The 72,089-nt window shown below is 46.5% G+C and overlaps 1 non-coding gene and 1 pseudogene across 1 annotated transcript; one reads left to right on the top strand and one right to left on the bottom strand.

Annotated features, from left to right (window-relative positions):
• The first annotated feature begins 305 nt into the window (after positions 1–305).
• LOC119949765 lies at positions 306–443 on the top strand. Its single transcript, XR_005457302.1, has one exon. It is a non-coding gene; the product is annotated as a small nucleolar RNA SNORA7 (small nucleolar RNA).
• A 30,009-nt stretch (positions 444–30,452) lies between these two features.
• LOC119949188 lies at positions 30,453–50,607 on the bottom strand (annotated as a pseudogene).
• Between the last annotated feature and the right edge of the window lie 21,482 nt (positions 50,608–72,089).

The raw sequence follows: 72,089 nt of genomic DNA, 5'->3' as shown, positions 1-72,089 counted from the left end.
GGTTCTGATGTCAGCTAGGAAACGCTGGCTGAACCTTGTAGTTGACAAAATCCCCAGTGCCCTCAGAACTGCTCTGTGCCAGAATAGGAGGGCGCGAGCTGGAGAGGCGGCAGGTCAGATGAGACAGAATTTCCTCCATGCCGGCCATTGTTGATGAGAGAGTCAGGGAAAACAACCAGAAGAGACTACCAGGGAGGCAAAGCTAAACTCAGAACATAAACAAGGAGACACAAATATAGGTACACATACTTGCATGCACACAGGAACACACCAGAAAGTCATCTGGACCCATCTGACAAGGAAGGTCCCTCTCGGGATCACATCTGGAGAGTGTCCAGTCCTCTACCAGTCTTGGCTAAGGGAAGAAGAGTCAAGCAGAGGCCTATCTATTCCATTCCTAGCTCGGACAGTGGCTAGCGAGTGGAAGGCAATTTGCTATAAATCAAAACTCAACCACGCTGGGCAGCAGCAGCTTGGGAGAGAGTCGAGGACGGAGACTCAAGTTTATTGAGCAGAAGAAAGCAATGGTAAACCACTTCTGTATTTCGACCATGGAAACTCTATGGATATACTACCAGAACAATTGCAGACAGAGAATGGGGCGTCCTGGGACAGATGCGTCCATGGAGTCGCTACTGGTTGGAGATGATGCGACAGCGTAAGGCCAGACAGAGGAGGGGTTGAAAAGGTCAGGCTACTGATGCTCGATAGATGTCAACAGTCAACCATGAGGGCACAAAAACCGGAGGGAAAACACTCAGGTTAAGGAAAGGTAACTGAAGGGAAGAGTTATGCCCCTGCTATCACTTTGCACGTATTTATACCTCTGAAACTCTGGCTCCTAGGACTACCATTGCCAAGAAATCTTACAATCAAGCAGTCGATCAGTGGCATTTACTGAGCGCCTGTGAGTTCTAAGCCTCAGTGCTTGAGAGTACCTCAGTAGCAAAACCCTTGCTCCCTGCCCTCCAGGAAATTAGAGTTTAATGGAACAATAGAACCAAAATGGATCTAGCCCTCATAAAATTCCATGTTCTTCACCAAGTCTTCCCTGATCTACCTCTAACACCACAAATCAATTCCGCCTATTTGCCACCTAAATGAATTTTGGGATTTCCTGTGCTACTTCCTTTGGATTGCCATCTTGTATCTTTCACTGAAGATTCATTCTTTCAGTCATATTTATTGAGCGCTGACTGTGTGCAGAGCACTGTACTAAGTGCTTGGAAAGCACAATTCGGCAATAAATATGAAGATGAAGATGGGACTCTAAGACCAGCAACAAGTCAGAAGATACATTTCCACGGCTAAGGATAAAGAGATACCACTTCTTGAGTTCTTTTGGCAAACCCAATTGGTTTCAGGGGAATTCTTCAGGGGAATTATGATAAGATAAATGCCATACTGTAATTAGATCATCACTTTCCCATAATCCAAATAACTCTTTTAAAGGGCCTTTAGATTAAAAATGTCAAATCTTCTTATCTTCTCATTGTTTTGACTAGAGGACCAAGTCAACACAGTACTCTATTCATGGCAAACAGCAGATCTCATGAGATTTTAGCCATCAAAGGTCTCACACATTGCCACGGTTTCTCCATCTCGATTTGGGGAAAGATTTGTGGAAATAGCATAGATGACCAAGAATGTTGGAGGAGATGTCCTTTGGTTCATAGATGGCACTGCCAACGTTGAGAATGAACCTAGGGGTGTGAGTGTCATTGACAGAGTGTGCCTATGAAAATAAGGTTAGAAGCTCATCTTCTGGACTCTTGCCATGCAGGGCGAGCCTTCCTCGTGGCTAGGAGGGGAAAGATAGATCCTACCACTAGCAGCACACCCGTCTGAGTTGTTTTTGCAGTAGTGGTGAAAGCTCGCTTTGAGTCATTCACACTCTCCCGCTCATCCCCCTGAACTGGTTTAGAGAACTGATGAGGAGAACAGGTGCAGACAGTGGACAAACACATGTCTGAGAACCCCAAACTGCAGTATCAATGACTGGGATTTATGTCACGCAAGTAACTCCCCCTAAAATCAACTCACAACCCAGCTGTCGAGAAATACTGTGGCCTAGCAATGTGTCACCATGAGATCCCAGCTCTCTCTTAAAGGAACCCTGCTGTAGGACTTGGAAGAATGGATCCTATCTGCAGTAGGAGTCAATAGAGGACGCTTGTTCTGAGATTCTGAACTGAGCATTAACTCAGCCCAAATCTCATTCCCTATGGCACTGCAAACCATTCAACATCAATCTAAGAAATAAAGCCATGTCGCTACTGTTTCCACTGAACAGGCAATTCTTAGAACAGAATGACTGGGGGAAAAGAGGTTAAGATTGCATAGTGAGGCGCTAGTTTGTGACTGCAGCAAAGTACATTAAGTCGTGAACAAGACAGAAGAAGAAAAGGGGAGAGAAATAGAGAGGAGGAGGAGAAGATAAAAACAAAACTTCACCGCCCTAGGAATTTTCAGGTAATGTTTAGACAGATCAGAGCAGAGAAGGGAAATAGCATGGCCTTAATGGATAGAGCACAGCCTGGAGGTCAGAAGGACGTGGGTTCCAATACCAGCTTCACCTCTTATTTGTGGTGTGACCTTGGGTAATAATAATAATGATAACAATGGTATTTATTAAGTGCTTACTATGTGCAAAGCACTGTTCTAAACGCTGGTAAGTCATTCACTTCTCTGGGCCTCAGTTCCCTCATCTGTAAAATGGGGATTGAGATGGTGAGCCTCTTGTGGGACAGGGACTGTGTCCAACCTGATTACCTTGTATCTATCCCAGCACTTAGTACACTGCATGACACATAGCAAGGGCTTAACAAACACCATTGAAAAGACTCAAAACATTTAATACCATACATTGTACCCAGGATCACTCAATAAAGCAGCATGGCTCAGTGGAAAGAGCCCAGGCTTTGGAGTCAGAGGTCACGGGTTTAAATCCAGGCTCCACCAATTGTCAGCTGTGTGACTTTGGGCTAGTCACTTCACTTCTCTGTGCCTCAGTTCCCTCATCTGTAAAATAGGGATTAAAACTGTGAGCCCCACATGGGACAACCTAATCACCTTGTATCTCCCCAGTGCTTAGAACAGTGCTTTGCACATAGTAAGTGCTTAACAAATACCATTATTATTATTATTATTATTATTATTATTATTATTAAATGCTACCACCAGCCCTTTTCTCCTAATCCTGCTACTACTCTGTTCCTCAGTTAACTCATCTGTAAAATGGTGATTGAGATGGTGAGCCTCTCGTGGGACAGGGACTGTGTCCAACCTGATTTTCTTGTCTCTACCCCAGCATTTAGAACAGTGCTTGGCACATAGTAAATACTTAACTAATACCACCAATTATCATTACTATTAGTATTATTGCAACTACTACTATTATGACAGTGACCATGACAAAAACAAGAACAACCTCTAAGGTAACAATAACCAGAAGAAGGGTAAATTTGATGAGCTGGGTACCCCAAAAAGTTTATAGAAGTCTTAAAACACACCCAATAACACAGTCCTTCCCCTAGAATAATATCATCACGCTCCAGAATATTACTGGAAATAACTCAATTAGGAGAGTGAGTAACGAGAGCAGAATGACATAATCCACCAGGGTTAATAGAACCATAATTACCGAATAGGGTAGCATCTTCAGAACAACAAAAATGAATCATGCTCAATTCATGATGTCAACTCACAGACTCACAGTCTGGGCTTCTGACTTAATACCTCCTTCTGACTTCAGGCTAATTTCTCTTTTTTAGTTCCTTTCTTTCTGTCTCCTTCCTCCCCTTGAGGTTTTGTTTTCCCTCTGAGGTTCGGTTTTACCTCCCGCCAAGAAAGTCTAAGAAGCCTAAGGAGAGACCGTGCAAATTCCACGGGATTTCTGAGGTGCTGCAAACTCCTGAAGTAAACATGGATCGGGTAAGCAGATTCTGAGTCTGTTCTGGGAGGATATGTCAGTCAGTAATGTTTACTGAGTGTCTATTGTGTGCAGAGCACTGTGCTAAGCACTTGGTAGAGTACAATAGTCAGCAGATACTCTTTCTGCCCTCAAGGAGCTTACAGTTTACTGAGTGCAGAGCACTGGACTAAGCAAGTGGGAGAATAAAATTGGTAGCCACGATTCCTGTCCTCAAAGAGCTTTCAGTCAGCAGGGGAAGCAGACACTAAAATAAACAGAAACTCTTTTCCATTGGCTTTAAAGCATTCAATCAGCTGGCTCTCTCCTACCTCACCTCACTAATCTCCTGCCACAACCCAGCCTGCACGCTCCGTTCCTCAAGTTCCTGCTTACTCACTTGTTCTGATCTCATCTATTTCACCGCCAAGCCTTTTCCCACATTCTCCCCCTAGCCTGGAATCCCCACTTTCTCCATATATGCCAGACCACCGCTCTCTCCACCTTCAAAACATACAAAAAGTTACATCTCGTCTAAAAGGCCTTCTCTGATTAAGCCCTTTTTTCCTATCTCTCTCTCCCCTCTGCATCACCTATGCACTTCATTCTGTGCCTTTGGGCATTTGATATTCACTCACCCCGAGTTGGGTAATACTTAATCATTGCTAGCCAACAGCTTCATAGAGATGCTTTTGACTTTTGAAGATTCCCAAGAAATTCCAAGGGAATCTGGGAGATAGAACCACAAATCCCAATTCCCCAAACCTTTACGAGCCAAAAGCCATTTTGGCCGACTGATATTTTCAATATCTAACAGAGGCTGCTTCATTCTGCGGGAGAGAAAACAAGTGCAAACATCACAGCCGAGAAACCATCCAAGAAACAAAGATCTGGGCTCATGGCAACCTCAGTTGGTCAGGAACAATGTATTGAGGCAGCATTCTAATTGGGATTCTTCATGAAAGGAAACTTTCCTGGAGTCAGTGGAGTTCACAGGGAGAGAGAGAAATAGTTGACGTACATTCTCTAGGTTCTTGAGAAAGCTGTTGGATTGTTGGAGGGAATTTGGAACTAGTGAATTTGAGGATCAAAGGAATAGATAGTCACAAAAAGAGAGAAAGAGAGAGGAGAGAGTGCTTGCTGTCTTTCATATTTGAAAATGCCCCTCCTGATAACACAATCCAGTCTTTGTATAGCCAAAAAGAATCCTAGCCAACTAGCCCCCGGTTCCATTGTGAACATGTCTAGATTACCCTTTGTCCTGCTGCTGCATTTACCATTTGCAGCACCTGTCATTTCCAGATCCATCTGTCAGTCCCAGTCTGCCAATCAGTTGGCCAATAATATTCACTGAGTGTTTACTGTGTGCAGAGGACTATACTAAGCGCTTGGAGAGTAAAATAGAACACATTCCCTGCCCACAATGAGCTTATGGACTTCATCAATCATTTAAGAGCCCCCGTTCAAGGAGACAAGCCCTCTCCTGCCTGCCGGGATGTGACGCTTGGCTCTGGTGGCTTCCCCTGGTGTATTCATCTAGAGCAGCTTGTTTGTGACCAAAGAGACACCTCTGAGTGTCTCAGATGTATGTGCCGCCTTCCTGGTTCTCCCTGGCCCCCTTTCAAGTTGCCATAAAGCAGTTACTTGAGCATCCTGCTGCTGTCTTCTAATCCACCCCAGCATTCACAAGAGCATTGCTTCAGTGTGGGGGGACAGACAAGCGCTTAGTACAGTGCTCTGCACACAGTAAGCACTCAGTAAATATGATTGAATGAATGAACTCTGGGAATTCTCTGTGGATGTCCCTGCCCTGCAATTTCAACCCATCAAGCAATGACATTTATTGATGATGATGATGATGGTATTTGTTAAACACTTACTATGTGCCAAACACTGTTCTAAGTGCTGGGGTAGATACAAGATAATCAGATTGTCCCACGTGGGGCTCACAGTCTTCATCCCCATTTTACAGATGAGGTAACTGAGGCACAGAGAAATGAAGTGGCTTGACCAAAGTCACATAGCTGACAAGCGGCAAAGCCAGGATTAGAACCCATGACCTCTGACTCCCAAGCTCGTTCTCTTTCCACTGAGCCATGCTGCTTTATTGAGCGTTTGGTACGTGCAGAGCATTGTACTAAGCTCTTGGGAGAGTAAAATAGAACTGGAAGACAAGATCCTGCCCTCAAGTTTACTATGTAGCATGGCTCAGTGGAAAGAGCCCGGGCTTTGGAGTCAGTGGTCATGGGTTCAAATCCTGGCTCCGCCAATTGTCATCTGTTTGACTTTGGGCAAGTCACTTAACTTCTCTGTGCCTCAGTTCCCTCATCTGTAAAATGGGGATTGACTGTGAGCCCCCTGTGGGGCAACCTGATCACCTTGTAACCTCCCCAGCACTTAGAACAGTGCTTTGCACATAGTAAGTGCTTAACAAATTCCATCATCATCATCATCATTATTATGTTCAGAGAGCAATACTAAGCACTTGAGAAGGCAAGGTAGAGTTGGTAAATATACCCCCTACCTATGAGGAGTTTGCAATTGATGATGAGAATAGTTTGCAGGGGACACTGTTGAAATAGTTCAAGCCCATCGTTGGGTAGGGATTGTCTCTGTTTGTTGCCACATTGTACTTTCCAAGTGCTTAGTATGTGCTCTGCACACATTAAGTGCTAAATGAATACGATTGAATGAATGAAGAAATCAGCTGTGCCTTTGGGGGAGAATCCACATTACGATCAACAGCAAAAGATCTTACAGTTTAATAGAAAATACAAATGGACACAAATTTCCAAATGTTCAACAGAGGTTAGAGATAAAAGGTGGAAAGGATAAACCAATAATAGTTTCATTAAGCACTTACTAAGTACAAAGCAGTGTACTAAATGCAGTACCGTCAGATCAGACACAGTCCCTTCTCGTACAGAGTAGGAAAAACAGGTAGGTATTTAATCCCCTTGATTTACACTTGAGGAAACTGAGTCACTTAGAAGTTAGGTGACTTTTCCAAGTCACCCAGCATGTAAGCCGCAGAGCTGGGATTAGAAGTTAAATCTCCTTAACAAATGCCATTATTACTATTATTATTATTTCCTCACTCCCAGTCATTTGCTCTTTCCCCTAGGCCATACTGCTTTGCAATAAAGAAGTAAGAAATTAAATAGTTAACAAATAGTTCTCTCTCCATGTATCAGCCTCATAGACATTGGGACAGAAGCACAGATTTGCAGACCTACTACAGATTATAAAACTTGGTCTCTCCGGCTGCCAAACGTCCTGGACCGTGGGCTGCCCAGGTAACAGAATTCCATGGCTTCTTCTATTTCTGGGCTTCCACTGAACACTTCCATTTGGATGTGTAGTTCATTCATTCATTCAATCGTATTTATTGAGCGCTTACTGTGTGCAGAGCACCGTACTAAGCGCTTGGGAAGTACAAGTCGGCAACATATAGAGACGGTCCCTACCCAATAACGGGCTCACAGTCTAGAAAGGGGAGACAGACAACAAAACAAAACATGTCCACAGGTGACAAAACATGTAGACAGGTGACAAAACATGTAGACAGGTGTAGTTGTTTACCTTAGGGCAGGCTGGTATAATGCTTCACTTTCCTTCAGGCGTAGGGTGTGGGCAATCTGACTATTTTGCTTTGTGCACATGTTTGTGTTTTCTCAGCCTGTTGCTCTTAAGATTTAGCACATTGCCTCAGAGTTTACAGACTAGGGCTCAGAGTACCTGGGAAGGGAATAAACCCTTCCATTTCCACCCTGCGGATGGAGAAACTGAGGTTCAGATGATGAATCCATAGCAGGTCTTCAGTTCTCCAGGCCTGGCCCATTCTCAAGAAAATGTTCAACAGGGGTACTCAGGTTATAAACATCAATACCTCAAGTTAAAATTGCTTCTTGGAAAGGAAGAAAGCCCCCACATCAAACCCAGACTCTTCCAATATGGATAATAATAATAATAATAATAATAATAATGATGGCATTTACTAAGCGCTTACTATGTGCAAAGCACTGTTCTAAGCGCTGGGGAGGTTACAAGGTGATCAGGTTGTCCCACGGGGGGCTCACAGTCTTCCTCCCTGTTTTACAGATGAGGGAACTGAGGCCCAGAGAAGTGAAGTGACTTGCCCAAAGTCACCCAGCTGACAATTGGCAGAGCCGGGATTTGAACCCATGACTTCTGACTCCAAAGCCCTGGGCTCTTTCCAGTGAGCCACATATGAAGCAGAGAACGTGTGTGTGCGCCCAGGTATAAAAACACACACACACACACACACACACACACACACACACACACACACACACACACACACACACACAGAGAGTTATATGTCATCCATTGCGTCTCAGAGAATGTAAATTCCAAGAGGGCAGGAGACCCTGTCTCTTCATCTGTTCTGAAGCAGCGTGACTCAGTGGAAAGAGCATGGGCTTTGGAGTCAGAGGTCATGGGTTCAAATCCCAACTCTGCCAATTGTCAGCTGTGTGACTTTGGGCAAGTCACTTAACTTCTCTGCGCCTCAGTTCTCTCATCTGTAAAATGGGGATGAAGACTGTGAGCCCCCCGTGGGACAACCTGATCACTTTGTAACCTCCCCAGCACTTAGAACAGTGCTTTGCACATAGTAAGCGCTTAATAAATGCCATTATTAGTTTATTTTTTATTTTCTGAACACCGTTTTTTCCCTGCAGGTGATAAGTACTGTATCAGTCAAGCCAAGGAGTAAGTAAGGAAATGTCAAAACTTGGGCTCCTCCTCACCAACTTTAACCCACAACCTCAAAAGACAGAGAGTCCTAAAATCCCAACACCCTCCTCCTCCTCCTCCTCTCAGCCTGCTCAGAAGCCACGAAGGCTTGTCTTACGTTCAATCTAGGCGAACAGTATGGACGCCATGTCTAAGGGGTAATAATAATAATAATGATCTGCGGTAGTTGTTAAGCACTTACTATGTGCCAGGCACCGCACAAAGTGCCAGAGTGGATACAAGCAAATCAGGTTGGACACAGTCCCCATCCCACGTAGGCTCACGGTCTCATTTGCCCATTGTACAGATGAGAAAACTGAGGCACAGAGAAGTGAAGTGATTGGCCCAACGGTTGACAAGTGGCAGAGCCGGGATTGGAACCCACAACCTTGTGACTCCCACCAGGCCTGGGGTGTATCAAATAGGCCAGGCTGCTTCCCATGGGTGGGGGCTGGGCTGTTCCATCTAGATCAATCAATCAATCAATCAATCAATCGTATTTATTGAGCGCTTACTGTGTGCAGAGCACTGTACTAAGTGCTTGGGAAGTACAAGTTGGCAACATATAGAGACAGTCCCTACCCAACAGTGGGTTCACAGTCTAAAAGGGGGAGACAGACAACAAAACCAAGCATACTAACAAAATAAAATAAATAGAATAGATATGTACAAGTAAAATAAATAAATAAATAGAGTAATAAATATGTACAAACATATATTCCCAGTGACTACCCAACTGACGAAGCAGCGTGGCTCAATGGAAAGAACACGGGCTTTGGAGTCAGAGGTCATGGGGCTACTTGTCAGCTCTGTGACTTTGGGCAAGTCACTTCACTTCTCTGGGCCTCAGTTACCACATCTGGAAAAGGGGGATGAAGACTGTGAGCCCCATGTGGGGCAACCTGATCACCTTGTAATGGCACCGTGGCTCGGTGGAAAGAGCACGGGCTTTGGAGTCAGAGGTCATGGGTTTGAATCCTGGCCCCACCAAATGTCTGTTGTGTGACCTTGGGCAAGTCACTTAACTTCTCTGAGCCTCAGTTACCTCATCTGTAAAATGGGGATTAAGACTGTGAGCCCCACATGGGACATTTTAATCACCATGTATCCCCCCCCAGTGCTTAGAACAGTGCTTTGCACATAGTAAGCGCTTAATCATGGCATCATTATTATTATTATTGTATTATTGTGCTTTGCACATACTAAGCACTTAATAAATGCTATCATTATTATTATTATTATTGTAACTGACAGTGACAAGGCAGTTTAACCTGAATGAGTGCAATTAAGTCCTCGGGTTCTCCTTCAGTAGAGAATCGTGGCAGGTGGCAAGCAGGAAACATTACTTCTTTCTCCCAATACCTGATCCTCTATGGGACTTTTTGCCAAGTCTGAATAATGACTTAAATTACCCTTCCAGATGGAGACATGTTCTCTCATTTCCTAGTTCTCTCCGCCATCAGCCCTCCCTCTATCTCCTCTCCCATTTTCTCTTTCTCTTTCTCCTTTCCCTCTCTCTATTCCTCACAAACCTGTCATCTTGCATCAGGGCCCAGGACTCGATAAATGACAGCCCTGGCTATTCCATATTCTGCAGATTAATTTTCCATTTCCTAAGAAACATGCTTGCCTAACAACAACAAGAAATCCTTTTCAAATCAAAACTGATAACTGTCACCGAACCACTGAAAAATGGAAGTTGTCCGATTCAATCCATTCTCATCAATGGTCTCAGAAATGTATGCGCGCTGAGGCTCCCTTCATGATAGGCTGCAGATGCCGTGCGTTCAGGTGTAATTTGAATCCACATTATATTTAATAAACCCGAATGTTCGCTTGTCCTATTAAAACTGCATTCTACCTTAGTGGGTCTGAATCATTTGTATAAAATTGATTGCTACAGTTCTCAGTAGAAGCTCTAATTGCATTCCTGGTATAACTTAAAATGATAACCTTATCTTAATTAGAAGCCTGCTCCCGAAATGCTGGGGAGAGTCTCGCAGGATTAACCTGCATTTTTAAACAGAAGCCTTGGGGCTCCTCTTTCTTTAATTTCGTGTCGAACACATGAAACAGCATTAATTTATCAAACACAACAAAGGAAAATAATCAAATTGTGGCAGAAGGCGCAGCCTAGCTGACATCGCCTCTGCTCCTGCCATTTCCATTTCAGTCGCGGAGAGGGGGTGGAATGACAACTTGCCTCCCACCTCCATCCTTGCTGGTTCCCTCCAACCCTCTAGAAGCCCTGCGACAGTTCTCAGCACCATCGCGGCGATTCTATCCGCCCTCCGCCATCGAGATGGGCCGGACCGGTTTCTGATGGTCATCCAGTGAGGCAAACTCCTAAGGGGACATCCTCGAAGCCCACCAAGAGTTTGGCTACCTCCTTAGAACACCATTAATTACATCTCTAAAAACCACTCCCTCCTCTGAGCCAGGGTAATGTATGTTATTGGGGTTATTCTGCTGCGCACGGAATCATTAAAGAGGGATAGATGGAAATTTATGGCCTCATTTTTGGATGGCGGGGCATTATTTTAACCATAAAATCACAATCTGTAAGGTGCACTGTCCGACGGAGGAGCCATTAAAGGCTGATCATTAGCATCAGTCAACGTGACACTGCTGTTGACATCTTTATTACTTTAAATACACTAATCAAATACTCCTGCATTGAGATGGAAAGATTGATAGGCAGCTAGGCCTCCAGCCCGTCCCTGCAGAGACCAATTTTCAATGATCTATTCAAAAGATAACAAAAAGACGCCCCCCGTTAATTAAATGGCATTGTAAAGCTCAGAAGTGAAATGAGGCTGGGGGCTTGGGGAGGGGAGAGCGTGGGGAGGGGAGAATCTGGAGGGGAATCCCACCCAGTCCACCCTGAGGGACACCTCCCCCTCCTTACACACACACAGAGACACAGGCTACCACACATCTAAACCCGCACACAAGCACAAACGTGCGAATGCAAACACAAACACATCCACTCACCAACAAACACGTGCACACACAGACATGAACACCCCCATACATACCAACACGCATAAACATGCTCGAACCCGATGAACCGGGATCGAGTCCGAATCTTACTCTTATTTGAATCATCAACCCAGCGGACAACTGTCAATATCATCTCGTTGCACTGGGGTTGTCGTTTGCACTCACACAAACTCCAGGAATCGGCAGCACTGCCACCTCACGTGCCCTGGTTATTTGGTAAGTGCTTATTATCTGCCAGGCACTGTACTAAGCGCTGGAGTGGATACAAGCAAATCGGGTTGGACGCGGCCCCTGTCCCTCATAGGCTCACAATCTCATTTGACCATTTTACAGATGAAATAACTGAGGCACGGAGAAGAGAAGTGATTTACCCAGTGTCACACAACGGACAAGTGATGGAGCCAGGATTAGATCCCTTAACTTTCTTACTCCCGGGCCCATGTTCTACCCACTAGTCCAGTCTTCTAGACTGTGAGCCCGCTGTTGGGTAGGGACCATCTCTATATGTTGCCAACTTGGACTTCCCAAGCACTTAGTACACTGCTCTGCACACAGTAAGCGCTCAATAAATACAATTGAATGAATGAATGAATGAATGCATTAATGAATGAATGCTGCTTCTCCACACCCCCAAATGAACCTGATCCCATGAAAGGGCTGTGAAAAGCAACATAGCCTAGTTGATAGAGAAAGGGCCCAGCAGTCAGAAGGACCTAGGTTCTAACCCTAGTTCCTCTATTGTGTGACCTAGGGCAATTTATTTAACTTTGTGCCTCAGTTACACAGAGGATTAACTCTGTGACCCACATGGGTCTCCCAGACTAAGTAGGAGGGCCAAACAGGCATCCTTATTTTACTGATGAATGAGTGATATACCTGTAATTTATTTGTTTATACTAATGTTTGTCTCCCCTTCTAGACTATAAATTCACTGTGGGCAGGGAGTGTGTTGGTTTATGGTTAGATTGTAATCTGCCAAGTGCTTAGTACGATGCTCTGCACACTGTAAGCACTCAATAAATGTTATTGATGCCTGCCCACTTGTTTTGTTTCATTTTGTTGTCTGACTTCCCCCTTCTATTCAATCAATCAATCGTATTTATTGAGCACTTACTGTGTGCAGAGCACTTTACGAAGCGCTTGGGAAGTACAAGCTGGCAACATATAGAGACAGTCCCTACCCAACAGTGGGCTCACAGTCTAGAAGGGGGAGACAGAGAACAAAAGCAAACATATTAACAAAATAAAATAGAATAGATAGGTACAAGTAAAATAAATAAATAGAGTAATAAATATGTACAAACATATATACATATATACAGGTGCGGTGGGGAAGGGAAGGAGGTAAGATGTGGAGGATCTAGACTGTGAGCCTGTTGTTGGGTAGGGATTGTCTGTATTTGTTGCCCAATTGTACTTTCCAAGTGCTCAGTTTAGTGCTCTGCACACAGTAAGCGCTCAATAAGTACGATTGAATGAATGAATGAAATATGATTCACTGACAGATGAGGCAACTGAGGCATGGGGAAGCTAAGTGACTTGCCCAAGGTCACCCAGCAGGCAAGTGACGGTTAGAATGAGATCAGAGGCCCTCAGTATAGCGCTTGAGCTCTTTCCACTCGGTCATGATGCCGTCTATTTAAATGGAAAATTGTCCCTGTGGTTGAGATTCATATTCTGGCTTCCTTCTTCCCCTCACGTTGTTTTGCTTTTCCATAAAATGGGCAGCGGGCATGTTTCCAGCTTTCTCTTTCCAGTTCTGAGGGAGGGGAATGAGGGGCTCGGGTCATCTGAGAGCCATTCAGAAACCCCAAAGGCAAATAGATTCACCCAGCTTCCCCTTCAGAAACTCAACCTCAATTCACTTTAGGGGCCGTGTGAAGGGAGGAAGCGGAAGCTAATTACTGCACGGTAGTGTTACCAAGAATGAGTCACGAGGAAAAGGCAGTAATCTGGCTATTGAAAATCCAATTACCTTAAGCCAATAATTATCAGATCACTTCTCCTCTAACCGAATACTTCAATTCCAAGTGAGTTACGGGTTTTGGCTTGGGATACCTAGCCCTAATAAAGGAATTGAAGTTTCCAGATTCCCAAATCCATTTAGCAGTAGTAACAATGATCTTTCTTGGGTGCCTACTACTACTACTAATAATAATGATGATAGCATTTATTAAGTGCTTACTATGTGCAAAACTCTTTTATAAGTGCTGGGGAGGTTAACAAGGTTGTCTCACGGGGGGCTCACAGTCTTCATCCCCATTTTACAGATGAGGGAACTGAGGCCCAGAGAAGTGAAGTGACTTGCCCAAAGTGGTGGAGCCGGGATTTGAACCCATGACCTCTGACTCCAAAGCCCCGGGCTCTTTCCACTGAGCCATGCTGCACGTGGAGCAGTATAGTAAGTGCTGGGGAAAGTACAACAGAAGCTCACTCCATTCCCTGCCCACCTGGAACGTACAGTCTGATCAAGGACACTGTAATAACCACCTCCAAAGACAAGGAAGAGACTGTACGCTCCTCTCTGGACTGTACACTCCTGTGGGCAAGGAACACATTTACCATTTCTGCTAGATTGTACCCTTCCAAGTGCTTAGTACAATGCTCTTCACAAAGTGAGCACTCAATAAATACCACTGATTGACTGATTGGAAGAGCACTTCCTGCAGGTGAAGTCGACAACAGGAGGAGGAGTATTTATTGAGGGTCCATTGTCAGTCAGTCAATTGTATTTATTGAGTGCTTACTGCATGCAGAGCACTGTACTAAGCGCTTGGGAGTAAACAGTACCCCCATATCAGAAGGGAGAGATAATAATAATAATTTTGGTATTTGTTAAGCGGTAACTATGTGCGAAGCACTGTTCTAAGCATGGGGAAGCATATAAGGTGATCAGGTTGCCCCATGTGGGGCCCACAAATGGTGGATCCTTCTGAGTCCCAGGCCTCTGCTCTATCCACTAGGCCACACTGCTTCTCTACCTATTCTCCCTCCTACTTAGACTGTGAGCCCCATATAGGACAGGGACTGTGCCAGCCTGATTATCTCATATAATAATGATGGTATTTGTTAAGCGATTACTATAAGCAAAGCACCGTTCTAAGCGCTGGGGAGGTTACAAGGTGATCAGGTTGTACCACGGAGGGCTCGCAGTTTTAATCCCCCTTTTACAGATGAGATAACTGAGGCACAGAGAAGTGAAGTGACTTGCCCAAAGTCACACAGCTGACAATTGGCAGAGCCGGGATTTGAACCCATGACCTCTGACTCCTAAGCCTGTGCTCTTTCCACTGATCCACGCTGCTTCTCATGTGGAGGAATCCACTCCTCCAGGTGGAGACCACTGGGGTCAATACACTGTCCTAGGCGTTGAGGTGAGGTACCTCACAAGCACAACGCAATCCACAAGTAGCTTATCACTCTAACCAGTGAGACCACCATAAAAACCAATCAATCTATTAATCAATGGTATAAATTGAGTGCATACTGTGTGCAGAGCAGTGTACTAAGCCCTTGGGAGAGTACAATACAACAGAGTTGGTAATCACATCCCCTGCCCACAACGAGTTGACAGTCTAGAAATAAGAGTCTAGAGTCCGGACATATTTACAGATCTAGTAATCAGAATCAAGACTAAATGGGACAACTGAATATGTTTACAAACACACAAGTGCAGCTGGAGAAGGACAGAAATAAATGCGGCAGGATACTATCAAACATCCTAGAGAGAAAAGTTCATGATGACCAAATGAGAGATACTTAATAAACTGACACTGTTCCAACCAGAACTCTGAACGTGGATGAACCCAGGGCCTTGGTGAAAGTGTAAGATGGCCTTTTAAAAGAAAAAATGGCATTTGTTAAGCCCTTGCTCTGTGCCGGGCACTGTATGAACCTCTGGAGTAGATACAAGACAATCAGGTTGGACGCAGTCTCTGTCCCACATGGGACTCAGAGTCTTCATCCCCGTTTTACAGATGAGGGAATTGGGGCCACCGAGAAGTGATTGTATTTATTTATACCCAGGTCACACAACAGACAAGCGGCAGAGCTGGGATTAGAACCCAGATCCTTCTGATTCCCTGGCTGTCCACCAGGCCATGCTGCTTCTCAAGTCTTGATGGCTCAAGTGTTAGATTTTGTTTTCCAGGGAGAAATCACCTTCCCCCCTTGACTCAAGGGAGGGGACACGGTCGTCGCAATGGAGAGAGTTGTGAAATCTTCTACGAGCCCCGGATCTTGCCATTTGTGGAATTATCGCTAGTCAGCCCCACAGCGTCAGCCAGATATGAGTCAGGAATGGGTCCACCAGTAGCAGAGACCTTCATGTTTCATTTCTGGCCGAGCAGCTGGCAGTAAACAAGGCTCTCCTGGCTGGGAAATGATGCGAAGAGGGCAGTCACTTCCTGGTCAGAGCTGGCTGACTTGGCCAAATCCAGAGAAACAATGCTCAGATGCAAGTGTGCATCCTGCAGAGAGGACTAGGGCATAGCCGACTCAACGCTCGTATTATTCACGCACATGAGCCATGCCTTTGGGTCTAGACGCAGGAACCTGTACCATTGGGGAGACCATTTCCCCTCTGACAGGAACACTTACCCAAAACTCCCAACCATGATGGGAGAGACAGGAGTGGGAAAGATTGAAAGGACAGGAAAGCCTGAAGGAACAGGAGAGGCTGAAGAGACTCAGGATAAAGTCAGTCAGTTCATCACATTTACTAAGCACTTACTCTGTGTATGGTACTATATTAAGTGCTTGGGAGAGTACAGTAGAATGGAGTCAGCAGCACATTCCCTGCCCACAGTGAGCTGACAGTCTAGCAGGAGAGGCAGACATTAGTAGAAATAAATAAATTATGGATACAGACCTAAGTGTCTTGGCGCTGAGGTGAATACAGGGTGAAAATCCAAGTGTGAGGGCGATGTGGAATGGAGTGGGAAAAAGGAAAGGAGGGCTTAGTCAGGGAAGGCCTCTTGGAGGAGATGAGCCTTCAATAAGGCTTTGAAGGGGGAGAGAAGAGAGGGAGGCAGAAGGCATGGGAAAAGCTGAAGGGGTGGGAGAGGCTGAAAAGAAGGGAGAGGCTGAAGTGGTGGGAAAGGGTGAAGGGGTGGGTAAGGCTGAAGACAGGAGAGGGTGAAGGGAAAGAGAAAGGGAAAGGGAAAGGGAAGGAAAGGAAAGGGAAGGGAAGGAAAGGAAAAAGGAAAGGAAAAAGGAAAGGAAAGGCAAGGAAAGGCAAGGAAAGGCAAGGAAAGGAAAGGAAAGGAAAGGAAAGGAAAGGAAAGGAAAGGAAAGACTGCGCTGCTAACCTCCTCACTGTGCCTTGTTCTCACCTGTCCTGCCATCGAACCCTGGCCCATGTCCTACCTCTGGCAAGGAATGTCCTCCCTCCACATATCAGCCAAATTAGCTCTCTTCCTCCCTTCAAAGCCCTACTGAGAGCTCACCTCCTCCAGGAGGCTTTCCCAAACTGAGCCCCCCTTTTCCTCTGCTCCTCCTCTCCTCCCCATCACCCCCCACTCCCTCCCTCTGCCCTACCCCCTTCCCTTCCCCACAGGACTGGTGTATATTTGTACAGATTTATTACTCTGTTTTATTAATGATGTGTATCTCTATTTATCTATTTTGATGGTATTGACACCTGTCTACTTGTTTTCTTTTGTTGTCTGTCTCCCCCCTTCTAGACTGTGAGCCCGTTGTTGGGTAGAGATTGTCTCTACCTGTTGCCGAACTGTACTTTCCAAGCACTTAGTACAGTGCTCTGAACACAGTAAGCACTCAATAAATACGATTGATTGAATGAATGAGTGAAAGGAAAGGAAAGGAAAAGTTAAAGGAAAGGCTAAAGGAGTGAGAGAAACTGAAGGGCAAGAAGAGGTTGAAGAGGTGGGAGAAGCTTTAGAGTGTCAAATTCCACCTAGGTTTCAGGTACCGGTGGTTGTATAGGTTCCCACTGTGAATTTCTCCTTTAACAGGCTGGAAATTACCAATAAATTCTCCATACAACAAATGGGAGCCTTAACACACCATCTCTCAACATCACAATGGGAAACACAGTTGGTGAACAATCCTTGCTGTTGTTTTCCCGCAAATCCAGAGTTACAGGGTGGGGTTTCCTTAAGAGAGGGAAGTATCCAAGAATATGAGGAGGGAAGGGCAGGAAAGGAGACAAATGAAAGACACACAGAGATTCAGATAGACCTAGGAAGGCAGACCCAGAGAAATGGAAACAGTCAAGAGGAGCTCAAAAGGCTAAGTGTTTGCTACTGTTCTCTTTTGAGACATCAGTTCTCTTCTACCCTGCTCTCCAGTTAAATATACAGCTGTGGTACCCTAAAGGTTGTAAGCTTTACTAATGTAAGGTACCTTAATCCTGAGAGAATTCATTCATCAGGCCAGAGTCAGCCCTCATTTCCTCCTCTCCCACTCCCTTCTGCGTCGCCCTCACACTTGGATTTTTACCCTGTTTTCACCTCAACTGCAAGGCACTTTTGTCCATCTCCATAATTTGTTTATTTCTATTAATGTCTGCCCCCTCTTCTAGACTGCCAGCTCGTTGTGGGCAGGGAACGTGTCTGCCAACTCTGTTCTATTGTACTATCCCAAGTGCTTAGTACAGTGCTCTGCACACATTAAGCTCTCATTGAATATGATAGATTCATTCAATCGTATTTATTGAGCACATACTATGTGCAGAGCGCTGTACTAAGTGCTTGGGGAGTGCAAGTTGGCAACATACAGAGACAGTCCCTACCCAATAACGGGATCACAGTCAAGAAGCATAGAAGATAGATTTACCAGGGCAGTCTTCGCTCCCTGGTGTTTCCAATGCACATTGTTCAAACCCATTGAGACAGACTGTGCGTGCGTATGTGTGTGTTGGGCTGATATGTGTTGGTTTGGGTGTGAATTAGTGTGTTTTTGTGTTGATAGGCATCTGGGTTATGTTAACACTGCTACTGCACTATCTCAACATGGGTGCAGTCGTTGAAAAGAACACTTTTTGTGGGTGGTTCGAACTGTTTAGAAGCATAAGAGGACCAAGTGGATAGAATGAGGAAGGAATGAAAAGATTCCAGCATTCAGTAGCATCAGGCTCTGAAAAAATCAGAAACCACCGACTCTTTGGCTGGGATATGATTGAGCAGGTTACGGCAGCACTTCATTGAAAATTCACATACAAGGGCCGCAAGAAAGTCAGTGCTCTCCTGAATAAGAAATTGCTTGGAGACATTTTACTTCAGGAAATCCACAGCCCATTTATCACCTGGGTTCGGGAGAGAGAGCATTGTGTACACTTCTCCCCTGGAAATTATAGACTTTTCACATCACCATGAAAAACAACTTTTCCTGAATCGGGGAAGAAGAATTGAGAAAATTACAATCTGTGGACACAAAGTAGAATGTTGACTCGCTTCCGGAGTGTCACTGGCTTTGCCTCCTGGCAAAAAATCCTGGAATTTTCAGCTTCCTGGTCTGAACCTGGAGGAGGGACAGAGAGACTGGGGGAGAGAGAGAGAGAAAAAAAAAATAGAAGATGAGAGGGAGAGCGAGAAAAGAGGGAGGAGTGAGGAGAGGAAGAGAGAGAGGAGAGGAGAAAGGAAAGGGAGAGTGACATCAGACTTAATAATAATAATAATAATTATGTTAAGCGCTTACTATATGCCAAGCGCTGTTCTAAGTGCTGGGGTAGATACAGGGTAACCCTTGTGGGGTTCACACTTTTAATCCCCATTTTACAGATGAGGTAACTGAGGCACAGAAAAGTTAAGTGACTTCCTCAAGGTCACACAGCAGACAAGTGGTGGAGGCGGGATTAGAACCAATGTCCTCCTACGCCCAAGCCCATGCTCTTTTCACTAAGCCGTACTGCTTCTCTATTTAGATTTATGGTAGGGACCATCTCTATATGTTGACAACTTGTACCTCCCAAGCGCTTAGTACAGTGCTCTGCACACAGTAAGCGCTCAATAAATACGATTGAATGAATGAATGAATGAATTTAGATTTTCTACCTCCCTCCTCTTGGACAAGACTCGATTCTCTGTGTCCCTGCTGCTTTAGAAAATGACCAGAAGCCTGTCCCTGTCCTTTCCAACAGGAAAATAAATGCTCCAATGTTGCTTGAGATTAATTTCGGACATGGTTTATTCATAGGTAGAAAACCAATATGTTCAGAGTTGTGAGTGTGTGTGTATATTTGTAAAGTTCTGACCTGTTGAGTTTTGTTACATTTATGAAACGTTCGGATGCAAACCACATAGCAAATCACTGTCTCCAATAGATCACCAGAGGGGTTTTTTTTCCTGAAAGAACGAATAAAATGCATGCTCAGGGAACATTTCCCAGAGACACTGAGAAGCAGCATGGCTCAGTGGAAAGAGCCTGGGCTTTGGAGTCAGAGGTCATGGGTTCAAATCCCGCCTCTGTCAGCTGTCAGCTGTGTGATTTTGGGCAAGTCACTTAACTTCTCTGGGCCTCAGTTACCTCATCTGTAAAATGGGGATTAAAACTACGAGCCCCCCGTGGTACAACCTGATCACCTTGTAACCTCCCCAGAGCTTAGAACGGTGCTTTGCATATAGTAAGCGCTTAACAAATACCATCATTATTATATGAGATAATCAGGCTGGCACAGTCCCTGTCCTATATGGGGCTCACAGTCTAAGTAGGAGGGAGAATAGGTATTATTATTATTATTATTATTATTATTATTATTATTATTATTATCTGAACCAATCAATCAGTGATCTTGACTAAGCAGCTGCTGAGGGCAGCACTGTAAAAGATGCTTGAAGAACATAGAGGAGAAATTTAAAAAATTAATAATAATTATAGTATTGCTTAAGCACTTACTATGTGTCAAGCACTGTACTAAGCTCTGGGGTAGAAACGAAAGACTCAGACCCCACACATTCTAAATAGGAGGGAGAACAGGTATTAAATCCCCATTTGCAGATGAGGAAACTGAGGGACAGGGTAGTTAAGTGACTTGCCCGAGGAGAAGTAACGTGGCTCAGTGGAAAGAGCACGGACTTTGGAGTCAGAGGTCATGCGTTCGAATCCCGGCTCTGCCAATTGTCAGCTGTGTGACTTTGGGCAAGTCACTTAACTTCTCTGTGCCTCAGTTATCTCATCTGTAAAATGGGGATGAAGACTGTAAGCCCCACGTGGGACAATCTGATCACCTTGTATCCTCCCCAGCACTTGCACAAAGTGCTTAACAAATAATAATAATAATGTTGGTATTTGTTAAGCACTTACTATGTGCAAAGCACTGTTCTAAGCACTGGGGTAGATACAAGGTAATCAGGTTGTCCCACGAGGGGCACACAGTCTTCATCCTCATTTTACAGATGAGGGAGCTGAGGCCCAGAAAAATGAAGTGACTTGCCCAAAGTCACACAGCTGACAAGTGGCGGGGCTGGGATTTGAACCCACAACCTCTGACTCCAAAGCCCGTGCTCTTTCCACTGAGCCACGCTGCTTCCAATGCCATCATTATTATTATTATTATACAGCAGACCCAGGATTAGAACCAGGATTCTCTGCTTGCCAGGCCCCTGCTCTCTCCTCTAGGCCATGCCGTTTCTCTAAAAGAAGCAATCCCTGAGGAAACTGAGGCCCAGAGAAGTTAAGTTACTTACCCAAGGTCCCACAGCGGGCCAGTGATGGAGAAGGGATTTGAACCCAAGTCCCCTGCATCCCTGTCCCGAGGTCTGCCCACTAGGCCACACTGCTTCTCTGTATCATGTTATGGATGGCTTCCTTGGCCCCGTCTCCCCGCTTACCGCAGATCTGGCCCCGAGAATGGAGCTCCCTCCTCCTCTCCCCGCAGCCGAATGGCACAGGTTCTGAGCCCTTCCTTGAGTTTCCTTGCCCTCCAGCTAAGAGCCGGCTTCTGCATCTGGCAAACATGTTCAAGCAAGGGTCTGTCCAGAATTCCTGATGAATTTGGCCGGGTTCTTTCCTCCAGCCAGGAGTGACGGCCAGCTCAAAGCCGCTAATGGAATTCCACCTCCCAAATGCAACGTTTTTTAAGCTAACAATTCTTATAGGTAAAATATTATTCCTTTACCTGCGGAACACACACACGCTGTGCCATAGGTTTAAATAATCAGAATCTATCTCTTTTTAATTTAATTTAAGGTAAGGGGCCATTTCTTCTAGACTGTGAGCCCGTTGTTGGGTAGGGACCGTCTCTATATGTTGCCAATTTGTACTTCCCAAGCGCTTAGTACAGTGTTCTGCACGCAGTAAGTGCTCAATAAATATGATTGAATGAATGGATGGAGGGAGCAATGACCATTAGGTACCCTGACCCAAAAATATATTCAAGCAATGTCAAACCATCAGCTGATTATTATCTTTACTTCTATTCATCATCATCAATATGGTAATTGTTAAGCACTTATTATGTGCTAAGAACCGTACTATTTGCTGGGCTGGATACCGGATAATCGGGCTCTAATCCCGGCTCCGCCATTTATTTGCTGTGTGACCTTGAGCTAGTCACTTCTCTGCTCTGTGCCTCAGTTACAGGGACAGTGGCTGCTCCCTCTAGACTGTGAGTTCATTGAGGGCGGGGATTGTGTCTGTTTACTGTTATATTGTACTCTCCCAAACACTTAGTACAGTGCTTTGCACGCAGTAAGTGCTCAATAAATCCAATTGAATGAATGAATGAATACACCCTAGCATTTAGTATAGTGCTTGGCACATAGTAAGTGCTTAACAAATTCCATTATTATTATTATTAGGTCAGATTCTGTCCCTGTTCCACAGAGGGCTCTGAAGCTACAGGAGCGAGCCTTACATTACACTTCATCTAAAATCCAACATGCCAGCGTGATTTTAAAGCCCATTTATTAGTACTGACCCGGAGAACTTATTTAAATGAGTTTTCTTCATTGACACAAAAAGGAAAGTGAAAGGAAAGAGGGAGAAGCTGTCAGATCTTTATCAAGATATTGGAGAAAGTGCTTTCTCCAAAACGTAAGTTTATAAAAACTTACAATGAGGACTGTTAAAGTCATAAAAACAAAATCTTACCTACTCAGAACTCTCCCAAGCACTTAGGACAGGGCTCTGCCCATGGTAAGTGCTCAATAAATATGACCGATTGATTAATAATAATACTACTACTAATAATAATGGCATTTATTAAGCACTTACTATGTGCAAAGCACTGTTCTAAGCGCTGGGGAGGTTACAAGGTGATCAGGTTGTCCCAAGGGGGGCTCACAGTCTTAATCCTCATTTTACAGATGAGGGGATTGAAGCACAGAGAAGTTAAGTGACTTGCCCAAAGTCCCACAGCTGACAATTGTCAGAGCCGGGATTTGAACCCATGACCTCTGACCCCAAAGGCCGGGCTTTTTCCACTGAGCCACGCGACTGGTTGACTGATGGACTCCAATCTCCTCAACAGTCAGATTGACCTAGTGGCAAAATAAAAGAATCTCGATTCAGGAGACCCGGATTCTAATCCCAGCTCTGAAACCGGTCTGCTGGGTGATCTTGAGCAAACCACTTCATGTCTTTGGGCCTCACTTTCCCCACCTTAAATTATTTCATCAAGAAATGGGTTGAAATAACCTGGCTATATTGTACTCTCCCAAGCGCTTAATACAGTGCTATGCACACAGTAAGTGCTCAATAAGTGTGATTGATTGGTTTCCCTCGTGCTATTGTTGCAACTGGTCACCCTGAGTTAGATCACATCTGGAGGAATCCCTCTGCTTCTGGGAATTTGGGGGATAGAGTAGTTACATGACTTGGGGGTGGAAGTTGGGTTTTTTTAAAGGTGCATTATTTCCAGTTACTAATTTTGGTATTTGTCAATCGCTCACTATGAGCCAAATGCAGTACTAAGCACTGGGGTAGCAGAGTGGCTCAGTGGAAAGAGCCCGGGCTTTGGAGTCAGAGGTTATGGGTTCAAATCCCAGCTCCACCAACTGTCAGCTGTGTGACTTTGGGCAAGTCACTTAACTTCTCGGAGCCTCAGTTACCTCACCTGTAAAATGGGGATTAAAACTGTGAGCCCCCCCGCCCCCCCCGCCCCTCCAAGGACAACCTGATCACCTTGTAACCTCCCCAGCGCTTAGAACAGCGCTTTGCATATAGTAAGCGCTTAACAAATACCATCATTATTATATGAGATAATCAGGCTGGCACAGTCCCTGTCCTATATGGGGCTCACAGTCTAAGTAGGAGGGAGAATAGGTAGAGAAGCAGTGTGGCCTAGTAGATAGAGCAGAGGCCTGTCAAAAGGACATTTGTTCTAGTCCAGGATCCACCATGTGTCAGCTGTGTGACTTTGGGCAAGTCACTTCACTTCCTCTTGCTGTAATTCCCTCCTCCTAGACCATGAACCCCATGTGTAGTGCTTACTAGATGCAGAGCACTGTACGAAGCCCTTGGGAGAGTACAGTATAACAATAAACAAACATATTCTCTACCCACGGTGAGTTGACAGTCTAGAGGACCACTGAGAAGTATATCTCTTTCAGAGGTCTCAAGAATTCCACAGGATTGTAGTAGTAATTGTGGTATTTGTGCTACTGGTGTGTTCCGCTAAGCGTTTAGTACAACCTGATTAGCTTTTATCTACCCCAGTGCTTAGAACAGCCCTTGGCACATAGTAAATGCTTAAGAAATGCCATAAAAAAAGGTGTTGAATCCCCATTTCATAGAAGAGGAAACCTGAGGCTCAGAGAAGTTAAATGACTTGTCCAAGATTACATAGCAGTTTATGTAATCTCCACTTATCTGGGCCTCAGTTACCTCATCTGGAAAATGGAGATTAAGACTGTGAGCCCCATGTGGGACAGGGACTGTGCCCTACCTAATTAAATCGTATAGAGAAGTCTAGAAGGTATTCAGGTTGGACACAGTCCCTGTCCCACTTGGGACTCACACCCTTACCCCATTATACAGATGAGATCACCGAGGCCCAGAGAAGATAAGTGATTTTCCCAAGATCACCCAGCAGACACGTGGTAGAGCAGGGATTAGAACTCAGGTCCTTCTGACTCTCAGGACTGTTCTTTGCCCACTAAGCTACGCTGCTTCTCCAGTGAGTAATGCCGTACATCCTCTCTGGTGAGATTGACCTTGGATTCCCAAATCTCCTTACTTCTGAACTGGAAGTGTGGCTAGGGTAGAATTTTCTGATGGGATTTAAGTGCTTACTATATGCAAAGTACTGTCCTAAGTGCTGGGGTGAATCCGAGTTAATCAGGTTGGTTACAGTCCATGTCCCACGTGAGGCTTATAGCAGAGCACAGGACTGAGCCCCCTTTTTCCTCTCCTCCTCCTCCCGCTCCCCATACCCCAACCTTACCTCCTTCCCCTCCCCACAGCACCTGTATATATGTTTATACATATTTATTACTCTATTTATTTTACTTGTACACATTTATTGCATTCATTTTATTTTGTTAATATGTTTTGTTTTGTTCTCCATCTCCCCCATCTAGACTGTGAGCCCACTGTTGGGTAGGGACCGTTTCTATGTGTTGCCAACTTGTACTTCCCAAGTGCTTAGTCCAGTGCTCTGCACACAGTAAGCGCTCAATAAATACGATTGAATGAATGAACGAATGAATTATTTTTATCTCCAAGCCAAAAGCCCCAACGATAAGCATCTGTCCTGTGACTTGGGCTTCCAACAGCGGGCTTTGGCTGAGCTTGCCTCCTTGCCGCAGAAGAAGCCGGGCTCTATCCGGCGCAGGGCTACAGAGTCGGTTGGAACAGGAGCCCTGTCTCTCTAAGGAGGTGGGTGGCTTTCACATCAAAGCCCTTCGCTATATAAACAGGAAGCCCGGACCAGAAGTCTGCTAATGTAGTTTCCACCAGGCGGAAAACATAAAGGGAAAGGAGAATTTGGGGGCTCGGAGGCATTCCATAGCGTGCTTCTCCCACAAAAACTTAACCATTTCGGAGCACCCGGAGCACAGCTCTGCGCGTCCAAGGTCTCCTGTGACACGGAGGTCACGACCTTGCCCATCTCTGTGTGGGCAAGTCTCTTTTAGACTGTGAGCCCACTGTTGGGTAGGGACTTTCTCTATATGTTGCCAACTTGTACTTACCAAGCGCTTAGTACAATGCTCTGCACACAGTAAGCGCTCAATAAATATGATTGATTGATTGATTGACTGATGGATTGGAAGGCAGCCTCATCCCTCTGGGATGTTGGCCCACATCTCTGCCGGGCACTGCACACGTGCACGCAAACTTTTTTACCGACGCCGAATCCCGCAGCATCGAGGCACACCCAGGTTTTCCCCAAATCCACGCAAGTGTTTATGCCAGGAGTGGCATCACACTTTCTGGAAAAACTTAGTGTACTTTAAATGTACATTGAGTGAACCGGAGCTCTAGTGCCTCGACAAAGAACACCCGGAGTTCCTGAAATCCCCCACAAAATTTCTTCCTCTTGCCCGTGATCTCCATTCTAACACCCAGGGAGCTTGGAGAGATACAGAGGCAGGAACTGGGAAGTCTCGGTCGTGATGTGACGTTTAAAGCAGTTAATCACCTTGCCCCCTTCCACCTCACCTGACTACTCTTCTACTACAACCTCAGCGTAGCTCAGTGGCAGGAGCCCGGGCTTCGGAATCAGAGGTCGTGGGTTCTAATCCCGCCTCCGCCGCTCGTCTGCTGTATGACCTTGGGCAAGTCACTTCACTTCTCTGGGCCTCAATTCCCTCGCCTGGAAAATGGGGATGAAGACTGTGAGCCCCACGGGGGGCAACCTGATGACCTTGTATCTCCCCCAACGCTTAGAACAGTGCTTGGCACATAGCACTTAACAAATAACAACATTATTATTATTATTAGCCGGCACTCTTCATTCCTCTAATGCCAATCTTCTCACTGTACCTCAATCTCATCTGTTTCACCACTGACCTCTCACCCACGTCCGATTCCCACGTCCAAGTTCTTTTCATTAGGCGTGCAGCTTCCTCCCTTCAGCAATTAGGTGGTCAGTAGCAGACACTGGCTTGTCCCACAGCTGACAGACCACCGCTAAGGCCTTCAGACAAAAACCTCTGAATGCCTCTGGGCTGGAATTCCTTTGGGAATGTCCCAGTGTCTCCTGCCCAAGCCCCAATGGGACGAGCAGAGCCAGACGACTGCATCACGCTCCTCTCCCAACAACTGGCCTCACCTGAAAGATGGGGAGGCTAGTTCTCTGGTCCTCAGTTCCCTCATCCGTAAAATGGGGATTAAGACTGTGAGCACCACCATGGGACAACCTGATTGCCTTGTAACCTCCCCACTGCTTAGAACAGTGCTTTGCACATAGTAAGTGCTTAATAAATGCCATTATTATTATTATTATGGGGAGTGTAACTCTCCTTGCCCATTCTACACCAAATAGATCAACAACTGCTCTACTGTCATCCCAAAAGTGTCCTTCAATCAATCAATCAATCAATCAATCAATCAATTGCATTTATTGAGCGCTTACTGTGTGCAGAGCACTGTACTAAGTGCTTGGGAAGTACAAGTTGGCAACATATAGAGACAGTCCCTACCCAACAGCGGGCTCACAGTCTAAATCCAGAATGGATATCTTCCAGAGTGAGGTAGATACAGCGCTATGAGATTGGACACAGTCCCTGCCCCACATGAGACTCACAATCTCTTATCCCCATTTAACAGATGAGGAAACTGAGGCCCAAATAGTTGAAGTGACTTGCCCAAGATCAAACATCAGGCTAGGGACAGGGCTGGGACTAGAGGTTGGGTGTCCTCCCAGCCCCTAACTCTTTCCACCGGGTGATGCTGCCAGTGTTTCTTCAGAATGGAAAAATCAATGGTTGTCTGAATAACAGAGCCCATTTCCTAAATTCCTGTCTTCACGGCTACATTTCGGGATGGGATTAAAAGATACCGTGTACTTGGGGCCTGAAAGGAGGCTACGTGAGAGATGATCTTCCATGTCGTTTCATTGCTCTCTTCTCAGGTTGCTGGATTCAATCCAGGGTCAAGAGTGTATCTCACACATAGAGAAGACCATATGGTCCATCGCAGCCCCTATATCCTTTGTTTTTTGTTCCTATACATATCCAACTACATTGTTCTGCAAAACAGGGCCTGGCTGCTCCAACTTCTCTGTTTCCGTGATAACCTCCAGCCCCCGGGAACAAAAATAGGAATCCACTTCACAGCCATTTCCAACCAGACATCGTTTCCAGAGAGAAAAAGATAGTGTGCTTTTTCCAGCATCCCAATTGCCTTGACACAGATTCTTCCCGTTCTCCTGATTAACAAGGAGAAATTCAGCTTGAGGGAAGCGGATGAGTGAGAGTCCATATTGGTCTGGGGATTTTGTTCTTCAATTTAAAAAGCCACATGGCCCATTGAAATGAGCACAGACCTGGGAGCCAAAAAGGATCTAGACTCTGATCTCAGCTCTGCCACTTATCCGCTGTTTGGCCTTGGGCAAGTCAATTTCTCTGGATCTCAGGTACTATATCTGTAAAATGGGGTTAAGACTATGATCTGTACTTGGGACACAGATGGTGTCCAACCTGATTAGGTTGTGTCTAACCTTGTGCTTAGTACAGTGCTCAGCAAAAAGTAAGCACTTAACAAATGCTGTTAAAAAAAAACGAGACAAATTTCACTTAAGACCACGGAATATCTTTTCTTTCCTTCCAGGGCTGTTGTTTCCAGGGTGGCATTGCTTAACAGTGACTTTCCATTCCTTCTGTCATCCTTTGCCCAGTTTCAGTTGGAGGATCTCTAGTTGGAAGCTACTTCTACTGGATTTGATGGTTCTTTCCACAGTGAACATCAAGTGAAAGAGGAAGTATCTAAGACACACACATGGAGAGGTAAGGCACAGACTCATGGAGAGGAAGAATCCTGAAAAGAATAACAATAATGATTGCAGTATTTGTTAAGCACTTACTATATAATGATCGCATTTATTAAGCGCTTACTATGTGCAAAGCACTGTTCTAAGCGCTGGGGAGGTTACAGGGTGATCAGGTTGTCCCACGGGGGGCTCACCGTCTTAATCCCCATTTTACAGATGAGGTCACTGAGGCACAGAGACGTTAAGTGACTTGCCCAAAGTCACACAGCTGGCAATTGGTGGAGCCAGGATTAGAACACATGCTCTCTTCCAAAAAGACCCAATCCTTTGCCAATAGAAACTCTCAATCTTAGAGGGAGGAAGAACGAGGATATTATCCCCCCCCTTTAGCTAATGAGAAAACAGAAGCCCGGAGAGATTCAGTGAGTTACTTCAGGTCACTCAACAAGCCAGTGGTGTTGCCAAGACTAAAACCTAGGCCTTCTGACTCAAAGGCCCATACTCCTTCCTCTAGGCCACACCGTTTAGAGAATCAAACCCTTGGCTGGATGGAAATGAAAGTCAAGAACCCTCTCCCCAGAGTCCAGACCCAAGCCGGCTCAGACCCATTTCATTCTCACCGTCTTATTTCTGCAGCTGTGTTTATTTACTTGGAGCCTAGGCATCTATTAAAGAAGTCATCCGTTGTGTTCGGTCTCTTCACGCCGGGTTTTCCAGCGTGGACACGGAATGAGAGGTTTATTTATAGTGACTCTCAGGCCGTGGTGCGCCAATTAAGAAATAGAAGAACCGGAGAAAGAAAAGAGCTTTTGTGCGGCGCGCTCGTTGCCAGAGACAGACGAACGTGTTTATTAGCTCTGACACGGCAAACAAACAAGCGGTTCCAGTGTCTCGGCTTCGCAGAGGAACCACGACCCGGCGTGGAGGAGAGGTGGGTCACGTTTATTATTTCAAGATGAGATTTATGCTCACCGACGGGCAGAGATCGAGAGAGGAGAGAGTCAATGGGATCCGGGCCCCGATCAATCTCTGATGGAGCGCGAATTTCACTTTGTGTTAAGACCGAGTGAGGAGCGGGAGGGACCGACGGCTGATTCACACATGTATTTTCTAATATCGTTTCCGTCTGCTCTTATTACGAGAGAATTTTATTGACTGAGCCCAAGCCAGTTTCTACTGTTGGGCTTATGCTGGAATTGAAATGAGCTAGAGCGACTAGCCTTGACTCCTTCTCGGTAAATAACCTTTATTCTTCCCTGCCCCTCATCGTTCATCTTCCACATGCCACTTGCTTTCTCTTGGAATGTGCCGGGGAGAGATGCTGGACACACTTGGCCTGCTTGCTTTTCCAGCTTTTTTTTAATGGTATCCGTTAAGCGCTTATTCTGGGCCAGGCACTGTACTGACCACTGCGGTAGATACAATTTTGTCAGGTTGGACACAGTCCATGTCTCCCGTGGGGCTCACAGTCTTAGTTCCCATTTTAGAGATGAGGTAAATGAGGCCCGGGAAAAGTGAAGTAACTTATCAAGGTCATGCAACGGACATGTGGCGGAACTGGGATTAGAACCCAGGTCATCTGAGTCCCAGCCCCACGGCCCTTCCGCTAGGCTACGCTGCTTCTCTACTCTGTGCAGAGGAATGTATTAAGCACTATGAAGCAGTGTGGCTTAGTGGAAATAGCATGAGCTTGAGAGTCAGGGGTCGTGGGTTCTAATCCCACCTCTGCCACTTGTCAGCTGTGTGACTTCAGGCAAGTCACTTCACTTCTCTGGGCTTCCCTCATCTGTAAAATGGGGGTGAAGACTGTGAGCCCCAGTGGGGCAACCTGATCACCTTGTAACTCCCCCAGCGCTTAGAACAGTGCTTTGCACATAGTAAGCACTTAATAAATGCCATTATTATTATTATTAATGTATGGCACTCACCAACCATGGGCCCCAGCGCTGTATAATATTTGATCTGCCCTCCTGTGTCAGGAAGATAAAAAGGAGAGAAATGCTCATGAAACAGTCCCACTCAACGGAATGACCCATCACCCCAAGCCGCTAGAAGAGGAATATACGTTCACTGTGTTTAACATATGCCCGTTAACGAATATCCAAGCATGGAATCTGAGTGTTTGCTCTTAACCTCCAATTTATTTTTCATGTAGCGCTTTCACTTGGAATAACCACAGAATTGGCTATGGAATAGACAACAAGCCACTTAAACCTGATCGATTGAGCTAGAGAGGGCCTTGTTCAGGCTTGTTATCCTCCCCACTTTCACTGGGATTCGTTCAGGCCCCGGTGAGTGGAGGCTTTTGAGTCTGAGCGGTATGTAGGCCAGGTGTGGATTCCACCTACTTCCCGACCTGCGATTCTTTAAAAAATGAAACATCGATGTCTGCTCTCTGGGTATTGATTGAAAGCATAATTCCTTACTGTGTTAGAACGCACAATGGGAGAGCGGAAGGAAAGAGCTTAAAGAAGCAATGGCCTTGAAGTTCCTGTGCTGATTCAAAGAAAGACACATGTTCATGCCTAAAAAACATCCATCTCTCTCTCTCTCTCCCTCTCGCTCTTATATTGTCAGCTGTGTGACTTTGGGCAAGTCACTTTACTTCTCTGGGCCTCAGTTACCTCAACTGTAAAATGGGGATTAATACTGTGAGCCCCCCGTGGGATAACCTGATCACCTTGTAAGCTCCCCAGCGCTTAGAACAGTGCTTTGCACATAGAAAGTGCTTAATAAATGCCATTATTATTATTATTCTATGGATAGAGCCCGGGCCTAGGAGTCAGAAGGACTTGGCTTCTAATCCCAGCTCCGCCATTTTCATTCATTCATTCAATCGTATTTATTGAGCTCTTACTGTTTGCAGAGCACTGTACTAAGCGCTTGGGAAGAACAAGTTTGCAACATATAGAGACAGTCCCTACCTAACAGCGGGCTCACAGTCTAGAAGCAGCAGCAGCATGGCTCAGTGGAAAGAGCACGGGCTTGGGAATCAGAGGTTCTATTCCTGCCTCTGCCACTTGTCAGCTGTGTGACTTTGGGCAAGTCACTTAATTTCTCGGTGCCTCAGTTTCCTCATCTTTAAAATGGGGATTAAGACCGTGAGCCCCATGTGGGACAACCTGGTTACCTTGTATTCCCCCAGCACTTAGAGCAGTGCTTGACACACAGTGAGTGCTTAACAAATGCTATTATTATTATTATTATTCTCTGTGCCTCGGTTACCTCTTCTGTCAAATGAAGATTAAGACTGAGACCCCTATGTGGAACAGGGATGGTATCCAATCTGATTAGCTTGTAGTTACCCCAGTGCTTAGACCAGTGATTTCCCCACAGCACATGTATATATGTATATATGTTTGTATGTATTTATTACCCTATTTATTTATTTATTTTACTTGTACATATTTATTCTACTTATTTTATTTTGTTAATATGTTTTGTTTTGTTCTCTGTCTCCCCCTTCTAGACTGTGAGCCCACTGTTGGGTAGGGACCGTCTCCATATGTTGCCAACTTGGACTTCCCAAGCGCTTAGTACAGTGCTCTGCACACAGCAAGCGCTCAATAAATATGATTGAATGAATGAATGAATGAATCAGTGCCAGGCACATAGTAAGCACTTAAATACCGCAATTATTATTATTATTATTAAATCTCCAACATTGTTTACCATTAGAGTAAGGGCTTGTTAGGATTAATACTAATGAAGGACTGACTGCAAGCACTGTACTGAGCTCGAGAAAAATGCAACATTATGGGATATCATAGTGCCGTACCGAAGCCCTAAGCACTTAGTAGATACGCAAACTGACTTCCACATCCCCTTCAAAACTCCCTATCCTCCTGGGCCCACAGCCTGAATTCTATATTTTCACAATGAAACTGTGGGAGGGCTAGCGGTAGCCACCGGGTTGCTACGATAGCCCTGCATGTTTTCCAATTATGCCAGAGGAAAGCGACCCTTTTACTTTAACAGATGAAGCTAAAAGAAGATAAAACCCCCTTTTCCCAATCCCCGTTGCCCAGAAACAAGCTGGCTTCCCCTTCCTCTTGTTCCATTCAAGAAAGAGGAGGCATTTCTTCCTGGAATAGAATGAGCGGGGATGGAGAGGGAGGTGACCAGGATTTAGGCTATTTGGACAAGACCCGGGCAGGTGTCTTAAACACAACTTTGTCTGAGCCACAGGTCAAACTTGAGCCCTCATTTCTGCAACTCCAATGTTAAAAGACAACAAGAACAGCATGGCCCAGTGGAAAAAGCACAGGCCTGAATGTCAGAGGACCTGGGTTCTAGTCCCAGCTCTGCCACCTGCCTGCTGTGTGAACTTGGGCAAGCCTCTTTAACTTCTCCGTGCCTCAGTTTCCTTATCTGTAAAAGGGGTTAAGATCGCTGTTCTCCCTTCCCCTCAGTCTGTGAACCCCGTTTAGGGCAGACACTGTAGTAGATCTGCTTATATTATGTCTGCTCCGGTGCTTAGGACATCTCACTTAAATACCAAAATTGCTATGAATCATTGTTTCGATAGAAGATGAAGGAGAAATTGGCCCAGGCAAAGGGGAAAAAAACCCCATTTTCAGATGAGGTTGTGGGGAAGAGAATATCAGAAACTTGAAGTTGAAAATGACCTTGTATTCAAGCTCCTAGTTTTATTGAAAATATGTTTCTTCAGTGGTTTCTGAGGCCACAGAACCTTTTTTCATAGAGAGAAAAACAAGACTCCTGATGAAAGTCGACCATAAGAGGCCTGGAAAGCGGAGGAGGGAGTTGGAGGAAGTTTGGAGGAGGAGACTATCTGTATGTACTCCGCTTATTCCTCTTTCTCACCCACTAGCCCCTCTGCTCAGCTGCCTCAGAACCCCTCCCTCTTCCTCCTCCTCCTCCAGGCAGCCCACCATGGGGGAGGGTGGAAGAGTGGGCCCTTTAACCCTTTCCCCTATCCTCCCCGGGGTGGGAAGCAGAGTCTGGGAGAGCAGCCCCCTCTAACCCCCCTCAGTCTGATTTGATTCCATTTCCTATCTCCCAGCAGACAGGAAGTGTTCTCAGACTCACAAAGAAGCCTGCCTTTCTGTGGCTGTTGCCCTGAAAGAGCGGAAACCATATGGAGATTGGTTTATTATTCGGTTCTTTTCAGCCTTCAGGTGGCTCCGAATTAGAAGGAAAGAATGGCAAACACCTCCTCTTTCCTGCCCTCCCTGCTCCCCCAGGTCTTTTCATAGGCAAGCGGTGCTTGGGAGTGTGGGGGCTATTTAGTGAATGTTAAATAATCATGATTACAGGAACCCTCAGCACCTCTGTGCAATCCACTGATGTGCTGAGATTCTGAGACTAGTGAAAAGAATGTTTTCAGGACTTTACCTTTCTCTCCCTGAGGGGAGAGAACGTACCCTCCGAGGAAACATTGAATATTATCCCCTAGAACCTATTATTATTATCATTATTATTATCATCGAATTTGTTAAGCACCTCCTATTCCAGCACTATTCTGAGTACTGGGGTAGATTGGAGTTAATTAGGTTGGACACAGTCCCTGACAGACACGGCGCTCACGGTTTAAGGAGGTATTCACTCCCCATTTTACAGATGAGAGAACTGAAGTACAGAGAAGTGAAACCACTTGCCCAAGAACCAACAGCAGACAAGAGGCAATGCAGGATTAGAAGCAGCGTGGCCTAGTGGCTAGAGCCCGGGCCTGGGAATCAGGAGGTCACGGGTTCTAATCCCGCTCCGCCACGTCTTTGCTGGGTGACACTGGGCCAGTTGCTTAGCTTCTCTGTGCCTCAGTTACCTCGTGTGTAAAATGGGGATTAAGACTGTGAGTCTCATGTGGGATAGGGACTACATCCAACCCAATTTACTTGTGTCCACCCAGTGCTTAGTACATTGCCTGGTACATAGTAAGCACATAAAAAATCGCTATTATTGTTATTATTACTATTATTATTAGAATCTGGGTCTTCATATTACTGGGCCCCTGCTCTGTCCTTTTTCCCAGTCCTTTTAAAGCATCCTGGTGGGAGAAGACTGGACTGGGCTGGAATTCTGGATCCCTTCCTTGGATCCAGATTGAGCTGCCTACAGAACTGACTCCAGCGGGGAATTCGAGAAACCCAGTGAGGCTGCTTAATCGGAGCGTTTCCTGGCGTGAGCCCCTCGGAGCCCTGCATTGAACCAAATTATCAAAATCAGAAACTTTCCCCAGAGAGTGTCAGCTTTCATTCATTTTCTTTCATTCTCATTTGCCTAGAAACCCTCTTCAACCTAAAACCAGCTGGATTTTAAGAAGGGGCAGCCACAGAAATATTTCAGGGGTCACAGGCAGGGTCCCAGGACGGGACACTTTAAAGACCACTGGGAAGGCCGATTCCCTCAGTAAAATGTCTCCAACTCTCTCCAACATCATGGCACAAATCACTTTAAGGAAAAAACACACTGCGTTCAAATACTTCTCCTCTGCAAAATAGAGATTCAAATAGAGATTTATTGAGAAGCAGCATGGCTAGTGGAAGGAGCCCATGCTTGGGAGTCAGAGGACCTGGATTCTAATCCCACTCTGCCAATTGTTTGCTGTGCGATCTTGGACAAGTCATCTCTGTGCTTCTGTTCTCCTGTTCTCCCTCCTACTTAGACCGTGAACCCCATGTGGGACATGGACTGTGTCCAACTCAATTAACTTGTATCTATCCCAGCACTTAGAACAGTGTTTGACACATAGCAAGCACTTAACAAATACTATATTCATTAAAAAATGTACTGGGCACACTGTGTGCAAAGCACTGTACTAAACTCTTGGGAATGTGTAATACAACAGAGTTGATAGACATGGTCCTTGCCCACATAATAATAATAATGATGGTATTTAAGCTCTTACTATGTGCAAAGCACTGTTCTAAGCACTGGGGAGGTTGCAAAGAGATCAGGTTGTCCCACGGGGGGCTCACAGTTTTCATCCCCGTTTTACAGATAAGGGAACTGAGGCACAGAGAAGTTAATGATTTGCCCAAAGTCACACAGCTGACGGCAGAGACGGGATTTGAACCCATGACCTCTGACTCCAGAGCCCGGGCTCTTTCCACTGAGCCATGCTGCTTCTGCTTCACATGGAGTTAAGAGTCTAGAGGACTGTTCTCCGTCCCACTTGGACAGGGAGCTACTTGTGGGGCAGGAACTGGGTCTGACCTGACACTGGATTGGCCCCAGTGCTGAGCACAGTGTTTGGCACAGCGTAAGTGCTTCACAAAAGCCACTATCATTATGATGATCATGTCACCTCATTAGGCCGCGTGCAAAAAGGAACACCCTGACTATCCTAGACATCATTGTGTCTACGGTCTATGTGGCCTAGTGGAAAGAGAATGGGCCCGGGAATCAGAAAACCAGAGTTCTAATCTGCTCTGTGACCTTGGACAAGTCATTTCACTTCTCTGCCAGGAATGACTCTAGGTGCCCAAAACACATTTAGCATGGCAGCTGAGTATGGTGAAGTGAAGGAGTTGCCTGTCATGCCTCCATGCACTCACTCTCAACAGGCAGTCCCTATTAATAATAATAATAATAATAATAATAATAATAATAATAATAATGGTATTTGTTAAGCGCTTACTATGTGCCGAGCACTGTTCTAAGCGCTGGGCACTATTCTAAGCACTGGACACTGTTCTAAGCACTAGACACTTTCTAAGCATTGGATGGCTCCTCTCATTCAGTCATCTAGCAATAAAAATAACCATGGCATTTGTGAAGCGCTTACTATGTGCCAAGCACCATTCTAGGTGCTAAGGTAGATACAAATATAAACCGATCGAACTCAGTCCCTGACCCACGTGGGTCTCACGGTCTAAGTAGGAGGGAGAATGGGCATCTTTTCTTCATTTCAACATGAGGAAACTGAGGCACAGAGAAGTGAAGTGGTTTGTCCGAGGTCGCACGGCAGGCGAGTCGGGATTAGAACCCAGGCCTCGTGACTCCCAGGCTGGTGGTCTTTCCACTAGGCCACGCTGTTTCTCTATCCGATGCCGGGTGGTCTGCCTCGCAGTCTTCCTCCCCTCCCACCTCCCCCTCCTCCATCTCCCACCTTGCTAGGCCTCCTCCTCTTTATCCTGGAACTGAGGAGAGCTCAGAGGCGGCGCTCAGGAATGTGAAATCTGAGGGGAAACACTTTGATCAAGGGAACAGGGGAAGCACTGAAAAGCCTTCAAAGGGACTCCGGGTAGTCTTCCGGAAGGCTCTGGCTGGGCAGGAGCAGGTCCAGACAGCCGACTTGGGTGCTTGGAGAACAGGTAAACACTACCGCACCTGAAGAGAAACAAGAAGAAGGAGAAGGTGAAGCTCCTTGTGGGCAGGGAATGTGCCCACCAACTCCAATGTATTGTACTCTCCCAGGTATTCTGCATGCAGTAAGCACTAAACAATTAATAATAATAATAACGGCATTTATTAAATGCTTACTATGTGCAAAGCACTGTTCTAAGTGCTGGGGAGGTCACAAGGTGATCAGGTTGTCCCACGTGGGGCTCACAGTCTTAATTCCCACTTTACAGATGAGGGAACTGAGGCCCAGAGAAGTGAAGTGACTTGCCCAAAGTCACACAGCTGACAATGGTCGGAGCCGGGACTTCTGACTCCAAAGCCCGGGCTCTTTCCACTGAGCGTGCTGCTTCTCTAATTAGTGAAGAAGAAAGGAGGCGGAAAGAGGAGGAAGAGGAGGGGAGGAAACAGTGTGGTTTAGTGGCTAGAACCCGGGCCTGGGAATCAGAAAGACCTGGGTTCTAATCCCAGCACTGTCACTTGTCTGCTGTGTGACCTTGGGCAAGTCACTTCACCTCTCTGGGCCTCAGGTACCTTATCTGTAAAATGGGGATTAAGACTGTGAGCCCCATGTGGGACCATGGACTGTGTCCAACCTGATTATTTTGTTTCTATCCAATGCCCGGTAAAATGTCTGGCATATAGTAAGCCCTTAACAAATACCATGAAAACCAAAAAGGAAGAAAGGGGTTGGCAGGGAAGGGAGGAAGGGAGAACGAGAGAAGAGAAGGAAGAGGAAGGGAAGGAGGGAGGAGGAGGACCAGAAGGAAGAGGAAGAAGAGAAGGTGGAGGAGGAAGAAAAGAAGGAGAAGATGACGAAAACCTTCTCTCACAACAGTCAACTACACTTTGTTTGGAATAGAGAGATGTGCTTTTTTCACATCCTTCCGCCAGCAGAGTTGAGGGAAAACAAAATAATAATTACAGTGCTATGATTTTTAAGCGTTACTTTGTGCTAAGCACTGGGTTATATACAAGATAATCACTTCCAACCTTTAGCTTGGCACTCAATAACACATAGTTTAGGGAAATTTCTAGGGAGCACAAGTTTTGTTCAGGTGTTCACTTGTGCTTTCCAAATGCCCAGTTGGGAGAAGCCTTTGTTAACTGTATTAGACAGGAAAACTGCCCACAAAATGCCTTAATGGGCATCTAAGATCAACTATTTATTGAGCACCTCCTATAATAATAATAATAATAACAATAATAATGCCAGTATTTACTAACTGCTTATCAGGGGTCAAGTACTGTCTAAGCCTTGAGGAAAATACAAGATAATCAGGTCGGACATAGTCCCTGGTCCACACGGAGCTCGCAGTCTAAGTAGGAGGGAGAAAAGGTATTGAATCCCCATTTTGCAGATAAGAAAACTGAGGCACACAGTACTGTTCTCCCTAAACCACATGTTGTTAAATGCTGGGCTAAGGGTCAAAAATAGGGACGCTGCCAAAATCCTTTCTCAGAATATCTCTCCTCCTATCCCTGCCCCAGATCCTGAATTCAGGAAAGAATGTGGGAGAAAAGGGACTGAAGCAGCTATCAGCGATACAGGGATATCGTTACGGCCTGCCTTCCAAAATGCACAAAGCATGACTTAAATTTAGAAGGAAAAAAAAAAAAAACATGCAGGATAACCCAGCTGTTCTTACTCTTTTAGGCTGACTTAGTTCCAAAGTCCTCCAGTCTAGTGAAGTTCCCCGCTAGACTAAAGGGGCTTTGAAATAATGCAGTGCACTGAACCAGATCCTCCTGTTTCACAATGGAGTGTTGAAGCCCGTTTAATTCTAACGAGGGCTCTAAATTCGGCCTGAATCCTTTCCAAACTGGCCGGGGAAAATCGGAGCTTTGCCACAATACAAGCTCAATTCTCAAATCTCCTCTGTTTCCCCCTCCCCTCCATCACCCCCTCTCTCCATCCCCCACCCCCCAGCCAAACCTCGGCCTAGTTTTCCATCCACGGTAGAGGCCCGGGAAAGGATTCAAATCCCTCCCTCCAACAGCCTGCCCTGGTTCGAACAGCTCCACTGAAACAGCTGACCTAATCTGCTCTTAGCTTTTGGTTAACTCTGCTTCATGCCTTCCTAGCTGGAAGTAGCATCTTTGACAAACATCCCTTTTAGAACAATAAGTGAGACACTTTTTTAAATTAAATAAACAGCTCCTTAAGAGCTTGGATTTTATTTTCCTGTGGGGGCTCATGGCTTTCGGTGGAAGATGAAATAAGGGCCCGTTTAGCAGAATGGCCTAGTGGATAGAGCATGGGCTTGAAAATCAGAAGGATCTGGGGTAATAGTCATAATTATGGTATTTGTTAAGCACTTACTATGTGCCAAGCACTGTTCTAAGTGCTGGGGTAGATAGAGGGTAATCAGGTTGTCCCATGTGGGGCTCACACCATTAATCCCCATTTTAAAGATGAGGTAACAGGCACAGAGTAAAGTGACTTGCCCAAAGTCACACAGTGGAGCCTGGATTTGAACCCATGACCTCTGACTCCCAAGCTTGTGCTCTTTCCGCTAAGCCACACTGCTTCCTGAGCACTTTACCAAGTAAAGAAGGTTACTGAATATTGAAGCGGCATAGCATAGTGGATAGAATCAGAAGGCCCTGGGTTCGAATCCCAGCTCTGCCACTTGTCTATTGCATGACCTTGGGCAAGTCACTAAACTTCTCTGTGCCTCAGTTAACATGGAGCAAACAGTCTCAATCCCCATGTGACAGACGAGGTAACTGAGGCCCAGAGAAGTAAAATAATTTGCTCAAGGTCACCCAGCAGACAAGTGGAGGAGTCAGGATTAGAACCCAGGGCCTTCTTACTCCCAGGCCCGTGCTCTAGCCACTAGGCTACGCTGCTTCATTATGCTGTACACTCACCTGCCCAGGCGGTGCCTAATTCTGCATTCTCGGCAAACCGGTTCTGAAGAAACCAAAACGCCCCCGCCTTCTTCCCTGGCCTTCCCCCACGGCCCACTAAACCGGCGCTATTTTTAAAACTGAACTTGAACAAACCTCCCTCTCATCTTGCCCTCTGAGGCCATGGAAAGAAGGCCAGGCCGGGCTTCCGGCTCCCAGCTCCTCACCGGGATCGGAGAGCGGGGTCTGGAGACGTTCACAGAGAGCTCCCCATTCCTCCTGGCTCCTCAGGGTCAGATCTGATTCCGAATTGTCCCTGTCCCGGAGACCAGGCCTCTCCTCTGGCCAGAGGCAAACGGGGTGAGGAGTGAGAGTCGGGGGGAAAAGGAAGGCATTGGGGGACTGGAGAAGTTGGCCTTCCACATTGTTGGGTTGCTCTAATATGAAAGTTGCTCTGCTGGAATTTTCCCTCAGACTCTCGACCCCTGGGGCAAATCCAGAGGGAAATACCCTGACAGGCAACTTTCAGAATGTACTTACACACACCCACAACCTCTCTCTCTCTCTCACTCACTCCTCCCTTGAGTTCCTAAAGAACCCCTCACTACCCCTAAGTTGTTGGCCATATCCTGCCTCTGGCCTAGAAGTCTCTCTCTTCATATACAACGGACAATTACTCTCCCCTGCATGTCAAAGCCTTACTGAAGGCTGATCTCCTCCGAGAGGCCTTCCCAAGACCTCATTTCCTCTTCTCCCACTCCCCTCTGCATCACCCTTGCTTGCACTTGGATTTGCTCCCTTTCTTCACCCCTCCTTCAGCCCCACAGAACTTATGTACATAATTATAATTTATTTATTTGCATCAATGTCTGTCTCTCCCTCTAAGCTGTGAATTCGTTGTGGGCAGGGAACGTACCTACCAACTCTGTTACACTGTACTCTCCCAAGAACTTAATACAGTGCTCGGCACCCACAGAAAGCGTTCAGTAAATACAATGGATTGATTGATTGGGTGACCCGGTTCTAGGCAAGATAGACATTTAGAGAAAAATTGCTAATGATAATGATAGTAATGATACTTACTAATTGCTAAGTGCTGGGATAATAATAATAACGATGGGATTTGTTAAGTGCTTACTATGTGAAAAGCACTGTTCTAGGCGTTGGGGAGGTTATAAGATGATCAGGTTGTCCCACGGGGTTGGGTGGGGGGGGGCTCACAGCCTTCATCCCCAATTTACAGATGAGGGAACTGAGGCCCAGAGAAGTGAAGTGACTTGCCCAAAGTCACACAGCTGACAATTGGCGGAGCTGGGATTTGAACCCATGACCTCTGACTCCAAAGCCCGGGCTCTTTTCCACTGAGCCATGCTGGATACAAGATGATCAAAGTGGACACAGGCCTTGCCCCACACCAGGTTTACAGATTAAGAGGGTGGGAGAATAAGTGTTTAATCCCCATTTTGCAGGTGAGGAAACTGAGGCACAGGGAAGTGATTTGCCCAAGGTCACATGGCAGGTCAGGGGCAGAACTGGGTTTAGAAGCTGGGTCTCTATTACCACTAGGCCTCGCTGACTTTGTGAGCCTCCTTCTGATGGCAGGCGGGGCAAGTTGTTGACTCAGGGCACCACAGAGAGGGGGTGACTCTACAAGATCTTACAAAGATTGTGGCCCCCTGACCCTTCACCAAGATGGCAGCTGCACAATCCTTCACCAAGATGGTGGCCTAATGGCTTCTTTCCCAGATGGTGGCAACACTGCCGATTCCCAAGAGGGCTGTGGGACAAACGGAATCCTTTAGAGGGGCTTAAATTGGGGTATCAGAGCTGAGTGGCTCGGGGGAATTCGGTTGAGGGGGTGCCTGGGCGCACGGTGGAAGAGAAACATTCATCCATAAAATGATGCATACGAGGTCATCGTATTATGACAGCAGCATGGCCTAGTGGAAAGAGTACAGGTTTGGGAGTCAGAAGGTCATGGGTTCTAGTCCCGGCTCTGCCACTTGTCTACAGTGTGACCTTGGTCAAGTCACTTCATTTCTCTGGGCCTCAGGGACCTCAGGTGTAAAATGGGGATTAAGACTGGAGCCCCATGTGGGACAGGGACTGTGTCCAACCTGATTTGCTTGTATTTGTCCCCCAACCAAGCTCCTAGTACAGTGCCTGGCATATAGTAAGCACCTAAATATCACTATTATTATTATTATTATAATGTCAGGCGGTTCAGTGTTGAATCATGCAGTCCCCCACCCGTTCACCCAGTGGCAAATGCTGGTTCCAAACAGCACCCTCAGTAATGGGGTGACAGCCCGACCTAAACCTCCCGCCAAAGGCCCCAACACCTCTAAACCTACCCCCGCTCTCTACCTTAATCTTCCCACTTCCACCAGCTGCAGACTTAACATTCCACAAAAATTTCCCTCCTCCATCCTCCGCCTTCCGTCCAATCCTGTCCCCGGCTCCTCTTCCGCAGCCTAGAAAACCTGCTGAGCCTTAAGACCAGATCTGGTTTCAAAGCCAGAAACCCCGAGGAAACACAGGGGCCCCAAGTGGGGCCTTTATTGCTTTTCTTTCCTGTGTTTCCTTGGACTCTCAAACCCTCCGTTGGGGGAAGACTTCTCTCCTGACCTCCTGTCCTGTGTGGAGTCTGATGAGACAGATAGTTACTGTTGTGAAGCAGAAACAAGGAGCCATTGTCCCACTCGGTTAGTCAGTCGTATTTACTGAGTGCTTACCGTGTGCACAACACTGTTCTGAGGGCTTGGGAGAGTACAATATAACAATAAATAGACACATTCCCTGCCCACAGTGAGACTATAGTCTAGAGAGGGAGACAGACATTAATATAAATTAATAAATGACAGATATGGACATAAGTGCTGTGGGGCAGCAAGGGGGGATGAATAAAGGGAGCAAGTCAGGGAGACGTAGAAGGGAGTAATAATAATAATGATGGCATTTATTAAGCGCTTACTATGTGCAAAGCACTGTTCTAAGCGGGGAAGAGGAGCGGAGGGTTTAGTCAGGGAAGGCTTCTTGGAGGAGATGTGCCTTCAGTAAGGCTTTGAAAGTGGGAGAGTACGTCTGTCGGATAGTAATTTTCTGTTGGAAAACTTGAATTGAGAAGCAGTGTGGCCTAGCGGAAAGAGCATAGGCCTGGGAATCAGAGGACCTGGGTTCTAACACTAACCCTACCACTTGTCTGCTGTGTTTTCCTTTTACAAGCAAATAGTGTTAATAATAATAATGATGATGATGGCATTTATTAAGCGCTTACTATGTGTAAAGCACTGTTCTAAGCACTGGGGAGGTTCCAAGGTCATCAGGTTGTCCCATGGGGGGCTCACAGTCTTAATCCCCGTTTTACAGATGAGGTAACTGAGGCTCAGAGAAGTTAAGTGACTTGCCCAAGGTCAAACAGCAGACACGTGGCAGAGTTGGGATTTGAACCCATGACCTCTGACTCCAAAGCCTGTACTGTTTCCACTGAACCACGCTGCTTCTCTATATGTTGCCAACCTGTAGTTCCCAAGTACAGTGCTCTGCACACAGTAAGCGCTCAATAAATACGACTGAATGAATGAATACGGTAGAGTTGGTAGCCACCATTCCTGCCCTCGAAGAGCTTCTGGTCTAGCGGGAGAGACCGGCCCTGGCTCTGTGGCGGAGGAGAGTGGCTTCTCGGGGTCTCGCTGTGGTCTCGCCGTGGCCGAGCCGGGGTGGAGTCCACAGGGGGTAGCCTTGGGGCGTGTGAGTCAGGGGAGAGTCCCCTCCGCCCCCGCCCGTGCCCGCCTCTGCCCCCACACCTGCTCCAACGGTGGGGAGGACGGCCTGTGGCTTCTCCTTGATTGATGTCAGTGGTTTAACTGATGCTACAGCGGCAACGCGGGCCAAGGGGAAGCGGGTTCCACGCCGAGCAGTTGGTGGAACCCGCCCTCCCCCACACGTTACGCTAAGACCGGCCACGGGGAGGGCACAGTGTGAACACACAAACACACGAACGCCCCTTGACCTATAGGCACACGATGTACCCAGCCTTAAAATAAACCTCAGAGAGCATTCTGACAACCCAGGATCAGAGACTGAACCGGAGAGGCTCATCACCTGTGCCCTGAACGAATCAGGGGGAATAACAATAATAATTGTCAAATTTGGTAAGCGCTACGTGCCCGGCACTGTACTAAGTGCTGGGGTGGATACAAGACTCTAGCATGTGAGCTCACAGTGGGCAGGAATGTGTCTGTTGTTATGTTGTACTCTCCCAAGCGCTTAGTTTGATGCTTTGCACACAGTAAGTGCTCAATAAATACAACTGAATGAATGAATGAAGCGAGACGGGTTGGACACAGCCCCTGTTCCGCATGGGACTCACAGTCTTAATCCCCTTTTTACAGATGCGGGAACTGAGGCACGGAGACGTTAAGTGACTTTTCCAAGGCCACACAGCAGACAGTGGCAGAGCAGGGAGACTCACAGTCTTAATCCCCTTTTTACAGATGCGGGAACTGAGGCACGGAGATGTTAAGTGACTTTTCCAAGGCCACACAGCAGACAGTGGCAGAGCAGGGATTAGAATCCAGTTCATTCTGATTCCCAGGCCTTCGATTCAGGCCATTCCTTAAAATAATAATGACGATGATGATGATGATAAATCAGAGTTAGTACTATGGCGTATAAACTAGACTGTAAGCTCACTGTGGGCAGGGAACATGTCCATTAATTCTGTTAGATTTTACTGTCCCAAGTGCTTAGTACAGTGCTCTGCACACAGTAAGCGCTCAATAAGTATGATCAATTGATTATTAGGAGATTAATATGTGCTAAGTGCTGGCCAAGACACAGCCTAATCAGATTGGACACAGTCTCGGTCCCAATTGGAGCTCCCAGTCTAAGAGATAGGGAGGGTAGGAATTATTATTCCTGCATTTCAGAGGGGGTAACTGAAGCCCAGAGAGGTTCAGTGACTTTCCCCAAGTTACACGGCAGACCAGAATCTCCTGAATTCCAATTCCAAGGTTGTTCTAGGTTGTTTCCTGCTTTATAATTAATCATTTTGGTATTTGTTATGCACTTAGTATGTGCCAAGCATTGTTCTAAGTGCTGGAGTTGATACAAGTTAGGTTGGACCCAATCCCTGTCCCACTTGCGACTCACGGTCCAAGTAAGAGGGAGAGGGATTTAATCCCCATTTTACAGATGAGGGAACTGAGGCCCAGAGAAATGAAATGACTTGCCCCATGTCGCCCTGCAGACAAGTGGCAGAGCTGGGATTAGAACCCAGTTCCTCTGGCTCCCAAGCCCGTGGTCTTCCCAGTAGGTCACACTGAGGCTCAAGCTGGATCCGACCCCAAATGCTGGGCGGGCCTCAAGCCTCTCCCAGGCTTTGGGGTCAAAGAGGGGGAGACCGTTCCCCCGTGGCCTGGGCGGATTCCCTGCCAGAAGCCCAGTGAGCTGCCGGCAGTAATTCCAAGGAAGGTCATTCTGCCCCCCAGTAACTCCACTTGGCGGGCCCCATCCACCCAGGCCTGAAAGAAAAACAGCAGCAAACCCGAGTGGCAGTCAAGGCCTCTTTCACCTTCCTTCTCCCCACTTCCCCTTCCCCTCATGCCCCACATTTTGGCCGCCCCATCTTCTGTCGGACAGAGCTGCCTCGCCCTCTGTCAGGCCCAGCTGTTCGCCTTCTCCCCACCCCCTCATCCCATCTGTTCCTTCATTTGGGCTGGTTCCAGCCCCAGGACGCCTCCATTGACCCCTGGGGCACCACCTGTCCTTGATGCGGAGACGGGGAGACCCCACTCTCTGGCTCTAGGAGGGGCCGGGGCCAGACGGCGTCCCCTGGACCATCGTGAATGAGGTAAAACCAAGAGAGCTCCTGGAGCCTTTCCACAACCAGAGAAGGGAGAGGATTAGAGAGAGGCAGCAGGGGGAGGGAAGAGGAAGGAAGGGAGTGAGAGAGGTTTAGAAGGAAGGGAGACAGAGAGAAAGGAGGGAGGGAGAGAAAGGAGAGACAGGGAGAAATAGGAGCATGCAGTCCAACGTAGAAGAATGGGGAGGTGGAGAAATGAGAGAAGGAGGGAGAGAGAAAAAGAGAGGAAGAGAGGGAGGGATTTGTGCATTCTGGTGCTCAGACAAGAGCCAGGAGGAAGGGATGGGAGAAGAGAGATTGGGGGTGGAGCGGGGAGGAAGAAAGAAAGAAAAAGAAAAAGAGAAGGAAAACAGGGAGTGGTAGAAAATGGAGGGAAGGAAGGGACCTGGGGTGGGAAGAGAACAGAGGTTTAGGACAAAGGGAGTCAGAGAGGAAAGGAGGGAGGGAGAGAAAAGAGAGACAGGGAGAAATAGGTGCACGCAGTCCAATGTAGAAGAGTGGGAAGGTGGAGAAAGGAGAGAATGAAGGAGAGAAGGAGAGAGGGAGAAAGAGAGAAGAAGAGAGGGAGGGATTTGTGCATTCTGGTGCCTGGACAAGAGCCAGGAGGAGGAAGGACGTGAAGCAGGGAGAAAGGGGGAGAGAAGGTAGGAAAGAGAAAAGGAGAAAGGGAAGGAGAATGAGGCAAATGCCGCAGTTATTATTATTATCAATACAAGTTAATCAGGTTGGACACAGTCTTTATCCCAAGAAGGGCTCACAATCTTCTTCCCCATTTTACAGATGAGAAAACTGAAGCACAGAGAATTGATGTGATTTTTCTAAGGTCCCCCAGGAGATGAGTGGCAAAGCAGGGATTAGAATTTGGGTTGTTCGGACTCCCAGGCTCCTGCTAAATCCACTAGGACATGCTGCTTATTCAACGGTGACTCTGAAACCATTGCTGCCCTCCCCCCACCCCATTACCTGGCCCATTCCAGTCCTGAAAACTTCCCACCCCAACCCCTCCATGACCCCCCCCAATTCCCTAGCAGACTCTGAGGCCCACCCAGGGGCCTCTTTAAGAGATGGTTTTCCACATAAGTGGGCCGGGAGCTAACTTCTTCCTAGTCACCCAGGAAAAATAATGAACTCTATTTATCTAGAGCTCTACCTGTCAATTACCGCTCTCCTCTCATTTGTGGTATTTGTGATTTACTGCGGGAGGAACACTGATTTCCCTAATAGCTGTGGAAAATCCTGCTGAATTTTGTGTAATTTAATGGAGAGGATGGTAAATCAAAACCCAGAAATGTATACTCCTTGCTCATCCGAGTCTTCTGCAAAGTCGTATTTGGGGACAGACAATTCCCTGTCAGGTGTAGTGGTTGTTTGCTCAGAGGAGGAGAGGGGAAGATAGAGGAAAAGGAGGGAGGGATGTAACATTATAATAATAACAATAATTATGGTATTTGTTAAGTGCTTCTTATGTGCCAAGCACTGTTCTAAGTGCTGAGGTAGATACAAGGTAACCAGGTTGGACATAGACCCTGTCCCACATGGGGTTCACAGTTTTAATCCCCATTTTGCAGATGAGGGAACCGAGGCACAGAGAAGTTAAGTGATTTGCCCAAGGGCATACAAAAGACATATGGCAGAACTGGGATTAGAACCCACATCCTCTTTTTCCCAGGCCTCTTATCCTAATCCCACCTCTGCCACTTCATTAATTTATTTTATTCAATCGTATTTATTAAGCATTTACTGTGTGCAGAGGACTGAACTAAGCACTTGGGAAAGTCAATACAACAATAAACAGTGACGTTCCCTGCCCACGACAAACTCACAGTCACTTGTCTGCTGGGTGACCCTGGGCAAGTCACTTCACTTCTCTGTGCCTCAGTTACCTCATCTGTAAAATGCGGATTAAGACTGTGAGCCCCATGTGAGGCAGGGACTGTGTCTAACACGATTTGCCTGTATCTACCCCAGTGCTTAGTTCAGTGCCTGGCACATAGTAAACACTTAAAAAATACCATTTTAAAAATAAGGTCCCCACTTTAATTTTCTGTGCAGGCTGGGGAAAACAACTGTGCCAGTCTGTGTTTCCGCCAATCCAGAAACCAGCTGTCTTGAAGTAATTCCTGCGATGTCTTTCTCCCTCTCTCTCCTCCTCGCCTTCTGCTTCCGGATTTAATCTTAGGGAAAAAGGGCTCTGGTGGTTTCTTCTCCCACACTGCACCCAGGCTGCCTCTTTCCGCCCAAGTCCTCCTGCCGGTAACGTGTTCCGGAACTGTCATCCTGGGGGTTGGAATGGGACCTCGATTTTCAGAAGCAAAGTGAAGTTTGGGAAGAGGGAAGTTTAAAGGCAGCCTGTGGCTTCTTTCCCTACAACCACCAGCCTCCTCACTGTCCTGGTCTTCCAAACTGTCAAGAGACCTGAAAACATTAATTCACCAAACCTCAGCCTTCCCTCCGTCTGGGGTTACCGAGAACCGGCCACGTTCAAAGTGGAAAACGGCGTCCAGCTTTGAGTCATCATCATCATCATCAATCGTATTTATTGAGCGCTTACTGTGTGCAGAGCACTGTACTAAGCACTTGGGAAGTACAAGTTGGCAACATATAGAGACAGTCCCTACCCAACAGTGGGCTCACACTGTGTGACCCCCCCTGGGGCCTTCAGCCTACATAAAGAACCCCCAAAATAAATTGCAGCAATCACACACGCACACTACATGCACACACACACAAGACACCACAGACTCTACACTAACCCTATGTGCAACAGCAGCAGTTATTTAAGCCTTCAGAAGTTTTTTCTTTTATTTTTTCAGTTGCTATGGGCAGGTCTGTGTTTTTACAGTTCTGTCTGCAAGGAGTAATTACTGGCCTTGATTCCCCCTCCCCCTTTTTTTTTTTCAGAATGGCAAAGGCAAGAAGTTTGCACAGCTGGGGGACTTTGCAAAGGGGTCAGACGAAGAGTCCTTTCTCCAGAGGTAGAGAAGCACCCAGATAGAACACCTGCCCCACCGATGACAGGAATCAGTCAAGCGGCTTCTCCTTGCTAACGGAAGCCCGTCATTTTGGGCTGAAGGCAGGATTTCTGGCTGTATCTTGGGATACGATGATCATTCATTCAGTTCATTCAATCGTATTTATTGAGCGCTTACTGTGTGCAGAGCACTGTACTAAGCGCTTGGGAAGTGCAAGTTGGCAACATATAGAGACAGTCCCTACCCAACAGTGGGCTCAAAGTCTAGAAGATCAGAGTCAGTGTGGCCTAGGGAAAAGGGCAAGGAACAGGGAGTGGGGACCTGCGTTCAAATTTGAGATTTACTTCTGCCCTGCTGTGTGACCATGATTATTTTATTGCTTTTACCATTATCATTATTATTATTATCGATGTTACCTACACTATTCCCTGCTTCTTCAGGAGACTTGAAAGTTTGGACACCTAATGGGAGCCATTAGGAGCAAATTTCAAGTTACAAAGCGATACCCCCTCCGCTCCCCATTCGAAGCTCCTGGTTGTCATCATCAGTATTGGGTCACCAACCCGAGAAGCAGCATGGCTTAGTGAGTGATCTGGGTTCTAATCCCAGCTCTGCCACTTGTCTGCTGTGTGACCTTGGGCAAGTTACTTAACTTTTCCTTGACTCAGTTCCCTCATCTGTAAAGTGGGGATTAAGACTGTGAGCCCTGTGTGGGACAGGAGACTGTGTCCTACCTGATTATCTTGTATCTATCCAGTGCTTAGAACAATGCCTGGCACAAAGTAAGTGCTTAACAAATACCACTATCATTATTATTATTATCCAAGACTCCCTCACTTGGGGACAATGTTTCCCCATAATGCACTTAAACAAGGAGCTAAGGCAGGTTGGATCTGTTGTGGCCTTCTGGCTCCCCACTGGATTTTCTCTCTGTTTGATTTTAAATGAAGGGAAAGAGGAAAAGTCCAAGTAGTTGCTAGGCCTCGATTCCATGTTTGGCCTCTTCCTTCCTGGTTTGCGAGGGTGCTCAAGGGATGGGGTGGTGGCTACCCAGCTCTGCACTGGAGTCCCACACGGGTGTCCAGCCAGTCCACCCCCTGTCCAGTCTGAGGGTCTGGATGGGGAGAAGGATGGGGGGAGGGCTGAAGGACTCTCTGGATTCAGGGGGACGGGGGGAGAGAGAGAGAAAGAGAAATGTCTGACTGTGGTACGCTTCCACCCATCCACAGATGGAGATATAGACATTTCTGAGAGTGTTATATGTATGATATATGTGTTGTGTGTGTATGTGCTGTGGGGGGGAGTGAATGTGGGGAAGGAGACATGGGGGGAGAGACAGAATGAGTGGGTGGGGGCATGGGGGTGAAGGAGGGAGGGTGTGAAGGACTGTGTGGTTGACGGTATGTAGAGTGTGGGTGGGAGGGGGAAGTCGGGGGGAAGTGGAAGTGGGGAAGGGGAGGCGGGGCAGTCGCGGCAGGAGTTGGAGGTGTGTGAGGGGATTGTGTGTGTGACGGAGTGCACACCTGCATGTGGGGGAGGGAGACGGAGGGGAGGGCCAAGAGGGGTCCGAGGGAGCTGGAGAACTGCTGCTTTCCTCCCCTGGCAGGGCGGGCAGGGAAGGGAGGGAAGGCCTGGCAGATTGTGGGCAGGGAATCAATCAATCAATCAATCAATCGTATTTATTGAGCGCTTACTGTGTGCAGAGCACTATACTAAGCGCTTGGGAAGTCCAAGTCGGCAACACATAGAGACAGTCCCTACCCAACAGCGGGCTCACAGTCTAGAAGACCAGAATGTGTCTGGTTATTTTTCTACTGTACTCTCCCAAGCCCTTAGTTCAGTGCTCTGCACACAGTAAGTGCTCAATAAATCTGATTGATTGATTGAATGAATGAATGAATGAATGAATGAATGAATGAAGGGCAGGGGAGGGAGAGCAAGAAGGGCAGAGAGGGCAGGGGGGTCAGGCAGGGCAGGGCCGGTTTCACAGGCAGGAGGGAAAGGGAGCGGCTAACTGAGGCAGGAAACCAATCCTCTCCCCACCCTTCACCACCTGGAAATAAGAATCCAGGGCGGGACGGGGGTCTGGATCAGAGCGGGTCATGCAGGAAGAGGAGGAGGAGGAGGAAAAGCAGGAGGAGGAGGAGAAGCAGGAGGAGAAAGAGAAGGAGGAGGAAGAGGAGAAGAAGCAGGAGGCGGAGAAAAGTCTAGGAAGAGAAGGAGAAGAATCAGGAGGCACTCTTCTCCTCCTCACACAAGTGACCTGAACCCTCAAAATGGATTTGGTACCCTGATGCTCCATTCCCTCTATCAAGCAATCATAGACGGTGATCCCCAGGTGGGACAGGGACTGTGTCCAACCTGCTAAACTTGTATCTGACCCCAGTGCTTATAACGGTGCTTGGCACCTACTAAACACTTAACAAATGCCATCAAAAGAAAAATCAATCACTTGAGTACCTACTGGGGGCAACACAATGTACTGGCACTTGGAAGGGTACACCAACTCCAAGAAACATGTTCCCTGCCCTCAAGGAGCTTTTAGGCTCAAATGGAGTGGACAGACAAGTTAAGATTCTATCCAGAGAGCAGGAGTAAGAGCAAGAAAAAGGATAAAATGAGTATTTTAGGAATGTATCAGGAGCAGATAGTTCAACTCAATCATTTAAGGTACAATTGAACATACACATATGGTTCTAAGTATTCAGGGTGGCTGATTAGGTTGTTGCTACATGGACGACCATCACAAATGATCTATCCATTCGTACGTATTTACTATTCTATTTATTTTACTTTGTCAATATGTTTTGTTTTGTTGTCTGTCTCCCCCTTCTAGCCTGTAAGCCCACTGTTGGGTAGGGACCGTCTCTATATGTTGCCAACTTGTACTTCGCAAGTGCTTAGTACAGTGCTCTGCACACAGTAAGCGCTCAATAAATACGATTGAATGAATGAATGAATATGTTGCCAACTTGTACTTCCCAAGCGTTTAGTACAGTGCTCTGCACACAGTAAGCGCTCAATAAATATGATTGAATGAATTAATTAATGAATATGTTGCCAACTTGTACTTCCCAAGCACTTAGTACAGTGCTCTGCACACAGTAAGCGCTCAATAAATATGATTGAATGAGTGAATGAATGAATTCATGGAGAAGCAGCATGGCTCAGTGGAAAGAGCCCGGGCTTTGGAGTCAGAGGTCACGGGTTCAAATCCTAGCTCCGCCCATTGTCAGCTGTGTGACTTTGGGCAAGTCACTTCACTTCTCTGGGCCTCAGTTCCCTCATCTGTAAAATGGGGATTAAGTCTGTGAGCCCCACATGGGACAACCTGTTCACCTAGTACCCTCCCCAGTGCTTAGAACAGTGCTTTACATATAGTAAGTGCTTAATAAATACCATCAATATATATATATATATATATATATATATATATATATATATATAAAATATTCATTCAGTCATATTTATTGAGTGCTTACTGTGTGTAGATCCAACCCCACTGGCTCTCCCCTCCATATCTCTGACCCTCCCCCAGTGACCCAGCATGGAACATCCAACACCCCCCTGACTTTCTCCTCTCCATCCCTGACAATCCCCCAGTGACCGGCACCAACATCCAACCCCCTTGCCCCCCAGACTCTCCCCTTCCCATCCCTGACTCTCCCTCAGTGATGCCTCATCCGTTCATTCATTCAGTCATTCAATCGTATTTATTGAGTGCTTACCGTGTGCAGAGCACTGTACTAAGCGCTTGGGAAGTACAAGCTGGCAACATATAGAGACGGTCCCTACCCAACAACGGGCTCACAGTCTAGAAGGGGGAGACAGGCAACAAAAGAAAACATGTAGACAGGTGAACTGTCTGACAAGGGGACATAAACCTTGCCCCGTGTGCACCCCCGGCTGGGTGCAGAAGTGTTTCCTCATCCCCTAATAACAATAATAATTATGGTTTTTGTTAAGTGCTTACTATGTGCCAAGCACCGTTCTTAGCACTGGGGTAGATACAAAGTAATCAGGTTGTCCCACATGGGGCTCACAGTCTTAATCCTCGTTTGACAGATGAGGTAACTGAGGCACAGAGAAGTGAAGTGACTTGCCCAGAGTCACACAGCTGATAAGTGGCAGAGCCGGGATTAGAAGCCGCGACCTCTAACTCCCAAGTCCAGGCTCTTTCCACCAAGCCACGCTGTTTCCCCCATCGTCCGTCACATGCCCTGATGGGCCGTGTTGTGGGGAATGGGAACGCCGGAAAGTTCCAACCAACAGAGCCGGGCCTTGTGGGGGTGTGAGGACGCGAGGTGTGCCTGGCTCGTGGCTCCGGCTTATCTCTGGAGCTCTGACTCAGATTTCCCATCCTGAGCCAACACCAACAATCACAAAGCGATGGAGAACAACTTTCAGCCTGTTTCAGCTGCTCGAAATGTCATTTTTGTTCCGTGGTAGCGGCGCCCTCAGAGACTCTGGTGGGCTGGGACGGGTGATTCAGAGCACCCTCCTCACCTGCCCTCCGCTTCTTCTGAGTTTTATTTGGGTGGCGAGGAGGATAGGGGCACATAGGAGGGCTGGGGCAGAGGAGAGGGAGAAAAAAAATTCTGGTATTTGTTATAATAATAACGGCATTTATTAAGCGCTTACTATGTGCAAAGCACTGTTCTAAGCGCTGGGGGGATACAAGGTGATCAGGTTGTCCCACGTGGGGCCCACAGTCTTAATCCCCATTTTACAGATGAGGTAACTGAGGCCCAGAGAAGTGAAGTGACTTGCCTCAAGTCACACAGCTAACAAGTGGCGGAGCCGGGATTTGAACCCCTGACCTCTGACTCCAAAGCCCGGGCTTTTTCCACTGAGCCACGAAGCACTTACTATGTGCCAGGCACTGTACTAAGCACTGTGGTGGATACAAGCAAATTGGGTTGGACACAGTCCCTGTCCCAGGTGGGGCTCACAGTCTCAATCCCCATTTTACAGCTGAGGTACCTGCAGCACAGAGATGTGAAGCGACTTGCCCAAGGCCACACAGCAGACCTGTGGTGGAGCCGGGATCAGAACTCAGGTCCTTCCAAGTTCCAGGCCCATGCTCTATCCACTACGCTTTGCTGTTTCCTACAGTCTCGAAGGGGGCCCCGTAACAGCCTCTGGCCCAACCAGCACCTGAAGTGGAGAACAAAAAATTAATCAAATATTTAATATTATTATTGACTGCATAAAGGGCACTGCCCTAAGCGCTTGGGAGAGGAGAACACCACAGAGTTGGCAGAGACAACTCCTAACCACAAGGGCCATACAATCTGATGGGGGAGACGGGCAAGATATGAATGATTTATAAGCAGAGATAACAGGAGGAACAGAATAAGAAGAGTTGTAGAAAGAAGGCCCGAATGAAATATCCCAGCTCCACCTCTACTCCGCTGTGTGACGTTCAGAAAGTCAACTCGCTGCTGTTGGCCTCAGTTTCCTCATCAATCGATGAGTGATATTTACTGAGCACTTACTGTGTGCACAGTAAACGAGAAGCGGCAAGGCTCAGTGGAAAGAGTACGGGCTTTGGAGTCGGAGGTCATGGGTTCAAATTCTGGCTCCGCCAACTGTCAGCTGTGTGACTCTGGGCCAGTCACTTAACTTCTCTGGGCCTCAGTTACCTCATCTGGAAAATGGGGATTAAAACTGTGAGCCCCCTGTGGGACAACCTGATCACCTTGTAACCTCCCCAGCGCTTAGAACAGTGCTTTGCACATAATAAGCACTGAACAAATGCCATCATTATTATTATTATTACTACTTGGGAGAGGAAAATATAACAGAATTGGTAGACACGTTCCAATCAATTAGTCGTATTTATTGAGCGCTTACTAGGTGGAAAGCACTATAGTAAGCACTTGGGAGAGTACAATATAACAGAGATATACTTCCTAAGAGTGCTCGGCACACAGTAAGTGCTCAATAAATACAATTTAATGAGTGAATGAATGAATGAACAGAGATGGTAGACACGTTCCAATCAATCAGTAGTATTTTTTGAGCGCTTACGGTGTGCAGTACTGTATTAAGTGCTTGGGAGAGTACCATATGATAAGAATTGGCAGATGCGTTCACTGTCCACAATGAGCCAATAGCCTAGAAAATAAGCTTCCTCATCTGTAAATGGAGGATTCAATCCCTGTTCTCCCTCCCTTTTAAGACTGGGAGCCCCATGAGGGACAGGGGACACACAGTAAGCACTAAATAAATACAACTGAATGAATGAAATTGAAGTGACTTGCCCAAGGACACATGGCAGGTAAGTGGAGGAGTCAGGATTAGAACCCAGATCCTGTAAATATGAGGTAGGGCGGAGGGGATGGGGAGGAGGAGAGGATAAAGGGGGCTCAGTCTGCGAAGGCTTCCTGGAGGAGGTGAGCTCTCAGTAGGGCCTTGAAGGGAGGAAGAGAGCTAGCTTGGCCGATTTGTGGAGGGAGGGCATTCCGGACCAACGGGAGGATGTGGGCCGGGGGTCGATGGCAGGACAGGCGAGAACGAGGCACCGTGAGATTAGCGGCAGAGGAGCGGAGGGTGAGGGCTGGGCTGGAGAAGGAGAGAAGGGAGGTGAGGTAGGAGGGGGCGAGGTGATGGACAACCTTGAAGCAGAGGGTGAGGAGTTTCTGCCTGATGCATAGGTTGATTGGTAGCCACTGGAGATTTTTGAGGAGGGGAGTAACATGCCCAGAGCGTTTCTGGACAAAGACAATCCGGGCAGCGGCATGAAGAATGGATTGAAGTGGGGAGAGACAGGAGGATGGGAGATCAGAGTGGAGGCCGATGCAATAATCCAATCAGGATAAGATGAGAGATTGAACCAGCAAGGTAGCGGTTTGGATGGAGAGGAAAGGGCGGATCTTGGCCATGTTGTGGAAGTGAGACCGGCAGGTTTCGGTGACGGATCGGATGTGAGGGGTGAACGAGAGAGCGGAGTCGAGGATAATAATAATGATGGTATTTGTTAAGCACTTACTATGTGCAAAGTGACACCAAGGTTGCGGGCTTGTGAGACAGGAAGGATGGTAGTGCCGTCTACAGTGACGGGAAAGTCAGGGAGAGGGCAGGGTTTGGGAGGGAAGATAAGGAGTTCAGTCTTGGACATACTGAGTTGTAGATGGCGGGCAGACATCCAGATGGAGATGTCCTGAAGGCAGGAGGAGATCCGAGCCTGAAGGGAGGGAGAGAGAGCACGGGCAGAGATATAGAATTGGGTGTCATCAGTGTAGAGATGATAGTTGAAGCCGTGGGAGCGAATGAGTGAACCGAGGGAGTGTAGATAGAGAACATACACATCCTCCTACTCAGGCACATAAACCTGCATGCGCTCTTCCACCTCCTCTGTGTCCCCCGGCCCCGCAACACAGGTGGTCTGGATGAATGCCTCCCATCTCCACCATTGAGTTTTGTGAAGAGGGGCTAGGTTGACTCCTCAGGCTACAGTGGCCATTGGCCAGGGTGGGGGGCAAATTCACCGGCGAGCTCCAAGCTGAGGGGCGAGACTGAGGGAGGGGATCCTGCTCCCTGCAAAACAGCAAAAAGCTATTGGAGGGGCCACATCCTCTGCCTCTGTCAAACTCATTTCCTCTCACACTCGGAAACCAGCAAAATCACTTTCAGACACATTCGAAGGCCCGACAACAAAAACAACAACATTTCCTCCTGTGAAAACCTCGAGCGACATTTTCCGTTCACATTTAACTTCTCTTTGCCCTGACCTTTTCTCATTTTCTTTCTTCTTCTTTTCTTTAGATCCCCCTCACCCAGCTCACCCAGCTCCCCAGCCCTCTTCTGACACGTGAAAGCTTCTCACCCCCACACTTTGTAATAATAATAATAATGATGATGGCATTTATTAAGCGCTTACTACGTGCAGAGCACTGTTCTGAGCTCTGGGGAGGTTACAAGGTGATCAGGTTGTCCCACGGGGGGCTCACAGTCTTAATCCCCATTTTGCAGATGAGATAACTGAGGCACAGAGAAGTTAAGTGACTTGCCTCTTGCCAGGGCAAAGCCGGAGGAATATCCACGGGCCGACAAGCTTGCGACCACCATCTGTCCATCTGTCCGTCCATCCGGATCGGGTCAGGCCGATCTGTGAAGCAGGTGCTTGTTGTGCTGTGGTTGCTATGACTCCTCAGGCCGCAGAGATTATTCAAAACCATATTTGTTACCTCAGAATAGAGCCCTGGGAGTCAGAGGAATCTGGGTTCTAATCACGGTTCCACCACGTGTCTGCTGCGAGACCTTGGGTGAGTCACTTCACTTCTCCGGGTTCTCTCATCTGTAAAATGGGGACTAAGACTGTGAACTCCATGTGGGACGTGGACTGCATCCAATCGGATTAGCTTGTATCTACACCAGTGCTTAGTACAGTGTCTGGCATGTAGTAGGCGCTAATTATATTATTACAATCTTTATCAGGGATGCAGCAGAGTTCACTGGCCACAGAACGCCAAAGAAACAACATCAGAAGGATCCAGACCCTCTCTCCTTCTCTCTGTCCCCTTGTCCTCTGCCCGTGCCTTTCTTCTCCATTCCTCACCCCTCAACTTCTCCCTATCTCCCTCTTTCCCATCCTGTCCCTACTTCCTCATTCTCCCCACTCCACTTTCTCTTTCCCTCCTCTCTTTTTTTCCCTTCCCACAACCTTTCCCTTTGGGGGCCAAAGGAAAAGTCATTTCTAAAGGGGGCTGCTGTTGGGGAAAAAGAAAATCCTTTTTTGGTGTAGTTTTGTTCTCCTGAGTTAAGCTTGCTCTCCTTCCTCTCCCGCCCCCACCAACCTGACCCTGTTTGGCCTTTACTGCTTGATGGATTTTACAGAGACAGTTGGATTTTTCATCAAGCTTCTCTGACTACAAAGCAGTGACCTCTCCTCTCTGACCTGCTCCTAACTCCCTCCCCCACCTCAGAAACCCTTGCTTCGGTCCGTATTTTCATAAAAAAAAAAAAATACACTGTCGATCACCATGGACGGGTCAAGTTCCTGCAAAGATTGGCTGTCGGGATTCCTTCCCCCCAAGTCTAGTAAACCCCAAAGAAGCCAGGGCCGAAGTCTTCGCTAAAGCTCAGACAGGGCCTATGTGCTTGAGATTGGCTGTGGCTAGATGATGTGAGGTTACCCTGTCTGTTTATTTGTATTGATGTCTATCTCCCCCTTCTAGACTGTGAGCTCGTTATGGGTAGGGATTGTCACTCTTTATTGTTGTGTTGTACGTTCCCAAGCACTTAGTACAGTGCTCTGCACACAGTAAATGCTTAATAAATACGACTGAATTAATGGCAGCCCATTTTCCCAGAATCGCAGCAGGCCACATCACACTTCAACATCTGTTTTGTCTCTATGCCCTGTTCAGTGGGCAGAGCCTCCGAAGAGCCCTCCTTCCTGGCTCTCAGTCAGCCAGAGGGTCAGTGGAGGGGATGGAGCCAGGAACTGTCCAAGAAGGAGGGAAGGATCAGAGCGAGTGGTGAGAAGCGTTGACCAAGTGCACTCTTTTTTTTTTTTAATGGTACAGGTTAAGCGCTTACTATGTGCCAGGTACTTTACTAAGCGCTGCTGTAGATACAAGATAATCGAGTTGGACTCAGTCTCTGTCCCACAAAGAGCTCACAATCTTAATCCCCATTTTACAGATGAGGCCCGGAGGAGTGAAGTGACTTGCCAAGCGGATAGCAGACAGGTGGTGGAGCCGGGATAGGAACCCAGGCCCTCTAACTCCCAAGCCTGTGCTCTGACCCCCGGCCCACGTCATCCCCCGGGCCTGGAATGCCCTCCCTCTGCCCATCCGCCAAGCTAGCTCTCTTCCTCCCTTCAAGGCCCTGCTGAGAGCTCACCTCCTCCAGGAGGCCTTCCCAGACTGAGCCCCTTCTTTCCTCTCCCCCTCGTCCCCCTCTCCATCCCCCCGTCTTACCTCCTTCCCTTCCCCACAGCACCTGTATATATGTATATATGGTTGTACATATTTATTACTCTATTTATTTATTTTACTTGTACATTTCTATCCTACTTATTTTATTTTGTTGGTATGTTTGGTTCTGTTCTCTGTCTCCCCCTTTTAGACTGTGAGCCCACTGTTGGGTAGGGACTGTCTCTATGTGATGCCAATTTGTACTTCCCAAGCGCTTAGTACAGTGCTCTGCACATAGTAAGCGCTCAATAAATACGATTGATTGATTGATTGATTGATTGATTGTCCACTGGCTTGGATCCGGGGGTCCAGATGTAGGTAAGAAGGGGGTTCGGGACAATTGCCCAGGACCACCACCCTACAAATTACTGGGCCTCTCTGGGTGGCTCGGGATCTTCCAGTAGCTATTCTGCTCCTTTTGAGGAGTGAGAGGTTTCAGGGGTCAGGCCCAAACCCCACCTTTTAGCAAGAAGCAGCGTGGCTCAGTGGAAAGAGCATGGGCTTTGGAGTCAGAGGTCATGGGTTCAAATCCTGGCTCCTCCAATTGTCAGCTATGGGACTTTGGGCAACTCACTTAACTTCTCTGGGCCTCAGTTCCCTCATCTGTAAAATGGGGATTAAAACTGTGAGCCCCCTCCGTGGGACAACCTGATCACCTTGTGACCTCCCCAGTGCTTAGAACAGTGCTTTGCACATAGTAAGCGCTTAACAAATGCCATCATTATTATCATTATTAGAAGGGGAGGCCACAGCAGTCATATGGGCAAGGAACATGTCTGCTAACTCAGCTGTATTATACTCTCCCAAACAGTACAGTGCTCTGCACATAGTAAGCACTCAATAAATACCATTGATTGATTGATATTTACTGCATTCATCCCTCTGTAGCAGAGAGTCTATATGTCTTTGTGCCCTGGGCCCTTTCCTTCATCACCTCTAGACCACAAAGAAAATTAGGGTGATGAGATTGCTGTGTGGGAGAGCGAGTAGAGAGACACACACACACATATATACACCCTGTTCCTTTCACTCCCTGCAGAAATGACCACAGCCTCCTTTGTTTCACTGGGGCCAGGCAGAGGTGAGGCGAATGGACAAATCAGTGGTATTTTTAAGCACGTCCCATATGCAGAGTACTGTACTGAATGCTTCGTAATGGATGATGGAGAGGAAGCAGCAGTAAGCTTGAAGGGAAAACCAGGAGGAACAGAGGGCAGGGTTGTTTGGGTGTGTACTTGCCTCCGGGCCTGCTTTACAATCCCTGCCTTGTCACAACCCCAAGACAATGCCCCCGTGACCCCATTAGAAGATCATGACCTCTCAGTCTATGCAACCCAGCCCTGCTGTAAAGGCTATGGATGAATTTCCCGGTTCACTTTCCCCTGAAGAATGACTGTTTCTCCAAGTATCTTGAATCTGTCTACTGCTTCTAGCTTCCCAAAGAGTTTCCAGGTCATTGAGCTCAGTTTACCTTTCCATCATTCCTGGTCAGGAGGGAGAGGCAGGAATTATTATCTCCATTTTACAGATGCACAAACTGAGGCCCAGAGAGGTGAAATGACTTGCCCGGGGCCTTTGAGCAGGCCGCGGACAGAGCTGGGACATAATAATAATAATAATGGCATTTATTAAGCCCTTACTATGTGAAAAGCACTGTTCTAAGTGCAGGGGAGGTTACAAGGCGATCAGGTTGTCCCAAGGGGGGCTCACAGTCTTAATCCCCATTTTACAGATGAGGTAACTGAGGCCCAGAGAAGTGAAGTGACTTGCCCAAAGTCACATAGCTGACAAGTGGCGGAGTCAGGATTTGAACCCATGACCTCTGACTCCAAAGCCAGTGCTATTTCCACTGAGCCAAGCTGCTTCCCTTCAGGTCAGAGGACCAAGGCTTTTCCCACTAGACCACACCTCTTTTTTATGATATCTGTTAAGCGCTTACTATGTTCTAGGAACTGTACAAAGCACTGGGTTAAGCGCTTACAGCAAGCATTTAACAAGTACCATAATTAATAAAAGTCATATTTACTATTTCTCCTCAACTTCTTCCCTGATTTTGGGCATAGTATATCCTTTTGGGACATTTTTGCAAAGTACCTCTTCCTTTCCAAGCCTACATGTGTGGTATCAAGCCCAAATAAGGAATTAACTCCCCCCCCCAAAAGAAAAAACCTCAACACTTCAGAAGTCAATGTGATTCTCATTATAAGAGACACGTGATGAACTGCTTTCTGAGAGCAGAAAATCAGTCCCTGCTGCTCCAGCCGGGATCAATGGAGGAAGCAGGGATTGACCACCAACCCCGGGAAGACCAGGGTGAGAACTGGAAATGAAAGAAAAGCTGGAAAATGACATGTTACCAAATGGGGCAATTAAAAATGAAGATGTGAAATCCAAAGCCCTATACATTTCCTAATATGGTTCATGAGCTGAGTTTCCCAAATGTCTTTTCTCATCCTTCAGCGTATCAAGGAACTTGCCAAATACCCCAGAGAAACATTTTGAGTTTGGAAACCAAATAAACCACACACACACACACACAAATACACACATACTCTTTCTCTCTCTCTTTCTCTATTAATAGTATTCTTATCCCTACAGAGCCTGTGTGGCAGATTGGGAAGGGATGAATCAGTCTCTCCAAAATAAGCAGAAGATGCAAGTGACTGCAGGTGAGAGAAAGGTGTGGAGGCAATAGAAGGACCAACTCTGGTGCTTTTTTCTTCCCTGTAACACTTGGGAGAGTCCCCTCAAAACTAGAGTGCTTCTCCAGGGGAGCCCTGCGTGCTCCTTCATTGTTAAGCAGCCAAAATCCTGTGCAGTTATCCCTGGACACTGGTGCCATGTCTAAGCCATGGAACTTGACGACGGGAGGGGGCCAGATGCAGTGTGGTCTGGTGAATAGAGCACAGGCCTTATGGGAGTAAGAAGGCCCTGGTTTCTAGTCCCGGCTTTGTCGCTTGTCCGCTGTGTGACTTCACTTCTCTGTGCCTCAGTTACTTCATCTGTAAAACGGGGCTTAAGACTGTGAACCCCACGTGGGACAAGGGACTATGTCCAATCTGCTTGTCCCCAGCACTTGGGACAGCATCTAGCACATAGTGAAGGCTTTACAAATACCATAATGATTAATTTGTATTATTATTAAGCTCTTAACAAATGCCACAGTTACTATTACAAGGCATCCAGTGCCCTACCCCTCTTGCACAGGGGACAGATTTCCTGGAAGATGGACAGGAGGTCATTTGAGGCTGCATCCTCAGGCCGGATTCACCTAAGGAAGAACAAGGCCCTGCAACTACCCTGGAAGACAGAAAAGAATCTTTGGTTTCCTGCTCAGAGTTTGTAAATTCTCCCCAGGTCATCAGTCACCCCAGTCTCCAGAGCCCCAAATTGGAGCAGGGATGTAACTGCTTCCAGGCAGGACAGGGGCAGGGGCGGGGGAATGAGAACAAAGTCTGTCTGCCCTGAGAAAGCCTTTTCCCAAGTCTTTCCAAATCCATAAAATGCCATGCTTTCAGGAAGAGAAATGACTACCTCCACATGGTCCAGGAAGACCTCGGCCTGGGGTTTCCAGACACAGATGTGCTCTGAGCGGAACCCTGAAGTGGCAGTGGGTCATTCTAAGAAAAATCCCTTCCTTTTTATGAAATTGACCAAAGCCGTTGGCATATGGAAAGCGGCCTGGGAAATGTCTGGATGGGAAGGCAGGGGCTGGGGCTGAGATGGAGCCTGTGGCAATAATAATAATAATAATAATAATAATAATAATAATAATAATAATAATAAGCTGGGGCATTCATTAAGTGCTTACTAAGTGCCAGGCACTGAACTAAGCACTGGGGTAGATACAAGCTAATCAGATTGGACGCAGTCCATGTCCTCCACGGGGATTACTGTCTTAATCCCCATTTTACAGCTGAGAGAATTGAAGCACAGAGAAGTTAAGTAGCTTGTGCTCAATCTATATCATTGACTGATTAATAATGATTAAAAACTTGTGAAAAATCATGATAGTTACATGATAAATGGCAATGTAAATATGTTCAAATAATGAAATATTTTGAATGATTTTTTTGAGCATACTGGAAGAGGGTACACCATTTTCAAAGTGTTATCATTCACAACCTATTCAGTTTAAAAAATATGCTAAACACACTGGAGATCTGCTATTATCGATGCTAAATAGATGGATGTCATTAGCTAAAACAACACAGAAAAGGGTTTAATCCCTTTACAGGGTCTGGGAGGTAAGTGCTTAAGCCAAGATCAACTTTGTAGGGTTAATTCAAACAGCAATGCTTACAATGCTTCCAACACCTGGCATTAAAATTCCATGGCGCTCCTGAGAAAGAGTTTTCAGCGCTCCCCTGAGGAGGATATATATGAGTAATAATAATAACAGAAGGATACTTTGTTGGAGAGCATTTTCCTGCTTCCAAAGTGTTTTCCCTTCCATTTTTTTCATGGCATTTAAGCGCTTACTATATGCCAGGCATGGCACTGAGCGCTGGGATAGATACAAGCTAATCAGGTTGGGCACAGTCCATGTCCCACATGTGGCTCACGGTTTTATCCCCATTTTCCAGATAAGGCCACTGAGGTAACAAGTGAAATGACTTGTTCAAGGTCACACAGCAGACGTATGGCAGAGAAGGAATTAGAACCCAGTTCCTCTGACTCTTAGGCCAGAACTCTTTCCTCTAATCCACGCTGCGACTTGGCCATTTTATTTTCTCCTCAGGACAACCCTGTGAGGGAGGGAGATGGCACTTAGTACCATGTCAATTTTATAGATGAGGGATTAGGGCCCAGAGAGGTTAAATGACTTGCCCAAAGTCACCCAGAAGGCCAGACTCCAGGTCCCCTGACTCCTATCCCCATGTTCTTTCCACTCAGCCACCACAGTTGTGTACAGATGCATGCACCGCTTATTTATACATCCATATTTTCAATGGCCTTACCTACCTACAATTCATTTTAATGCCTCCCCTGCTTAACAACTACCATAATTAATAATAATAATAATAATAATAATAATGGCATTTATTAAGGGCTTACTATGTGCAAAGCACTGTTCTAAGCGCTGGGGTAGATTCAAGGTAATCAAGTTGTCCCACGTGGGGCTCACAGACTTTTTCAGATGAGGTAACTGAGGCCCAGAGAAGTGAAGTGACTTGCCCAAAGTCACACAGCTGACAAATGGTGGAGCTAGGATTTGAACCCATGACCTCAGAATCCAAAGCCCGGGCTCTTTCCACTGAGCCACGCTGCTTCTCTATATTATTATAGATTGTGTCCAACTTGATCGCCTTGTATCCTCTAGACTGTAAGCTCATTATGGTTGTATTATACTCTCCCAAGTGCTTAGAACAGTGCTCTTTACCTAGCAAATGCTCAGTAAATACCACTGATTGATCCACCCCGGCTCTTAGAACAGTGTCTGCCACATAGTAAGTTCATTATGGGCAGGTTACGTGCCGGCTAATTCTGCTGTATGCTCCCAAGTGCTTAGCCCTGTTCTCTGCACATACCATTGATTGATTAACAAATACCATAAAAAATATTGCTTCAGTTCAAAACGTCTCTGTCTTCATTAAAATGACTTCCTCCTCTCCAGAGAATCTTTCAACTTGCTCTTAGAAGGGTTTTTGATCTAGGGCCAGCCTAGATAGCCTTAGAGACAACATCTAAAAACTGTTCATGTTCCAGACACTGCCCAAGATCTCCGTACATCTCCCTCCCAATAACGGAGCTGAAATTCCAAGCCAAAGCTTTGGAAATAGATCCTGGGCTCCAGGTGGCCTTCCTGCAGCCATTCCTGGTCAGACCAGATTCCAGGGAAGGCGTGAATCCACTCTCCCACACTGGAAGTCAATCTCCTTCTTTCCACGGGGGCGCAAGGCAGAGGACCTTCTCCTCATCAATTATGAAATATTCTTATGACAATTGCGATTTTATAAAATTAGGTTATCTTCCAGCCTGTGGACATTTTCCCATTGCATTCTGGGTTAATCCACCTGTACAGCTTATTTCTGTCAAAATTACAGAAGATAATTGATTTATTTTCATGGGGCATTCCAAGCCCTGGTGTTGGTTCAGCTTTGACAGATGGACCAGGAAGGATGTGTCCATTAATTGATTTGTAAATAATTATGATTGGACTTTTCGCTCCATACTGGCTATTGACCAGGTGGCTACCTTATTAACACGGCAAATGTGTTCAATCATCTTCACAACCCAACTTCCATCCCAAATCTCCACTACTTGTTAGCTGTGTGACCTGCAACAAGTCACTTAACTTCTCTGTGCCTCAGTTGCCTCATCTGTAAAAGCAGGATTCAATACCCATCCTCCCTTCTACTTAGACTCTGAGCCCCATGAGCGACAGGGACTGTGTTTGACCTGACAATCAGTTATCACCCCCAGTGCTTGGCACACAGTAAGCGCTTAACAAGAACCACAATTGTCATTTCCACAGTGTTTCTGAGGGGATATTCCTTCTGGCCAGAACTGACCACGGGGAACTCAGTCTAACAAGTGAAATCCTCAGAAAAAGGTGGATGAAGAGCAGAAGGTTAAAGTCACATCTCCTCCAAGAGGCTTTCCCCGATTAAGGCCTCTTTTTCCCGGCTTGCTCTCCCTTTTGTGTCATCTATGCACTTGGCTCTGTGAACTTTGGGCATATGATTTTTGCCCCATCCCCAATGCCACAGCACTTGTGTACCTATCTTGAAGTTATACATTATAAATTATTTATTTGTATTAATGTCTGCCTCCTCTTCTAGACTCTAAACTCCTCATGGACAAGGAATAGGTCTGCTAATTCTGTTGTATCATACTCTCCCAAGCTCTTAGTAGAGCACTTTGCACATAGAAAGTGCTAAATAAATACCATTGATTGATTGAGTGAATGTAGGGAGATGTTCTGGAGAGAGTCTGCCACATTTTAATTAAAAAAGGGTTAATGCTATATTGTACTCTCCCAAGTGCTTAGGACAGTGCTCTGCACATGGTAAGCACTCAAAAGATATGATTGAATGAATTAAGCTCTCCCTATGTGCTCTGGCCTTGTCCCTTCAGCCAACTCTAGCACTTATAAATGTATTTACACCCCGCTCAACCCTGATATATATTTTCGTGTGTGTGTACTCATTCAGGGGGCAAATACTTCTAAACTTGTCTCCCCCAGTCATTCAACAGTATTTACCGAGCACTTACTCTGTGCCGAGCATTATACTAAGAGCTTGAAGGAGTATAATAGAGCTAGTGAACACAATCCCTGCTCTCAAGGATTTTACAATCAAGCAGGAGGAATTTACCATCTTTCTTACAATCTACAAACTCTCATTAGAACAGAAGGGAACATGTAGCATCTTTAGGCTGAACTTAGGCAGCTTGTATACTGCACGATACCAAGTGGATGCTCAATGAAAATTCTGCTGCTGCTATTACTATGCCAGCAATCAAATGCCATCATAGGCCATCATCCCTGACCCACCTCTGCATCAAACAGGGACACTTACCATCGGCTTTAAAGCAGTCAATCATCTGGCCCCCTCTTACCTCACCTCACTGCTCTCCTGCTACAATCCAGCCCATACACTTCCCTCCCCTAATGCTAACCAACTCACTGGACCTCAGTCTCATCTATCTCCCTGCTGCCCTCTCACTTACATCCTGTAACACCCTCCCTCTTCATATTTGACAATCATTCTCCCACCTTCAAAGCTTTACTGAAGGCCCATCTCCTCCAAGGAGCCTTTCCTGCCTAAGACCTCATTTCTTCTTTTCCCACTCCTTTCTGCATCACCCTGACTTGGTCCCTCTATTCAGCCCCCAGGCCCACAGCACTTATGTACATATCCGTAATATACTTATTTATACTAATATCTGTCTCCCCCATTGGACTGTAAACCCACTGTGTGAAGTGAATGTGTCTGTTATAATTGTTATTTGTATTCTCCCAAGTGCTTTGTAGAGCATCCTGCAGGATGCACTCAATAAATATGATTGATTGATGAGCAGGTTGTATCTGATTCTCATTTTATTGATGTGGAACCTGGGCCCCAGAGAGGTTAAGTGACTTGTCCAAGATCACAAAGCAAGCCAGGAGTAGAGTTGAGACTAGAACTTGGGTCTCCTGACTCCCAAACATGTGGATTTTCTTCTAGACCATGCTGCCTCCCTCCGACTTCACAGCCAACTCTCTTTCCTTTTATAAAATACAATAGTTAAGCTGCTGGGAAGAGGACTCAGGCCCTAAGAGGGTAAGTTCTACAGCAGGAGATTTCCTAAACTTGGGATGCTGCAAGAGCAGAGCTTCCACATTCTGCGGAAGTTCATCTTCCTCCTGATCTATAAGCCAAGAAGGCAGGAGCTGCAGGAGTTGGGGAGGAAGGGGTGAGCTAAGAATTTTCTCGCTATGGCATTAAAAAGCAGTCCACTTCTGAGCATCTGCTTGCAACTCTACAGGGAGACGAAAAGAGAAGGAGGGAGGGATGGAGGGAAAGAGGGAGGGAGAGCGAGAGAGGGGGGGATTCTCTGGGCGTTGTCGACTATTTTAATATCCAGGCTCTGCCCCCGCAGAATGAGAGCGACCTACATCGGGGGTCCCTCTGAGGTATGGCACCGTTCTGGCTCCAGATGGCTCGCAAAATAATTCATAAATGACAAAGTTCAACGGGTTTGCCACAGCTGTTCATTTCCAGCTCTCTCTGGCCACCCACTTGAGTAGATCTGAGAGCCCTCAATGACTCCCAGCCCATCCGAGGACCTTGAAACAGCATCGGGGCATGGATACAATATGTTCTCAGAGAGAAGCCAGCCGGAGAGAAAGGATCGGAAAGTCAAACTGTCCCCCGGTTACCCCTTTTTTCATTTATTCATTCATTCAGTCCTATTTACTGAGCTCTTACTGTGTGCAGAGCACTGTATTAAGCGCTTGCAAAGTACAATTCGGCAACAAATAGAAACAAGCCCTAGCCAACAACGGGCTTACACTCTGATCCAATGTCATCTTCACCAGCCTTTTCCCTTTGGGATCTTGCCTGTGTGCATTGTGTTCATAATCATTGTGATATTTCTTAAGCGCTTACTATGTTCCAAGCACTCTCCTAGGCACTGGGCCCTACTGAGTGCTCACCTCCTCCAGGAGGCCTTCCCAGACTGAGCCCCCTCCTTCCTCTCCCCCTCCCCATCCCCCCGCCCTACCTCCTTCCCCTCCCCACAGCACCTGTATATATGTTTGTACAGATTTATCACTCTATTTTGCTTGTACATATTTACTATTCTATTTATTTTGTCAATGATGTGCATCTAGCTTTACTTCTATTTATTCTGATAACTTACCACCTGACCACATATTTTGTTTTGTTGTCTTTCTCCCCCTTCTAGACTGTGAGCCTACTGTTGGGTAGGGACCGTCTCTGTATGTTGCCAACTTGTACTTCCCAAGCGCTTAGTACTGTGCTCTGCACACAGTAAGTGCTCAATAAATACTATTGAATGAATGAATACTATTACTGCTGCTACTATTTTTACCACTATTATTAATAATCAATCATTTATTAAGGGTTCATGACTACTACTACTATTCATTCATTCAATAGTATTTATTGAGCGCTTACTGTGTGCAGAGCACTGTACTAAGCGCTTGGGAAGTACAAGTTGGCAACATAACACCATGGCCTGGTGGAAAGAGCATGGGCTTGGGAGTTGGAGGATGTGGGTTCTAATCCCAGCTCCACCACTTGTCTGCTGTGTGACCTTGGGCAAGCCGCTTAACTTCTCTGTGACACAGTTATCTCATCTGTAAAATGGGGATTAAGGCTCTGAGAGCCCCATTCATTCATTCATTCAATCGTATTTATTGAGCGCTTACTGTGTGCAGAGCACTGTACTAAGCACTTGGGAAGTACAAGTTGGCCCCGTGTATCTACCCCAGTGCTGAGAACAGTGCTTGGTGCATAGAAAGTGCGTAACAAATACCATCACTATTATTACCACTATTACCATTATTATTACTAATATTATTACTACTAGTACTATATCTACCTATATTAATGCCCGTCTCTCCCTCTAGACTGTGAGTTCCTTGTAGGCGGGAATGTTCCTACTGATTCTGCTATACTGTCCTCTCCCAAGTGCTTAATACAGTGCTCTACACACAGTAAACACTTAATAAATATTTTTGATTAATAAATTGATTCTACTATTATTATTTCTACTGTTACGTATATTATCTCTACTACTACTACTACGCGGTAAAGAGGATTGAGAGGAGATGAATTTAAGGAAATGTGCATCTAGTGGAAAAGGCAGAGGAAGGGAAATGGAGGATGGGGAAAAAGAGGCAGTAAGAGAGAAGACTGAGATTGGAACAGGTGGGAATGGGAAGGGAGGGAGAGGACCACTGGGATTGAAGGAAGTGGCAGGAAGAAGGGAGAAGAGTAGAGAGTTAGGATGAGGAGGTGACAGGAATCACATCTGGGAATTTTAATTCCAAGAGAAACCAGTCATCAGACATCTGCTTCCAACACAGGGGGGTCGTGAGGGCAGAAATCACTAACATGAAACACCTCTACATTTCAGGAAACACGGAGGGAAGTCTTGGAGTCGAGATTTCCTATATACCTTCCAAAATTGTTAACTTTTGGACCATAATCAAGCCTGAAAAGGCCTCAAGGATCAATTTCCATGAGCGTATTAATGATGAGACGGGGGATTACAATGGAAACATTCTGGAGTCTGAGGTGAAGTGTTTAATGCAATAAAATTCCATGATGAAGCTAATTTTGTGAGCTCAAGGCATCATTTAAATTGGCCTCATAAAGGTATGAAAGAATTGGAAAAATTTTTTTGACCGATGTGGGGCATGGGAGCACTCTTCAGGCAACGCAGAGTGTAGCGGTGTGGTATAATGGTGAGAGCATGGGCCTGGGAGTTGGAAGGACCTGAGTTCTAATCCTGACTCCACCCCTTGTCTGCTGTGTGGCCTTGGGCAAGTCACTTCACACTCATTCATTCATTCATTCAATCGTATTTATTGAGCGCTTACTGTGTGCCGAGCACTGTACTAAGCGCTTGAGAAGTCCAAGTTGGCAACATATAGAGACGGTCCCTACCCAACAGTGGGCTCACAGTCTGGAAGGGGGAGACAGACAGCAAAACAAGACATATTAACAAAATAAAATAAATAGAATAAATATGTACAAGTAAAATAAATAGAGTAATAAATATGTACAAACATATGTACATATATACAGGTGATATACATATTAGAGCGCCAGACCCATAGAAAGCGCCTAACAAATTCATTCATTCAATCATATTTATTGAGTGCTTACTGTGTGCCGAACACTGTACTAAGCGCTTAGCACTGTACTAAGTGCTTAGCACTGTACTAAGCACTTAGCACTGTACTGAGTGCTTAGCACTGTACTAAGCGCTTAGCACTGTATGAAATACCATGATTATTATTAGTAGTAATAAATAATCACAATTATTATTACTTAAACCTTCTCTTACATCTGCAGGCATATCCTAGACACCCCCTCCCCCCCAACACCCCCCACAGGGGAGGGAAACTGAGGCCCACTCACCGTCTTCGCAGGCACCACACACGACGATGAAAGGACACAAACGCCCTCTGTGCCTCAGGTACCTCACCTGTAAAATGGGGATTGAGATGGCGAGCCCCATGTGGGACAGGGACTGTGTCCAACCAATTTGCTTGTGTCCACCCCAGAGCTTAGTACAGTGCGTGGCACAGAGTAAACACCTAACAAATACCGCAATTATTATTATTATTATTACAGTACATAGTAAGCACTCGATGAATATGATTGATTGATTAAGGTTCGGGAAACGGCATCCCTGAGAGGCTCTCTTCCCCTTGTTCCCGCCTCCCCACGGGAATGTCATAGGAAGCCGGGATCCTGGTTCCTGGCCTCACAGCTCCTGGCCGGAGCAGCGGGCTGGAGAGCGAACTTTTCACCCCTGTTCAGGCCTTAGGATGGAGAGGCTGCAGCAGGAAATGAGAGGAAACGGCTGAAGAACTTGAGGAGCAAATCCATTTTCCCACCACCAGCAGGAAGCAGAGAAGGCAGGGGAAGACTTGTCCTTTAAAATAATCATAATCGTAGTCGTATTTCTTACATGCTAACAATTCATTCATTCATTCAACTGTATTTATTGAGTGCTTACTGGGTGCAAAGCGCATGGGAGAGTACAATAGAAGCAGCGTGACTCAGTGGAAGGAGCCCGGGCTCTGGAATCAGAGGTCATGGATTCAAATCCCCACTCCGCCAACTGTCAGCTGTGTGACTTTGGGCAAGTCACTTAACATCCCTGGGCCTCGGTTACCTCAACTGTAAAATGGGGATGAAGACTGTGAGCCCCACGTGGGACAACCTGATCACCTTATGTCCTCCCCAGCACTTAGAACAGTGTTTTGCACATAGTAAGCACTTAACAAATGCCATCATTATTATTATTATTACAAAATAGCAATAAACAGACACATTCCCTGCCCATAACAAGCTCACAGTCTAGAGACAATTCATTCAATTGACTTTCATTCAGTTGTATTTATTGAGTGCTTACTGTGTGTAGAGCGAAGTGCTCGGGAGAGTACAATACAACAATAAACAGACACATTCCCTGCCCACAAGGAGATGACAATGTGCCTAGCCCTGTGCTAAGCACAAGGGGAGAGACAGGATAATCAGAATGGACTCAGACTCTGTCCCACCCAAATCTTCCAGTCTTAAAAAGGAGGGAGAACAGGGATTTAAGTCCCCATTTCACAGGTGAGGAAACTGAGTCTGGAAAAGTGAATCACCCACGGTCATATAGCAGACAGGTGGTGGAGCCAGGATTAGCAACCAGGCCTCCTGATTTTCTGGTCCATGTTCTTTCCACTAGGCCACACTGCTTCGTACTGTACAGAAAGGCAAAATTGGTATTGAGAAGCAGCGTGGCTTGGTGGAAAGAACACGGGCTTGGGAGTCGGAGGTCGTGGGTTCTAATCCCGCCTCTGCCACTTGTCAGCTGGGTGACTTTGGGCAAGTCACTTCACTTCCCTGGGTCTCAGTTGCCTCATCTGTAAAATGGGGATTAATGATAATAATAATAATGGCCTTTATTAAGCACTTACTATGGCTGTTCTAAGTGCTGGGGAGGTTACAAGGTGATCAGGTTGTCCCACGGGGGGCTCACAGTCTTCGTCCCCATTTTACAGATGAGGGAACTGAGGCACAGAGAAGTGAAGTGACTTGCCCACAGTCACACAGCTGACAAGTGGCGGAGCGGACTTGAACCCATGACCTCTGACTCCAAAGCCTGGGCTCTTTCCACTGAGCCATGCTGTTTTGACTGTGAGTCCCATGGGGGACAACCTGATTACCTTTTATCTACCCCAGTGCTCAGAACAGTGCTTGGCACATAGTAAGCATTTAAAACAAATACCACCATTTATTTATTTATTTTTTAGTTTATTGCCCAAGGGAATCACCAGAGAGAGCATTTCAGTGGGGTTTTTCCCCTCGCCTGCTCCCAGAAAGTAGTAATAGTATTTACCAAGCGATTACTACATTCAGAGCAGTATTGGAAGTGCTGAGGATCTAGTTGGACGGCAGGTCCCATTTGGGAGGACGAGACC

This window comes from Tachyglossus aculeatus, chromosome X2 (genome assembly GCF_015852505.1).
Source record: "Tachyglossus aculeatus isolate mTacAcu1 chromosome X2, mTacAcu1.pri, whole genome shotgun sequence".
NCBI classification, from domain to species: Eukaryota; Metazoa; Chordata; class Mammalia; order Monotremata; family Tachyglossidae; genus Tachyglossus; species Tachyglossus aculeatus.
This window is presented reverse-complemented; position numbering and strand designations above follow the sequence as displayed.